The sequence below is a fragment of the Chlorocebus sabaeus genome, chromosome 27 (genome assembly GCF_047675955.1).
Source record: "Chlorocebus sabaeus isolate Y175 chromosome 27, mChlSab1.0.hap1, whole genome shotgun sequence".
NCBI classification, from domain to species: Eukaryota; Metazoa; Chordata; class Mammalia; order Primates; family Cercopithecidae; genus Chlorocebus; species Chlorocebus sabaeus.
The window spans coordinates 36,914,379-36,986,467 of NC_132930.1; the positions used below are offsets into that span (position 1 = coordinate 36,914,379).

The 72,089-nt window shown below is 40.9% G+C and overlaps 1 long non-coding RNA gene and 1 pseudogene across 1 annotated transcript; both read right to left on the reverse strand.

The window, feature by feature from the left end:
• Window positions 1–3,826: 3,826 nt before the first annotated feature.
• On the reverse strand, window positions 3,827–28,944 carry LOC119627730 (uncharacterized). Its single transcript, XR_005243962.2, has 3 exons — window positions 28,710–28,944; window positions 4,296–4,369; window positions 3,827–3,940 (listed from the first exon to the last, which is right to left on the reverse strand). It is a non-coding gene; the product is annotated as an uncharacterized lncRNA (long non-coding RNA).
• A 14,157-nt stretch (window positions 28,945–43,101) lies between these two features.
• On the reverse strand, window positions 43,102–44,061 carry LOC103246347 (splicing factor C9orf78 pseudogene; annotated as a pseudogene).
• Window positions 44,062–72,089: the final 28,028 nt, after the last annotated feature.

A 72,089-nucleotide genomic window follows, 5' to 3' on the forward strand; every position in this document is an offset into this window, starting at 1 on the left:
CATTCTAGTACCTAGCTTCTTGCTATTCAGCTTTGTCTTCTTTTTCAAGTCACACTCACGTCCTTGATGTAGAAGACTGAAGAGTCACCATCTTTCTCATGACCTTCATTGCTCGATTGGATATGGAGGTACTTCACCTCTGATTGCATGAATATCACCGTCTCTAGAATTCAAGTTCTTTGAGGGATTTTGACCACAATATCTTCCTTAATTCACGCTCACATTTTTATATCAAATCAATGACCAAAATACAAAGATCTCTGTGCAACAGGTCATGAGAAAGGAAGAAATTAGTATCAGAGTTGGCACCAGAGATTTAAAAGGCAATACTCTGCCCTGAAGTCTTGGAGAGGTAGCAGAAGCAGGTGTTACAGACCTAGCACCAAAAGGAAGGGATACAGTTGAAGCCATTTGACCAATCTCCATCCCACCTAAATAGTCCCTTACAGTACTTTCAACCCCACGCCTGAGGTTCAAGGGTCAGTCCCTTACAATATCAAAGGAGATCAGCAATGCCCCATCTGTGAGGATAAAGAAGGTTTCTTCATATCTGCAAAATTCCTAAGGAGAAGCAGCACTACTTTTGTTTTCTCTGAACACTTTCCCTGAAATACTCTGCAAATAAAAACAGCTTTGAAATTCAGGCTCCGTTTAAGTTCAAATTTCCAAATCTTCGCTGTTAATCCTTTTTTAATTGGCGTGGAATGTATCCTCAATTATTAACAGAAAGTGTACTTTTTGGAGTCTAATTAAATGCCCTAATCACATTCCTACTATTAAAAATGGTTTTAGGTTTTTGTTGTTTTTTGTCTTCTAATGAGCTATTTACTCTGCTGATAACTACGGTGTGGCCAAAAGAGGAGATTCAAAAACAGCTCCACATACTCAAAATGAAATAGCTTTGTTATTGACAAAAATAATAACCTCATGTACAGCAGGGGGTGGTAAGAAAGCCTAAATTTATGGCTGCTGTGTTGAATGCACAAATGTCACTTCCTTAAAGAGGGAAAATTAGTTTTTAAGCCTGGTTTAGCAGCCAGAATCTCTGGCTGTCTGCATAATATTGGATTTTTCAAGGCTTCTATGATGCCCTGGGGTGGGCTGTTTTGCATGCAAATTGCAAATTATATAATGTTAGAGATGTTATTTAAGGAAAAAATGAAGACTGAGTTCTCATTCTTTTTTTATTCATTCTCCTTTTCAACCTTTCTTGTCCTTCAACTTTATCTGACATTTATTGAGTACCCATTGTGTCTTAGGTGCTCTTATATCATTTGAAACGCATGACAATCATTTGAAAGAGGTGGAGTTATATCATTTCAGTGGATGAAGAAACTGAGGCTCAGAGAGTCTAAATGATTTGGCTCAATGCTCAGCTACACCAGAGCTTCTGAAACTTGAGCACGTATCGGAATCCCCCAGAGGGCTTGTTGAAACAGAAATTGCTGGGCCCCACTCAGAGTTTATGATTCACTAAGTCTCTGAGTGAGGCCTGAAATTGTCTTTTCAACAAGTTCCCAGGTAGTGCTGGTATGGCTTATCAGGGGGCCACACTTTGAAAATCACTACTCAACGACACACTACCTTTTCCTCGGACTTTTAGGCCTTGGAGCTCGAAAAGATTCCAAGAGGTCATTTGATCTGTGTCCCTGCTCTCAGATAGATAAGATATTAATTATGCCTATTTTATAGATGACTCATGAGAGAACTGTTATGGGCAGCAAAGGGAGAAAATGTCCTGACCAGAGTCAGCCAGGTGGTGAGTACTGGGCTACTCTCATTCATCATTAGATTGACATTTAGCAAATAGGACACTTTTAAAGTATAAACTCATCTTGTAAGCTAATTTCCCACTCTACCTGCTGCCCTATAGGCCAAGCCTCAATTGGAAGCAAGTTAGCTGGTTGGAGCCAGTCCCTTCCAGACATCAGGATCAATGCCCATCACTCACGATGGGGGTGAGAGGAGTGGAAGAGGAGGGTGTGGGAGGCAAGAAGCATCCCTCAGTCTAAGCCTAGCCTTCAACTTTGCCAAGGCATTTGTCCACTCAAGAGGAGGTTATCCAGGTGACTCACAAAGTTACAGTGAGGGTCTGGGGTTGAAGGAAGACATTCATCATTTCGTTTTACCTTGTGTGTTATACTCCCTGTCATACCCTATTTTAGTAATTTAGTAAGTTATTGTCTTCCTTTGTACTTTTGCACCTGCAAAAAGTTTAATTGAAAAATAAAGCGTTAAATGTTTCAACATACATATTTAAAATAACATATGATTTCTATAAGTCTGTTGTCATATTTCTTCACTTCTTCAAATTAAAATGACCTTCACAAGAGTAGCCTCTCCACCTCTGAGAGATACTGACCAGGGTACCTATGGCTGTACAGCAGCAAAACTGCAGGAAGCAGCATTTATCAAAGTATAAATGAGAGGAGAATTGCAGAGAAGTCCTGGATATGTGTTCAGGGCTGCACACTCTGGGAAAGCCCCAATCTGTTCTGGAGAAGTAGGAGGAGCAGAGCCTCCAGACAATGCCTGATTATGAAATCAGAGAAACCTCCATCTACAGAGAAACCTCCAAACAACCCCCATCCCAACCCCTATTCTTCTGAAACCTGTGCTCCACCATGCACCAGGGTCTTTGCAGGAAAGCTTAGATCTGAGCATTTCATGCCCCTTGTTGGATCTTCCACAGGAACATTGCTCTAAAATAAAGCCCACATCCCTGGGTATAGATCACAAGACTAGGCACACCATGGGCAAGAGTTGAGACCAGCTAATTCTAATTGTCACTGATTAATGGCACTGGTTTTGGTTGCATGCCATCTCCAGGTTTTTATTAAAAAAAAGAAAAAGTTGTGTATAAAATCCCAATCATGGAAAAATTGCATTACCATGTAGGATTTTACAGCCATTGTTTGGATATGATTGCAAGGAAGATGGGGGAGGTTCAAATCTAATTGCTATGGAAACATAAGTACTTTTCATCTTGTGTTTTTAATAAAGTCTCAGTATCTCTCCTTACATTTTCATTAAATTTGAACTTGCACATTTAAATACCAGCCTATCTCTAGAACTGAGAATGCTGAATCTAGAGACAAAAACAGTCCAAAATCAGAGGACTGGAGGCATTTATCAGAAAACACGCAGCTGGAAAAATGTAAGACCGAGATCTGCTCCAGGCGCCTCTCGTTTCCAAGTCTGTGCTCTTCACTGCCTGGCCACACATGGCAACAGGTGGGGCAGAGGACAGGTAGAGTAGAGTATCTCCTGAGAGCTAGACCTGTGACAAACCCGCCACCATGCACAGTAAGGCTGGCATGAACCAGGCCAATTTCTTTATTCAATTTGAGCGTTAAGTTTCTTTTCCCTTAGTGTCCTTCCCACTCTGAAATCCTGATGCAATAAAAACATTTATCTCTACTCATCTTTACAGACCTCATAGACAGGAGATAAAGAAAATGTATTGATTGTTTAAAAACTTCTTGCAGACCTAAATTAGAGGTTAATTTCTCCTCCTTTCTTTCTGCTTTTCTGTCCGTCTGTTGTTCGACATCCTCCTCTTTCTCTATCTTTTCTTATTTTTATAAGAAAAGTTTTTTCTCTCTATGCTTGCCCCTTGGTTTTTCACTCTTTCTCCTTTGCATTCTGTAAACAGCCAGCATCTTCCACAGCTCACTACCCCTCAGACTGCTAAGTGAGCAGAACTACTTGGGCAAAGGTCACAAGTGTGCTGGGTGATTATACTAATCAGCTTGGCCTACTAGAGCAAAATACCACAGGCTGATTGACTTAAACAATAGAAATTTATTTTCTCACAATTCTCCAGGTTGAAAATTCAAGATCAAGGTGCCATCAGGTTTGGTTTCTGGTGAGGCCTCTCTTGCTGGCTTCCAAACAGCTGCCTTCTCTCTGTGTCTTCACATGGCCTTTACTTTGTGTGCTGTGAGATACAAATAGAAAGAGAGAGAAAGCACTCTGATGTCTCTTCCTCTTTTATAAGGACACCAATCTGATCAGATAAAGATCTCACCCTTAGTATTATCTCACTTAACCTTTATTATCTCTTTATAAGCTCTCTGTCAAAATGCAGTCAGTCACACTGGGGGTTAAGGCTTCAACATACGAATTTGGGGGAGGACATAATTCGGTCCATAATGAGGGTCTAGAATAAGCATGAACCTTTTTGCAACTCTGATCCTCAAGTGATAACACGTTCGGCATATTCTTCTCTCACTAGGAGCCAGAAGAACCATTGATGGTGCCTCTGTGCTCCTGCCCACCTTCCCCAATGTCACCTTCTCTTTTGTCTTCCATCTGACTCCACGAAAGATGTGAGATTTCCCAGAAGCGCAGAGGGTCCCCATTCCACCTGGGAGGAGAGGAGATGAAGGCCTCAGATACTTCCTGGCAAGCAAGCAGCCAGCTAAATGGTGCCAACAGTGACTGATTAGCAAGTTCTGATTCAGCAACCAGGGCAGCCTAAGGGCACTCTCAGAGTGCCTGGACCCTAGAGCAATGAGCAATATGAATCTATTAATGACAAATTACATCGCAAAAAAATGGATCCATCTTGGGATGAGCTTTGTAAATGAGGGCATGAAAGGAACAGAGTGGCTTTGATGTTGTGGACCTGAGGGACACTTCCAGCCACAGCCTGGTGACATCATGAGATTGGCAGGCATAAGTTTAAAGGAGAATGCAGTGACAGATGAAAAAGTAGTTGTGCAAACAATTAAATTAACCAGAAGCTCAAAAGTACAACATATGGAAGCCTTTTTTACTGCTTTCAGATTGAATCGTTCTGGCTGACCATGTTCCCTCTCCTCAGGGTCTTGGGTTTGAGTTTGTTCATTCCGAAGATGTACACCATGCTGGGGTCAGGGTAGAATCTTTGCTCAGCAACAATTTTATTCATGGAGGAAAGTACTTTCAATAGTGGTTCTGAATCCTTGTCAATAGGATATGAAATGTGAAGCTTCAGATCACAAAATGAACCCTTTTTTATCTGATCCTTTTTTGCTCCTCAGACCTTGTCTACTGACTCAGCCATTCCAGCTGAAATGCTTTTCACTGGTTGCTACATAGTCACAGCCTGTGTTCCTAGAGTAATCCCCACCACTTAACTGTTAATTTCCCTAAAACTTTTCAGCATTTCCCAAGACTCATTAACTAGTGATGCCTTGCCCTACCAGGCATGTCCTGTTCTTGTCGGTTGGAGTTTGTGGCAGACAGAGATAGTCGGCCCAGATCCTCCTTCAGTGAAGAATTTATCATTTCATTGCCAGGAATCCAGTCATCAGACACGATCCAATATTGAGTTTGGCTGTAGAGACCTGGACCATGCTCCTCTTGGAATAATCATATCAAACAAATGAGCAGGATGGAGTTTAAGGGCCTGGCCATTTCAGCTCAGTGGGGAATACCCCAAGAGGTAGGAATTTCTTGGAACTGCCTTTGATTGGCCAAAGCTTTGTTGGGTCTGGATCTTGGTGTAACATCATCCCCTGCCTAATCTTCCTACCTCTTCCTGCCACAAGTCAACACCTAATAAACCTTTGGGAGAGCTAATTCTGCCCCAGCATCTGCTTCCACAGGACCTGGCCTGCAACAGTGCAGGTTTTATGAGTTGCTAAATGTCTTTACTGTCAGTCCTGCTTATATAAACTGAATTGCTTTTAGTTCCCAAGACACCCGCTATTCACTCGGGTTTTCAAATCTTAGCACCTGTTGTTCTTGAGTGTGCCATTACTGTTTGTCTGAATTATTCTCATTCTTTCAAAACCCATCCTAATAGTCAAAATATTTCAGTCCTGAGAAGCCCCTCATGATAGTATTAGAGTTCTATAGCTGTGCAACAAATTTAAAACAAGACAGAGGAACTATCTCAAAGTTTCATATGGGCATGGGCTAGCTGCATCCTCTGCTCAGGGATTCGCCAGGCTGAAATCAAGGTGCTAGCCAGGGCTGCAACCTCATATAAGGCTTAGGGTTCTCTTCCAAGCCCATTTATGGTTTTGGGCTGAAATTAATTTCTTGTAATGATATAATTGTTGTCCTGTTATGTTGTTGGCTGTTTGCTTTCTTCTAGGAAAGCAGAAGAGTGTCTTTTTGACACTTCATCTTCTTTTAAAGGGCTCACCTGATTGGGTCAGGCTCACCCAGGATGACCTCTCTTTTGATTAACTCAAAGCTGACTGATTAGTAACCCAATCATAGGAGTGATAGCCCATCATATGCACAGATTCTAATCACATACCTGGGAATAGCCTCTATCCACAGCACAACCAGCCACCCTGGCAGAGGAAGTAGAGTTTCATACTGACAATTGAATTCTCTGGCCTAGAAGTGACACCATGCACTTTAGCTCACAATTCGTTGACCAAAGGTAAACACATGGTCCATCCAACCACAAGTGGCCAGGAAGTGCCTTGGAGGTAGATAACTGGAAATATTTGACAACTATTACCACGGACTATCACACAGGGTAAAGATTGTATCTTTTAATTCTGGATCCTTGGTAATTTGATGACTGAAAGATTGTCAACAAATGTGGACATCAAAAAAGAATATTCCCATCAACATTTTTTTAAGGAAAACACTTTCAAGGTATCTTACAGACCTTCTTTTCTTCCCTTCTACCACTTTAAAACCTAGAAAATGAAAATTTGTTCAACTGTGTTTTCATGACTGTCTTATATTTACTATTGGCTTGACAAAAATACTGTTAGTAAATTTTTTTTAAAACTCACATTTTTGAAATCAGAGAGCATAAAAACATATCAATGCTTCATGTTTATGTGAAACCATGGATCTCTAATATCTATCATTGTTATCTTCATTATGTATTTTAGGCCTTAGGGGTCTTCAGGGGACTGTCCCTTAACCCATGTGCTTTGGGTAGCTACTCTTCCTGCAACCCTAAAAAAGAGATATTAAAATAGGGTTAAAGTTAGGCATGGTGTAAATTAAACATTCATAGCAATCATTTTTATTATTTTTGTAAGAAAATGCCCTTGAAGGAGCAAACTCAGAATATTCCCTACATTATAGTATCTTTTAAACTTGTTGTCAGTATGACACAGATAAACTTCAGAGCAACAGTGCGCAAACAGTTCATTTAAGCAGCCAGAGCACTGGAATTATGCATTTGGGAGGAACAATGAGCAGATTGAGGCTGTATCAGCCTTTTCCCAAACCACTAATTTAAAATAGAACATTATAGTTAGTCCAACATTTTGTCCACCTAAACTATGTCTAAAGAATCCTCACCAATGATTCTTCTTGTAGAGTAGTAGATTTTAGGTTTCATTATCAAAGTAATGAATTTTAACATCCCATAGAAATGAGAAAAGTGGAATAACAGACAAGTAAATATGGAAAAGGTAGTCTCTTCCAGTACTAATAGCCAAGGCTGCCACTCTGTCATCAGACAAGTCTGATTCCTGTTCTGTACAAGCAATACTGGGCATGAGGATGGCAACCAGGGTTAAGGCTGCTAAGAAAACCTGACTGGCTAGTGTCACTCCCTCAGTACCGGGGGTACAGAAGACAGTGTCATTATTTGAAATTCCAGATACCAGAGCAAAGGAGCCTTGCATATTCAGATTCTAAGACACAGAGATCTCAGATCCAGGCTAAGAAGTCCAGGGAGAGATGAGTCAAGTCAGTAAGAAGCAAGACATGTAGGAATCCAGGTGAGCAACACAAATACAGACTTGTACACACACTCCACGTAGAAGGCCTGGGATAGGTGCTTCCTTAATAGATGGTGTGGTGAAACCAGACCACATGTGGCAGGCTAGAGCATCAGACTTGGCAGACGGGGGCAGAATATAAGACAGACCATGAGGGCAAGAATAAAACAATATGAGACCAGGGCTCACAACTTGTCAAAAAAACAGGGAAAGCAGGCAATGGCTAAATGCAGAAAGAAGAGGAACTGAAATGTCATAAAGACCCAGGGTTAATACTAAAAGGAATGATGAACAGGTATGCCTTAGGAACTGGGATCCAGGTGGAAGGAACTCTAGATTAATTTCCTGAAATAACAAATTGAGTACTCAGGGATTCTTTTTGCTTTTTGTGCCCCAAAACTTAGCAGCAATTTCTAAAACTTTGCATAAACAAATGAACAGGTATAAATACCAGTATGTCGGCAAATGAGCTGAAGTCCAGCATGAAAGTGCCCAGGTGATAGCAAAGCCAGTTGCTAAAAGCATCAAGCCCTAGAGAGGCAAAACAATCTCCAGTCCCATCTAAACCAGTGTTGGTACCTTAGGGGAATTTTCTGAAAGTAAAGTCTGGGGTGAAAGGAGAATAGTTTTAGCAATTGTGGTTCTCAACATGGAGAGTGAAGGATCAGTCAGTAAGACGTTACTCATCACTCAACAATGAATACTCGTCATTCAAACTCATTTTTCTAAGGGATGTAATGCAGGTGAAAAAAATAGATTTCAAGAAGCATAAGAGTTAGGAAACCAACATTTCTTTGAATTCCCATGATAGTCCCATTTAATGTCCCATTAAAACCTGGGACAGTGAAAGACCTTTCCCAAATGTGGTTACAAGCAAGTAGAAAAGCAGTACTGGCAATGATCCCTTTGTAGACTCTAATTCTTGTCTGAGGAATCCAAATCTAAGGAAGGTTGATTTGGTCCCTCATATGGTGATGACGTTAACCTACATTTATCACCTCTTCTCCAGGCATTTGAGTACCTGACTTATGCTCCAGACATAATGAACTATTGCTTGATGACTAAAGTATCTTCTCTCATTGCATTTCGTTTGCTGAAGCTGCCCTTGATTTTTCGATCTTTCTGCCTGGATTACTCCTGAGTGCCCTTCAAAACTCAGCCTGAGAATTTTTTTTTCTAGCTACACTTCTCTGGTCCTCCAGAACGCTGATGTGTCCCTTCCAGAGCACCTTGGACTTAGCCCTCTGCTCATATTTTCCATCCTCGATTATGGATGTTTACTTGTCTGTCCCATCAGACTCTCTGTCCCATCTGTTTACTTGAGCAGCTGTGAGTTGCTCAAGTTGCTCAAGACTGTAAGACCACTTAAAAGCATCATGTCAAAAATAATGTCTGATGCCTTACTAAGTGCTGAATAAATATTAATGGCAAAAACCACAATTACTTTTGCACCAACCTAGTATCTGTTGGGTCTCTAAATGAAAGAATACATGAAATGTCACTGAGGCTGAGTTTCTAAAATCTTTCATTTTACCACTGTAGGGAAAGAGTCCAAACACTTTCAGGATTAGTTTGGTTATTATGTCATGTATATACAGAGTGAATGCAGTTTCTCAATGTTGCCATCACTGACATAAAGCCTCAGTTTCTCAAAACAATCAGTTGGAAGAACCACATTGATTTAGAGGCTTGTGTTTGCTAAAACTGGTTTTATTATTTAGAGTCACACTTTCTCTGCAAGTTTGTTTTGTTTCAACTACTATAAAACTAGCAAATAGAATCCTAGGTCTTTAAAATTATAGAACCAAAGGTCAGAAAAGGTGGATCCCAACAAGCAAAAGGAAGGAATTCCATGGCCAAGGACAGTGCCCTAAAGGATAAATCTATCTTATTACTATTTTTGTGTTGTTATATACTTTGAACTTTCTAAAGTGATGTATAAGCAACATAGAGGAGAAAAGTGGTTTGAACATCATGCTGTATATAACTTCTATAAAGCCCTTTCAACCATTTCTTCATCAAAGAGTCCATTTCTTTTTGGGTCTAGCCAATCTTGCAGACTCCCCAGGAGACCTAAGTTTCATCATGGAAACAGTCAATAACGTGTCCCAGGTTCAGAACCTCAATCTATACCCAAGTTCTCAGGAACAATTTCTTGTGACTCCCATGACTTCTATTTACTTGTTACTTGGGAATCAGAGAACCAAGTTCAAGCTCTTTCCAAACTTACACTTTTAGAATGTTTCTCTGACAAATCCAGAACCAAAGCTCAAATGCTTTCCTAAAAATAATTTTTTCTTTTTAATGTCAAGTTTTGAAACTTGAAAAGTTATTTTCTAATTAATTATGTTATCAGAAGAACATAGCCGAAAAAATAACATAAAATGACAGAAAACCCTCAAATAACTTTTTTTTCCCTAGCAAGTAACCTACATATTTATGTTTGGCTAACACATGAGCATGAGTTTGTGTTTAATGACTGTATGGTACTCCAGGGCAGAAGAGTGGGAAAGAGGTTATAAATTACATTCATAAAAATAATGATGATGCAGTATATTTAAGTAGGTTTCATAATTCATAGCATGCTTTCACATTTTCATTTCCTTTGACTCTCACAACAGTTCTATAAGAGTTGGCTGGGTGGAGAAGCAAGATCATTTACTAAAAAGAGCAAAGGTTTTAAAATTAGACAGCCTAGCTTCCAACTCCAACAGTGCCATTTATTTACTCTGTAATCTTTATCTAGTGTCATGACACATTCCAGTATCAATTTCTTTTTTTCGATAATAGAAACGGGATCTCTCCATGTTGCCCAGGCTGGTCTCAAACTCCTGGGTTCAGGCAATCCTCCCGCCTCGGTCTCCTGAAGTGCTGGGATTATAGGCATGAGCCACTGTTCTCAGCTGCCACATCAATTTCTTTATAACTAAGGTAGTGATAATACCAACTTATGCTCACATCATTCCCTCAAGAGACATTTACTGAGCATCTGTCATGTTCCATGTCCTGTATAGGTTGGGGAGACAATGATGGAAAAGATATATTCACACAAATTAATATAAAGACTAAATGGGTTAATGTACAAGAAGCGCCTATCATGATAGATGCTCACTAAATGTGATAATTTCCTACAATTATATTTTATAGGTGAAGATACTAAGTTCAGAATAGTTATATGATTTGTCCTTGGTTACATACCTGGTAAATAACTAAAAGCAGCATTTCAAACATATTAGTCAAGATCCTAGCAGAAAACTGAAACTTTAGTTGGGATTTTAGAAGAGATTTTGTAAAACTGTAACTATTTACAGAAGTGTCAGTCAAGTTAAAGGAACCCGAAAGAAATGTTGAGGCATCCAGAGACTAATAGCAGTCCAGAGATTGCTGCAACAGTAATTACGGTTTTTGCTATTACTTTTACTGGCAAAAATCACAATAACTTTTGCACCAACCTAATAGTAGTCCCCAGTCCTGAAAGAGAAAGGGTTGAAGGGTAGGAGTTGTAAAACAGAAGGTCCACCGAATGTAGCCAGATAACCTCTGCCAAAACCACTCTGAAGCAGTAAGGGAGAAAAAAAAAAAAGCCTCAGAGTTGCTCTCTTCCTACCCTCTAATCTCCTACTGGCACTGCCCTTTAGTTAAACTTAAAGAAAGCCAAGGGAGGCCGAGACGGGCAGATCACGAGGTCAGGAGATTGAGACCATCCTGGCTAACACGGTGAAACCCCGTCTCTACTAAACAAATACAAAAATTAGCCGGGCGTGGTGGCGGGCGCCTGTAGTCCCAGCTATATGGGAGGCTGAGGCAGGAGAATGGCTTGAACCTGGGAGGCGGAGCTTGCAGTGAGTGGAGATGGTGCCACTGCACTCCAGCCTGGGCAACAGAGCGAGACTCGTCTCAATAAAAAAAGAAGAAAGCCAGAAGACTAAGGAGCCCTGCTGCTGCAATCTGTAGAGCTCAGCCTCTTGAAGCAGAGAGATGTAGAGAGAAAGGCAGAATCTACCCTTTTGCTCCAGTAATTCACACTCATTGATGTACAAACTACACTTATCTTTTCTCCAGACCCACCAAATCTTATCAGTCATGCCATCTGGCTTGAAATCCGTGGTTCATAATCTGTATCAAGTCTGGATGTAAATGAGGTTATTTTAGTACAGTTCTTTGCATGAGGGTCTTCTTGAACCAAAGAACTACAAACTAATAAGACAAGTTATCTGTTCCCCAAATACCCAGCATGCAATGGTGAGATAGGGACAAAATAATTAAAACAGACATATTTAAAACGAGAGGAACATGAGGTGCATAGCATTCACTGGCCCATAGCAATTCTGAAATCCAGCTGAGCACATGCCAGGTTCTCTGTTTTCAAATCAGGAAATTTTCCTTGATTTGGGCTGAATTTTGCGATCCAAGAGTGATTCTCTAGTCTACTGTTCTTTTCAACTCTTGACTCTAAGGTTTTCAATGGGTGAAAATGAAAGTGGCTTATCCCACTTTAACTCATAATGAACCAGTAAAAATTGTGTCTTCCTATACCACCACTTTGAGCTCAGCTGGTTTAGACATCTCAGTTCTCAAGGGATAATGTCTCCACAAGAGATCACAACTATAACACCACTAAACAGGAAGCTGAGCCCAGCAACTGAACACTTTGAATTCCTCATACCACTGAAACTATAGGCAAAAAATGGGGCTGCTGAACAGAGGAGGGTGACAGATTCTATTAAAGAACTTTAGCTAACAGCAACCCAAGGGTCAGAAGTTGTGGGGCTAGAATACAGAAACTTCTCTCTAGTACTCCCATGTCCTGTGATAAAAGTTAATAGAAAACTACAATAATCCAATATAGACAGAATAGCAAATAGCATAAGACCCTCAGGAACAAAGGTTTGAACATATAGACAAAAACCATAATCACTTGAGGTACTTACTGAGGGCAAAAATAATATAAAATAGGGTAGTGGAAGAAACTTTAAATACCAGGTAACACTATTTGATCATTTGCATGTCTGAGGACTGTGTAGTTTCATCTTTGCTTTTATATAAAATGTATTTATTTGCATATATAGTATTTCCCCTACCACACTACCCCATTTGATGCAAAATATTTTGAGAGTTGTTAACTTTATTTATCAATATTTAAGTTATGAGATACCAAAGGGAGACTGTGATTGAGCTAGAAAGATGGGTACCATCAATAGGATAAAGTGACATATGAGATCTTATGCATTCTATTGAAATAACTGAATTATGTAGAGTTGAAACATGATTTTACCATTACTTAATTTCCAAGTTAAATATTAAAAACATACAATAGAGTTGTATGAATGCAAAGTTGACAAGGATAGACCGTGTTACATTTTGGTCCATCAACAAAGCTGGAAGCTATGTTTCTTTAAATCACCTTCCCTATGTGATGCTAGATTAGAATTGGCCAAAAGAGGAAACTGTATGAGGTTTGGAATAACATTAAGTGAAACTCTTTGTGGTCAGATATGTGACAGATGCAGAGACAGTAGACAGTTTTATATCATGCTCACTCTCTTCTCCATATCTTACTCTTCCTGATTTTTGACCCAACTGAGAGTCAGCATCAATTGCCACATATTTAAGGCCATCTTAAACCTTCCAATGATAGCTATTTCTCTCTTGGGTGAGACCAACAAAACAATTACCTATAAGAGTGCAGTCCCATGAGATTGAGAGCAAATGAAAATAGTGTTTGTTTTAATATACAAACCACTAAGTTTTGGAATGGCTTTTTATGAAGCAGTAGAAAAACAATATACTTGGTATTAATAGTGGCAGATGCTAGTAAACAGGTATTTCAAATAGATAAAATTAATATTTAAATACATTTGAACCTTGGACAACACAGGTTTGAACTATGCGAATTCACTTACACGCAGATGCTTTTCAATAAAAATTACACCAAGTATTTTGAAAGAAGTAGGGCTAACAATGCAGCTTTTCTAGATTGTTCAAGACTCTGGCAGACAGGCTTTAAGGAGTTTGTCCTCTGCCCTTTCCCAGTGGGGAGACTGAGGAGATTGGAGCAGAGGAATGACATGACCAGAACTTGGCTTCTGCATTCCCCATTTCCCTTTTACATCTCTCTTTTTTTCTGATGTTTTTCCAATCAAATTTACCCAAAAGACCTATGTTATAGGTCTTATTAGAACTCTCACTTTGCAGATGAACAAACTGTGGCACAGAGGGACAGGGTAGTGAAACTAAGTCTTTTCCCTAACAACAGATGCTTTGGAAAGAATATCCCACTATCTCTTCAGCACATGCATCTAACTCTCTGCTTTGGTTGTTTCTCTGCTTTGGTTGTTTCAAACCTCTTGGGGCAGGGAAAAGAAAAGAAGAGAAATACATTTTGGCAGACCTTTTTCATGTAAAGAACGTTTCACGCGTATATATATTCTTATCTGATATTCACATAATACTAATATGAATGGACTTTCCTTGGTTGTAAGGCCAAGATGCTCCCAGGTTTGTGTGTTGATGAGTGGAAGAAGTGTACTTGCATTTCAAGCGTACCTGCATTTCCTGCCTCCCCTTCCAACTCCTCTATTGAGATAAATTACTAGATATATTAACGGACATTATAAACTTTAAGGGATCTTTTTTCACCAGCTCAGTGATGACTCACATTGAGCAGTGTATGTGAGTATGTGTGGGGGAGAGGTGGGGGGTGGAGGTGTGTCTGTTGGTGTGAATCTCCAACACCCATCAGAAAGTCCAGCATACAGCAGGCAGTCAAGAAACTTTTTGAATTGAATTGCTTGAAAACATTTTGAACCTCATGGAATACTGGAAAGTTCATGATCTTTGGATTTAGGATATTCTACGATGCATCAATTCTATACCAACTGTTAAACTAATGCCAAATATAGTACAGTGATTAAACAAGTGTACTATAGAGTCTGATTATTTAGGTTTAGTTCCCAGCTCATATATTTACTGCTTATTTCACATTGGGCAAGTTTCTTAGCCTTTTCTGTACCACTTTTTTGCCTGTGAGAATTGACTGGTTTACACCCAAAAAAATGCTTAGAATAATGCCTGACATTTGGTAAGCGTTCAATAATTGTGAATTGTGTGTATGTTAAGTTATAAAACAATCTTCAGCCTTTATTTCTTCATCTATAAAATGGTAATTGTTACATCAACATCCTAGGGCTGTGAAATTGCAAAGAAAATATGTGCCAAAGGTCTTAGCACAAGGTTCATCTCAAAAGAGACTTTAATCATTTTTTGCCTCCCTGTTTTCCCCTCTTCACTCCTTCCCTTCATCAATGCAAGACTGGGAGCCTCTTGGCCTCACAACCAAGAAAAGTCCATTCATATCAATGTTACATGAGTATCAAATAAGAATATAGATGCACATGTGAAATGTTCTTTATATGAAAAAGACCAGTCCATATTTGTTTCTCTTCTTTTCTTTTCTTTTCTTTTCCCTGCCCTAAGAGGTTTGGAGACAACCAATGCAGAGTCTTAGATGCATGTGCTAAAGAGATAGTGGCATATTCTCTCCAAAGCATTTGTTATTAGAGAAAAGCCTTAGTTTCACTACCCCGTCCCTCTGTGCCACTGTTTGTTCATTTGCAAAGTAGGAGTTCTATTAAGACCTGTAACATAGGTCTTTTGGATGGATTTGATTGGAAAAACATCCCCCTGCCCCCGACAAAAAGGGTGGGGGGAAGTGGGAAATGCAGAAGCCAAGTCCAAGTTCTGGTCATGTTATTCGTCTGCTCCAATCTCCTCAGTCTTCCCACTGGGTAAAGGCAGGGGACAAACTTCTTAAAGTCTGTCTGCTAGAATCTTGTACAATCTAGAAAAGCTTCATCATTAGCCCTAGTTCTTTCAAAAGACTACATTCATCATCAGCACCAAAATACCTGCTATTCTCTGAATATGCGCTGGGCTTCCAGGCTTCCAGGCCTTGATTCAAACTTTTCTTTTTTCCTTGAAGACTCTTACCTGAAATTTTTTTCCTGAGAAAATCTCCTATTTGAAGTCCTCCCAACACCACAGTTAAATTGTTGTGGCTCCCTCCTACTTAATCCCATTGCACCTGGCTTGTGCCACCATGCAAACAGTAATTTTACTTTATCTGGGATTAAAAGGCAAGGGAAGCTTTTCCCCGTCCTGTCCAAATGCAAAAGATACTTCTCTTCTATTTGTCTATCAATTCTTTGAGAGCAAAGATAGTATCTTATTAATTTTTTAATTCCTAATTTTGATTAGCATATTGCCTTACACATTTTATAGGTTTAATAAATATTTCTTCCATAAATTAATAAATGAATGAGTGGGGTTGAAGAAAGATTCCACATATTTTTTAATAGTTTTATTTGGGGATGATAACTTGAAGTCATAAATTAAGCAATTTCAAAGTTGTTTTAAAAAAGCTAAGGTCTAGAACCTGCACCTAATCTACCCAAAGAAAAATGAATGCAATTGAAAAATAATAAATGATGAAACAAGGACTTTAATTTTCTTTTTAGATTGTCTTGTTGCAACTTGGCCATTATAGACAAAGAAACAATTATTGTCAGCCTTGGTAAGGTGTAAACGCTAACTAAATATAGCAATTTGAATGAGATTGCACTACGTAAATAGTATTGATTTTTTTGTTTGCATTGGAGTAAATCACCATTAGAAAATAGCCTTCCAAGTCAATGGTTCTAATTTAAAACCTAATTATTTTAATTATTCCCCAAAGCAATCACATTTTATTCTATTCATATATCCCAGGAAATTGTACTGAACTTACATATACACGTATTGCACTAGAATCTCAGTTAAAGTTTGCAGCTCATCATTCTTTATTTGTATGAACCCTACTCAGGTCAAAACCCTTTTGTGTGTGTGTGTGTGTGTGTATATATATACACATACACATATATATACACATATATATGTATGTGTGCACACATATATATACACACACACATATATTTGTATGTATACATATATATACATATATATGAGTATATGTATACACATAAATGTGTGTGTGTGTATACATATATATATATTTTGAGATGGGCCCTCACTCTGTCACCCAGGATGGAGTGCAGTGGTGTGATCACAGCTCTCTGCAATCTCCTCCTCCCAGGCTCAAGTGATCCTCCCACCTTAGTCTCCCAAGCAGCTGGGACCACAGGTGCTCAACACCACCCCCAGCTAACTTTTTATATCTTTGGTAGAGAAGTTTTGCCATGTTGCCCAGGCTGATCTTGAACTCCTGAGTTCAAAGGATCCACCTGCTTTGGCATCCCAAAGTGCTGAGATTACAGGCGTGAGCCACTATGCCTGTCAAAAACCATCTTCTTATGGATGCACCCCTTTCACCCCCACTTAAGTGTTCTTGCAGAGCACTTCCTGTCACTACCACAGATTGACCCAACATCTACATTTTCATCATCATTTATTTCATGGTAATTAATTCCTGGTTCAGAGTCAAGGTGGGGTAATGTGAAGGTGACAAGGCCTACAAAGCTTTCCATGTGTATTGGGGGTCCCACCTTGAGTTCAGACTGGGTCAGATATATTTCAGCAGGTGGTTGAGCGTATTAGACTGTTCTCATGCTGCTGATAAACACATACCCAAGATAAACACATAAAGGAAAGAGGTTTAATTGACTCACAGTTCCACATAAGGTTGGGGAGACCTCACAATCATGGCAGAAGATGAATGATGAGCAAAGTCACGTCTTACATGGTGACAGGAAAGAAAGCCTGTGCAGGGGAAATCCCATTTATAAAATAATCAGATCTCTTGAGATGTATTTACTACCATGAGAACAATTTGAGGGAAACCATCCCCATGATTCAATTATCTTCACCTGGCCCTGTTCTTAACATGTGTGGATTATTACAACTCAAGATGAGATTTGGGTCAGAAACACCCAAACCACATCATTCTGCCCCCAACCCCTCCCAAATTTCACGTCACTTTCACATTTCAAAACACAATCATGCCTTCCCAACAGTCCCCCAAAGTCTCAACTCATTCCAGCATTAACCCAAAAGTCCCAGTTCAAAGTCTCATCTTAGACAAGGAAAGTCTCTTCCACCTATGAGCCTGTAAAATCAAAAGCAAGTTAGTTACTTCCTAGATACAATGAGGGTACAGTCATTGGGTAAATACACCTGTTCCAAATGGAAGAAACCGGCCAAAATGAAGGAGCTACAGGCCCCATGCAAGTTCGAAATCCAGGGGGGCAGTCAAATATTAAAGCTCCAAAATGATCTTCTTTGACTCCATGTCTCACATCCAGGTCACACTGATGCAAGAGGTGGATTCCCATAGTCTTGGGCAGCTCCATTCTGGGGCTTTGCAGGGTACAGCCTCCCTCCTGACTGCTTTCATGGGCTGGCATTGAGTGTCTGCCACTTTTCCAGGTGCACGGTGCAAGCTGTTGATGGATCTACCACTCTGGAGTCTGGGGAATTGTGGGCCTCTTCTCATATGTCAAGGGTGGGGCCAGGTGGAGATAATGGAATCATAGGGGGTGGCTTCCCCCATACTGTTCTCATAGTAGTGAGAAAGTCTCATGAAATCTGATGGTTTTATAAATGGGAGTTTCCCTGCACAAGCTCTCTTGCCTGCTGCCATGTAAGACGTGACTTTGCTCCTCATTTGCCTTTCACCATGATTGTGGAGGCATCCCCAGCCATGTGTAACTGTGAGTCAATTAAACCTCTTTCCTTTATAAATTACCTAGTCTTGGGTACGTCTTTATTAGCAGTGTGAGAACAGGCTAATACAGTAATTGGTACAGTAGAGTGGGATTCTGCTGTAAAGATACCCAAAAATGTGGAAGGGACTATGGAATTTGGTAACAGGCAGAAGTTGGAACAGTTTGGAGGACACAGAAGACAGGAAAATGTGGAAATGTCTAGAGCATCCTAGAGACTCGGAGAGCTCATAAGACAGGAAAATATGGGAAAGTTTGGAATTTCCTAGAGACTTGTTGAATGGTTTTGATGAAAATGCTGATAGTGATATGGAAAATAAAGTCCAGGTTGAGGTGGTCTCAGACAGAGATGAAGAACATGTTCGGAACTGGAGCAAAGGTAACTCTCGTCATGCATTAGCAAAAACAGCTTCAGGTAGTAGTGAGCTCACACTCTTTAGAAGTATGTAAGCAAAGAGACTCAATCTCATCAATGATGTTGAGCTAATCCTTTGGCTGGGTGGAAGAGTAACTACTGATGAAAGTAAAGTGGCTAACATATGATTCCAGAGAGAAGAAATAAGGTTAGATGGATGAAACCTACAAATAAATCAATTTGAGCTCATTAGAAAGAGCTTATTGTCAACAAAGCAGGCAGCCACATGAGTTGGCAAAATAGCCCTTTATCACCAGGCATGTTCAAGCAGAGCTTAACTGACTATATAACAAGGTTGTTTTGTTCTAGATAAAATTAGAAAAACACCAGTGTGTGACAGAGAGACTGTTTAAGTGGGTTCTTAACAGCAAAACCCTCTCATCAAGTGAACTGATGTATAAAATTTTAGTGATGATGATATACATGCTATTAGTCATAGCTGAAAAAAATGTATATAGCACTTGCTATATACCATTCATTGTTCTAAGCACTTTAAATGTACTCATTTAATTCTCCATCCTTGTGAGGTAAGTAGTGTGGTTATAATTGCCATTTTATAAACGAGGACCTTGGACCCAGAGAGTGTCAGTAACATGCCCTGGCTCTGACAGCTAATAACCAGGTCATAACAGTGAGTCAAACTCTACTCTCAATGCTATGAACTGCCTGCGATATCACCTAAAGTAGGACCGGGGAACTCATAGACTCACTCATTCAACCTTGACAACATTGAGGTATCCACACATCCAACTCACCTTGGAGCACACTGACCTAAAAGGACTGCAAATTTCCTTCTGACTCTAATTTCCATATGAAAAAATTCACAAATGCAAAACTCAGATGACTTGGGCTCTGCTGAGGAAAATGAATTAGTTCTCCTCTTTACCTGGACGGCATGCCCCAGGAGGGGCTATCCCTCAGCGAAGAGCAGGCTCTGGCCTGGTTACAAAGAGAACCATGTTGCTTGTGGCCTCTCTTCTTTTCATGGCTTTCCAATAAATAGAAACTTGTCTCACAGAAAATCTCTGTTCATCTTCTGGGTCACAAATTACCCCCCAAGGAACTCATTAGCAAAAAAGGAAAGGAGAAAGGGAAGAAGGGGGAGAGAGAGGAAGAGAAGGAGGGAGAGAGAGAAGGTGGGAGAACAGACTCAAACCAAGACAGATAAACACAAAAACAAACACAAAGAAAGAAAAAAATATATGATTAAAGCTTCCAAATGCTAAATGTCAGCCCCCTCAGTGGAGAAAAGCAGCCTTCACTTATATAATACCCCTAACTAGACTAGTCCTCTCATTCTACTCTCTTTTCTGTCATTTGAGAGAACTAGGAAGATACACAAGCCAAGGATTTAAAAAGAATCCAAAATTTATTCCAAAGCCACCATATGCTAGGCTTAAAACCAAACTCTCTAGCATATGTGCCCAACAGCAACTGAATTCCAACAATTACACTGAAACGTCAAGTGCAGAAGGGCTTGGTGTATTTGTCTTCAGGAATTCCCAGAGCCTTTCAAAGCTTTGCAAATCCTGCCAGCTTTCATTGGTCCTCTTTGGGGCACTCCTAGTTCATAGATCCTGGGGCTAAAATGCTTTAAACTCTCCAGGCATTCCTTATAAATAAATACAACACACCCACTAAACCAACGTTAAACAAACATATTACAGAGAAAAGCACAGAACGTGAGTGCTGAACGAGAGGGATTTCAGAGACCATCAAATACAACAGCCTCATTTTTCAGATGAGGATATTAAGCCCCTAGCATACTAACTCAAGACTAGAACTTGAATTTCTGGTCTCTAATTCAGCATTTGAGTTTTTTGGAGAGAATTCCCCCCTCATTATTCCAGATAACATATATGTCTTTCCAGAACATTTCATGTCTCCTACTTATATCAATCCCTCCTACTTATTTCAATCCCTCCCATGAAGTCTCACAAAAGATTCAGTCAATGTTTCTGACTAGTCCTATGTTAAAATGTAACTAGATATTTTGAAATAAGACAAAATCTACAAGAGTTCTATTTGGTCAGAGATAAATTTTATAACAGAACTCTCAATTATTGCATTTTTAAAATGTAACCAAGTTTCCTAAAGGTATAGGCACTCTTCCTCAAGATAAACAGGTAACTTCTTGTTCTACTTACTTGAGAATAGCATAATGGGTCGCTGGTGCCTACCTCTATTCAGGAAGCGTTCTAGAAAGAGCTACTCTGTTCTCTCTCCTAGGTTTCATGTGGCCCTTTAGTTTCTTTCTGTTGTTTTTCTCTCTCCCTCTCTTTCTCTATCTCATATTTTTACGCTCTATCTCCATACCACATACAGAACCAACATGCTGATATAAATATAATTATTTCAATTCACAATGGAGGGGTAGGCTGAGGCCTTGAGCTTAGTCCACATCTCCACTCATCTTTCCCAATGCCATTTCAAACCCAGTCAAGGCCATGGTGAAGTGAATGCTACTTGTACATAACAAATAATGGTAGTGTGTTGGATTTTAACCCATAGAACTCCACAAATACACTCTACTGATACAATAAAATAAATATGAAAATCAGGAAGTAGAGGCAGTAGAATTTCAATAAATATAGAAGGAAAGAAGGAATCTAGAATCGCGTAGGCAAATGCCACAAGAATAAATGATGTAGACATGATCCACAAATTAAAGTGTGAGAGTTAGAAAAGAAACGAGATTTGCATAATCTCAAAGTATCTCACCTAAGATATTTGTCAACATCAAAGGGAAAGATACTAACTTTACAATGGAAAAACTTGGCAGACACAAGCGTAACCAAGTGACTGAGGTAAGCATCACCAGTAATAAAAAATGTCAACACCATGAAGCCCTGGATATTTTCTGCTGAGAAGGATGCCACCATGTTATTTTTGTGGCATTCTTGGAAAAAAAATACATAACCTCATTTCAAAAATAAGAAAATATTGCACAAACCCAAATCTTGGGGCATTCTTCAAAATAACTGATCATTACTCTTTAGAAGTGTGAAGGTCATGAAAGACAAGGAAAGACTAAGGAACTGTTACAGACTGAAAGCAACTAAGGAGATATAACAACTAGATGGCAACGTAGGAGCTTGAATTGGACTATTTTAAAAAAATAAAAAGAAAAAAGAAACATTACTAGGAGCAATGGCTCACACCTGTAATCCCAGCTACTCCAGAGGCTGAAGCAAGAAGATTGATTGAGCCCAGGAGTTTGAAACTAACATGAGTTATAATCATGCCACTACACTCCAACCTGTTCAACAGGACAAGACCTTGTCTTGAAGATGAAGAAGAAGAAGAAGAAAGAGGAAGAAGAAGAAGGAGGAGGAGGAGGAGGAGGCAGAGGAAGAGGAGGAAGGAGGAGGAGGAGGAGGGAGGAGGAGGAGGAAGAGAGGAGAGGAGATGAAGGAGAAGAAGGAGAATTGGTGAATTTTGAAAAAACTGTAATTTAGTTAATAATGTCATACCAATATAAATTTCCTGGTTTTGATCATTGCACTACACTCTGTAAGATATTAATATTGTTAACTTTAGGGCAAACGGGATAAGGTATATAAAATAACGGTTTGTACTCTTTCAATAAGTTTTCTCTAAGTCTAAAATTAGTTTAAAATAGAACATTCGTTAAAAAAGAAGAAGAGGAAGAAGAAAGCACGCTGCTATGATTTCCCTTCCACTCTTGTACCTTGCATGTGTTTTCCAGAAGTATGATGCACCTGGTCTGGTACTAATAAAATAACAAGCAAACTCAATGCTGATTATTTTTAGAATTCATAACAAAAATAAACAGTAAAGAATGTCAAAAGAGTCATTCAAATTGTTGACCCAAACTATAATTAATAAATGTCATGCAACATAGTGAAGCTCCATCTCTACAAAACTAAAAAATTAGCCAGGGATGGTGGCACATAAAAAATTAGTCATGGATGGACCTATAGTCCCAGCTACTCAGGAGGCTGAGCTGGGAAGGCCACTGGACCCCAAGAGTTCAAGACCAGCGTGGACAGCATGGCAAGTCTCAAAAAAAACAAAAACACACACAGTATAGATAGGTAAAAAGACATTTTAAATAGTACATAGGGACAATATGTATGTGAACAGCAAAGAAAATTCTAATCACAATTTGTACATCTATACAATATGCAATCTAGCCAAGGAGGCTTACGCATACAAACCTGGTGAGTTTTAAAATAAATAGCAGGCTGGGCACGGTGGCTCATGCCTGTAATTCCAGCACTTTGAGAGGCCAAAGTGGGCAAATCACTTGAGGTCAGGAGTTCAAGACCAGACTGGCCAACATGGTGAAAACCCATCCCTAGCAAAAATACAAAAATTAGCTGGGTGTGATGGTGGGCGCCTGTAATCGCAGCCAGTCAGGAGGCTGAGGCATGAGAATCACTTGAACTTGGGGGGCAGAGGTTGCAGTGAGCCAAGATCACACCACTGCACTCCAGCCTGGGCAACAGAGTGAGATTCCGTTTAAAAAAAAAAAAAAAAAGAATTAAAAATGCAATTAAAAATGATAAAGGGAATATCACCACCGACCCCACAGAAATACAAACTACCATCAGAGAATACTATAAACACCTCTACGCAAATAAACTGGAAAATCTAGAAGAAATGGATAATTTCCTGGACACTTACACTCTTCCAAGACTAAACCAGGAAGAAGTTGAATCCCTGAATAGACCAATAGTAGGCTCTGAAATTGAGGCAATAATTAATAGCCTACCAACCAAAAAAAGTCCAGGACCAGATGGATTCACAGCTGAATTCTACCAGAGGTACAAGGAGGAGTTGGTACCATTCCTTCTGAAACTATTCCAATCAATAGAAAAAGAGGGAATCCTCCCTAACTCATTTTATGAGGCCAACATCATCCTGATACCAAAGCCTGGCAGAGACACAACAAAAAAAGAGAATTTTAGACCAATATCCCTGATGAACATCGATGCAAAAATCCTCAATAAAATACTGGCAAACCGGATTCAGCAGCACATCAAAAAGCTTATCCACCATGATCAAGTGGGCTTCATCCCTGGGATGCAAGGCTGGTTCAACATTCGCAAATCAATAAACATAATCCAGCATATAAACAGAACCAAAGACAAGAACCACATCATTATCTCAATAGATGCAGAAAAGGCCTTTGACAAAATTCAACAGCCCTTCATGCTAAAAACGCTCAATAAATTCGGTATTGATGGAACGTACCTCAAAATAATAAGAGCTATTTATGACAAACCCACAGCCAATATCATACTGAATGGGCAAAAACTGGAAAAATTCCCTTTGAAAACTGGCACAAGACAGGGATGCCCTCTCTCACCACTCCTATTCAACATAGTGTTGGAAGTTCTGGCTAGGGCAATCAGGCAAGAGAAAGAAATCAAGGGGATTCAGTTAGGAAAAGAAGAAGTCAAATTGTCCCTGTTTGCAGACGACATGATTGTATATTTAGAAAACCCCATTGTCTCAGCCCAAAATCTCCTTAAGCTGATCAGCAACTTCAGCAAAGTCTCAGGATACAAAATTAATGTGCAAAAATCACAAGCATTCTTATACACCAGTGACAGTCAAACAGAGAGCCAAATCAGGAATGAACTTCCATTCACAATTGCTTCAAAGAGAATAAAATACCTAGGAATCCAACTTACAAGGGATGTAAAGGACCTCTTCAAGGAGAACTACAAACCACTGCTCAGTGAAATCAAAGAGGACACAAACAAATGGAAGAACATACCATGCTCATGGATAGGAAGAATCAATATCGTGAAAATGGCCATACTGCCCAAGGTAATTTATAGATTCAATGCCATCCCCATCAAGCTACCAATCAGCTTCTTCACAGAATTGGAAAAAACTGCTTTAAAGTTCATATGGAACCAAAAAAGAGCCCGCATCTCCAAGACAATCCTAAGTCAAAAGAACAAAGCTGGAGGCATCACGCTACCTGACTTCAAACTATACTACAAGGCTACAGTAACCAAAACAGCATGGTACTGGTACCAAAACAGAGATATAGACCAATGGAACAGAACAGAGTCCTCAGAAATAATACCACACATCTACAGCCATCTGATCTTTGACAAACCTGAGAGAAACAAGAAATGGGGAAAGGATTCCCTATTTAATAAATGGTGCTGGGAAAACTGGCTAGCCATAAGTAGAAAGCTGAAACTGGATCCTTTCCTTACTCCTTATACGAAAATTAATTCAAGATGGATTAGAGACTTAAATGTTAGACCTAATACCATAAAAATCCTAGAGGAAAACCTAGGTAGTACCATTCAGGACATAGGCATGGGCAAAGACTTCATGTCTAAAACACCAAAAGCAACGGCAGCAAAAGCCAAAATTGACAAATGGGATCTCATCAAACTAAAGAGCTTCTGCACAGCAAAAGAAACTACCATCAGAGTGAGCAGGCAACCTACAGAATGGGAGAAAATTTTTGCAATCTACTCATCTGACAAAGGGCTAATATCCAGAACCTACAAAGAACTCAAACAAATTTACAAGAAAAAAACAAACAACCCCATCCAAAAGTGGGCAAAGGATATGAACAGATATTTCTCAAAAGAAGACATTCATACAGCCAACAGACACATGAAAAAATGCTCATCATCACTGGCCATCAGAGAAATGCAAATCAAAACCACAATGAGATACCATCTCACACCAGTTAGAATGGCGATCATTCAAAAGTCAGGAAACAACAGGTGCTGGAGAGGATGTGGAGAAATAGGAACACTTTTACACTGTTGGTGGGATTGTAAACTAATTCAACCATTATGGAAAACAGTATGGCGATTCCTCAAGGATCTAGAACTAGATGTACCATATGACCCAGCCATCCCATTACTGGGTATATACCCAAAGGATTATAAATTATGCTGCTATAAGGACACATGCACACGTATGTTTATTGCAGCACTATTCACAATAGCAAAGACTTGGAATCAACCCAAATGTCCATCAGTGACAGATTGGATTAAGAAAATGTGGCACATATACACCATGGAATACTATGCAGCCATAAAAAAGGATGAGTTTGTGTCCTTTGTAGGGACATGGATGCAGCTGGAAACCATCATTCTTAGCAAACTATCACAAGAACAGAAAACCAAACACCGCATGTTCTCACTCGTAGGTGGGAACTGAACAATGAGATCACTTGGACTCGGGAAGGGGAACATCACACACCGGGGCCTATCATGGGGAGGGGGGAGGGGGGAGGGATTGCATTGGGAGTTATACCTGATGTAAATGACGAGTTGATGGGTGCAGCACACCAACATGGCACAAGTATACATATGTAGCCAACCTGTACGTTGTGCACATGTACCCTACAACTTGAAGTTTAATAATAATAAATAAATTAAAAAAAAAAAAAAAAGAATAGCAGAACTCATCTCTTGATACACTGTAAAATGTCTTTCAAACATCTCACCTCCTCCTGTACCATTACCCATTCTCTTCCACTTCTACAGCACTAGGCAAGTCATTTTGAAAAAGAAAAAAAAAAAAAAACCTTTCCCTACTTCCCAATATTTTTTAGGTTGAAAACACAAAGTTAGATTTTATATTTTTTAGTGAAGGTAGCACATAAAACTCTTATTTCTGCCAATTGAGTCTCTTAAGATAGAAGCCTGATTCTGATGAGCAGATTTGTCAATTTTACCCTGAAGAAAAAGTACTAAGGCACCGTACCCATGACTTATGCCACCTTACAACCAAACAGTGGGAAATATGATTGCTATTTATCATCAACTACTATGTCTTAGGTACTGAACATAATAATGGTGAACATTAACTGAAGGTTCTCTCTGAGTCAGACACAGAGCTAACTGCTTCACAGAGATCTTCCTGTTTAATCTTTACAACCATTCCATTTCCAAGAAGAAGGTTCTAGAATTATCCTCAAATTGGAAGAAGAAACTGAGGCATAGAATGGTTAAATAATCTGGCTGAGAACCCTGATGAGTAAGAAGCAGAACCAATTATTTATCCCAAGTGTGCCCAATGCCATAGACCCTCATGCAATCTATTGGAAAGCCCAACAATATAGTCAGTGATTTTCCTGGGGCAGAAATGTGACCCTTGACTTCCCAGACCTCATCAATTATAGGCAAAATTAGGAATTACTATTATAAATGTGCTCTACCCTAGTCCCCGTCCGATTTTGTTCTAAGTAGTAAATGTGATCAGTTAGAAACAGCCATGGGTAACTTGAGCTAAAAAAAAAAAAAAAAAAGACAAAACTCTGTGTTCTGGTGGCACATCTTTCCTATGTGAAGAGACCAGGAGAACATATCTGGTGGCATAAGCCCTCTGGGACTCAGATATCTCCACTTGCTGGGAAAGAAAGCTAGATCGCAGGCCTCCCAGGGATATCTCAGGAGGCACGCTGTAGGGAAGCAAACTGAATGTAGGGCAAAGGAAACATTTCAGGCAAAAAGCCTTAATTCTATTTATCTTTCACTGAGTGTCCAGCCTGCACACTCCTGCACTCCATTCCTGCACTCCCATGGTGTTGTCTAGGATGTGAAGAGTTTGAGTAACTTGTTCAGGATACACGGTTGGGTAAGTAGCAGAGCAAGTACCCCAAAAGCTTTCTATTCTCTGGTCTGTTGTTCTAATGACTGTGTTGTGCTGTCCCTTAGCTGAGGCTGACAACCTCATGGGAAAGAAGAATGGGTTGTTTAGGAGCCACCCTGCCATAAACAAGTCCCATTATGCCTCAAACTTCAGTTTATACTCCCTCTCCTTGCTCCATAACAAGAACATAATAATCTCTCCATCCAAAGGCTTGCAGAGATTAAATAAAGTTATTGTGCATTAGTGTGGTAAATAACATAGAACACGTTTATAGCAAAAGAGCCTCAAATTGATATTCAGACTCCAGGAGATCTAAATATCTCTCATTTTTCTTCTACTTGGAGAAAGTTAAAAAGAATGGGCATTGGCACTTTGGGAGGCCAAGGCAAGTGGATCACGAGGTCAGGAGATCGAGACCATCCTGGCTAACACGGTGAAACCCCGTCTCTACTAAAAACACAAAAAATTAGCCGGGCGTGGTGACAGGCGCGTGTAGTCCCAGCTACTGGGGAGGCTGAGGCAGGAGAATGGCGTGAACCCGGGAGGCGGAGCTTGCAGTGAGCTGACATCACCCCACTGCACTCCAGCCTGGGGGACAGAACCAGACTCTGTCTCAAAAAAAAAAAAAAAAAGAATGGGAATAAAAAGATAAGGAGGAGAAAGAGAATAGATGGTGGGGAAAATAGCAAGAGAAAAGGAAGAAGAAAAATCAGCGCACTGGCTAAGGAAATCCTGACCAACTGAAGTTCTTTAACACTGTCATTCTCCTTCTCCATATTCATTAGCCTTTTCTCTCCTTCCTGGAGTGAACCTAAAACCAGCCCCTTGGGAGTTCTAAGAATCATGTTCAATAAAACATGTTGGAGATGATAGGTTAGCAAAAGTATTAAACATATGGTTTATACTTTGACAATCTATGGTTTTAAGAAAGAGAAATGGGCAGGAACCAGGGTTACTTGAAGACAGAATACATAGCAGCACTGTGGCTGCTTTGCACACAGTGTTGGTGAAATGCTGTGTCAGTTAGAGTGCTCAGCTACAAAGAACAAAACCTGATTCTGGGGGATTTAGGTAGAAAACGAATTTATGAAAAGGTTTTTGAGATCGTAGTATGGCCAGGAGGCTGGACAACCAGAGTTCGAAAATGAACAGGAACAAAAGATGGCAGACCTCATCATTGCCATCAGAAGTCTGGTAAGAGCCCTGCTGCCCAAGAATCCACATGAGCTTAGCAAGGTAGATTTAGAGATCAGTGAAGGTAGAATATTGAGTTCAGACCTGTTTCCAGCTTCAACTCCTTTGGCTCAGGTTGGAACCAAAAATGACAGTGACCACCGACGTAAGGCCTTCTGTTCTCTAAAACACAAGGTACGATGCTCCAGTGGTGGAGTCAGAAGTTCTGAGTTCTAGGAGTGTCTTGATCACTAAGTAGTTGGCTTGGGAATCACTTAACCTTCTTCCAAGTTCTGCATTTGCCAGTGGGAGGTAGTCATCCCCAACCTGTTCCTGCCCAGGGCTGCTGTGAGAAGCAAGCAGAAAAGGATGTAAGTGGTCTCAAAACGCTTATATTCCCGTGAAATGCTAAGAAGCCTTTTCATGACCATTAATTTTTAATTATTACTGGAAGGTGACATAGCACATGTAGAAAGCAGTGATATACGTCCAAAGATATATCACTCTAGAGTCAAACACTGGCTCCACCTCTTATCACGTTTGCGGCCTTTGAAAAGCCTTGTTGACTGTCTTGGCCACAGTTTTCAGATGGGAATAATGTTGTCTATCCCAAAAATTGGTGTAAAAATCAGAGGAGATACCACATGCAATGCAGAATTCCTGGAACTCAAAGAAATGGTAGCTAGGAATAATCACAATAAGCACCAGTAGTAATAAGAGTCGTGGATCACACCTCCTCTTCCCCTAACTAACCTTCTCATCATCTATAACAATTAATCATGTATGATTTGATAATCCCTCTTAAATTATTATTTGGAACTGATAATTAAAATTTTATTTACATTTTGTCACTGTTGTTCATTTGCCATCTCTAGAGGTCTATTTAATTGAACTTGTTTTAACCCCAGCCAAGAAAGCTAAAAGTCCTTTAAAAATCCCTGCCTTTCTGTGTGTCATTTTCAGCAAGGAAGGGGTTACTGGGGATTCGGAGCATTTGCTGAAACACAAGGCATCCGACCTTGTCAGGAGCCCTCGGGCTTTTGCCAGCACTCTGCTTTTTTTTTCAGCACACAGCCCTCAGTGGAAAAATACTGCCCAGACTCTGTGAATTATTAATCTCATCATGACATCAAATACCCACTAGATAAAAAGAACGAGTGGCCCCCACAATGAGGATCTTAGGGAAAACCAGAAGCTGAAGGTAGTTGACCACAATCAGAATTTTTCCTGCTCCCCTCTGAGGTGGGAGACAATCTCATTCATTCTCAGCACCCCATACACAGAACTCTCAAGAGGTATCAATTTAAAATGCTTCTGTTTGGAGGCGCTCAGGGAGCTGATAGAGAAGAAAAGCCTTTAAATTACTCTCAGCTTTCAGTTGATGATGCCATACTAACTTTAAATGAGTTTGTGTTTCGAGTTCATGAGAACTGGGGTACAAGAAGGAGTTCAAGGTCTTGGAGTTTTCTGTTTTCCCTTCATGGACCAGGCAAGGAATCTGGCTAGATCAAAATCTACTGGAGGGTAGGAAATTATTGACACATGGAAAATTCCAGTTGTAAAAGATCCATAGGAAATACATCTGTCATATTCCACATTACTTGACAAGGCTTTGAACCAAATTTTTAGTAAGGCTAACCTCTGAAAGAATAGATTTATTTTTAAGTCAGAGAGAGAAAATGACAGGATAGGAAGATCATTGCTCAAGAGATTCAAGCTCTAGAGCTTGGAGATTTCATTCAAAAAGCACTTGCTAAACACAGGTGTGCTGGAGTATACACACATATCCACCAGTGAAAAACCATCTACCATTTCTGCAATACCCAGTATCTGTCAGGCGCCCGGCCAGGTGGTTTACTCATCATATCTAATTTACCCTCACTACAACCAAAGGATATATAGTTTTAGGCCTGTTTTGCTTTTTTTTTTTTTTTTTTGACATTGATAAGACACTGATAAGGTATGCATTGACTAAGGCCACAAGAGTTGAAATTCAAACCCAGATTTGTCTGGATTTAAATCCCTTAAGAAACATGTTATTGAGCAGCAGAGCACAATGAGCAAACAGCTAATGCCAATGGAACACACATGTGGCAAGACAAAATCTGTAATAGCTGGAGAAGTATCTGTAGCCAAAACATGTAGAAAAGTAACAGGGTGAAAACTGGCTTGTCAGGACAGAAGGGTTTCTCAGGGTGCAAAAATGTTAATGCTAATACCAGGGCATGCCAGGACAAACTGGGACAGTTAGCACCCCACAGGTAAATGAGGGGCAGGTCCTGAAAGAGAATTTGTGTGAAGGTGAGAAGTTTGACCTTCATCCTAGGAAGAAAAAGATGACTGATCTGCACAGAAAGGAGAAGATATTAGGAAGAGAACACTGACTGCTGGGTGAATAGTGGATTAGTGAGAAGAGTGGTTAGGAGGCTTGGAATGAAGAAGAAAGACTGAAAAAGTAGACTAAAGAAGAATGAAGTAAAATAAATTATACATTTCCCAAGTGAAATCTAATCAAGACAGAAGTTTATGTTTTACACTGACTAAATAGACTAAAATATTTTAGCATATAGTGTAGTATCTACCTCGTATAAGTTGAATTGTGTCAACAATAAAAATATGTTGAGGTTCTAGTCTCCAGTACCTCAGATGTGACCATTTTTGGAAATTGGGCTGTTGCAGATGTAATTAGTTAAGATGAGATGCCTAGTGCCCTTATAAGAAGATGGCCATGTGAAGACAGAGACACACGGGGAGATCTCTGTGTGACAACGAGAGTAGAGACTGGAGTTAAGCAGCTGCAAAACCAAGAATGCCAATGATTGCCGGCAAACCACCGGAAGCTAGAAAGAGGTAAGGAAAAACCCTCCTACAAGTTTCAGAGGGGCTGTAGCCCTGCCAATGCCTTGATTTAGGACCTCTGGCCTTAAGCACTGTGAGAGATTTCATTTTTGTTGTCTTAAGATGCTCACTTTACGGTACTTTGTTACAGCTGCCCTAGGAAACCAACGCACTAGCCAAACTCTATCTGAACTTGGTTTTATCACAAAGAGACAGGATGGAGCTAGGGCATAATAGGAACACTCTGCTGAGAAACCTCTAGGAAGTAGGCATCAAGCCGAGTGCTTTCTTAGGAGTTTATGGGTGAGCTGTCTCAATCGTCCTCTAATAACCCAGGTCATCAGTAAGAAACAGAGACTCGGAAAGAGGCTGCAGCTCGCCCACTGCTACCCAGCTAGGAAGTGGCGACCCAGGGCTTAGACTCATGTCTCTCTGACTTCAGAAACAGATTATTCGTTTCTCACCCCTTGAATTTCCTAAAAGGAGAGGCAAGGCAGCCAAGGCAGAAGGCCAGATAAAACTGAAAAGCCTGGCAGAGCTCTGAGCAATTCACAAACATGAGAAAACACAACCTTGAGGGCTCTGGGTTGGGGTGGTGAGAGGACAGGTGGAAGAAAGGCTTCTTACCCCACAGCTCTGAGTCACCCAAATGTGATCTGCATCCATATCAGCAGGACTTTCTTCTCATCTTCCCTTTGGGCTCTGCAGCTCAGGGGGAGGCAAAGATCAAGCAATGCTCAGGGAGAGCAGAGAGTAAGGAAATCTTTTCAGAAGCCTCTAGGGCCTTTACTTTCCTAAAGTTAATTACTTTCTGGATGAACATCTGATTAGAAATATCATTTGCAAGCCCCACCTGCCACGGATGTCTCCTGTTTTGAAAGTGAATATTCAAAGACTGTTAAAATCCTAATATATATCTTCATCTCCCATGGAAAACAGAACAGTGATTATTTTGAGCCTCGGGAAGTTGGGATCCAGTCAAGGAATTCATCGTTACCCTTATGCAATCTAGGAGATGGGGAACAGATCGGGTGAGAAATCTCAAAGGAAAACATGCCGCCTGCAAAATTAGCCTGAGTCATTGCTCCAAGTGAAAGGCTGTGTTTAAATCAGGAATAATTCTTTAAATTTCAACCCATGACCCTGACAATGAGGTTGCTGTCTTTGGAAATGAACCAGTATGTTTTTTTCTGTGTGTGGCAGATACACTTGCTGAAATATTCACGATACAGTGGAAAGGCATAGGGTCAGCGGTCAGAAAACAAGGTTCTGGTCTCTCCTGTGTGACTTATGTAAGTCACATTCCTTTCTCAGTCTCAGTTTCCTCATCAGTGAAATGAACTTTTTTATTCTGATGTGATTACCTCTTCCTGGCTACTCCTTCTCTGTTCCTCCCTCCCTCATCCCATTTTTCTTCCTTCTAAACTTCCCACTTCCTATTGCCATGATAATGAAAGAGTATAAGTCGAGTTGATGCATGGGCTTGGACAAGACACTGGAAGGGTCTTTGCAATGCTACACAGAGCTCTAGGTGAGTATATGAAGGAAAAGACAGGAGGTTAAAATTTTGTTATTGCAAACTGTATTCATTCATTTATCCAGTCATTCATTTCACTAGAAACCCATTATGTATCTCAGTCAAGCCCTAGACCTTGAGGCTAAGACAGTAAGAGTAAAATATCATTCCTGTTCACTAGGAACACACAGTCCTAGTAAGAAGAGAGGGAAATAAGTGATTAATAATAACTGGATGTTATATACAAGAAAACACTCAAGGTACAATGGAAGCAGGTATTAGAGGAACTTATCCAGTCATTTTATGTGGTAGAAAGCTTCCCAGAGGAAGTAAATCTGGGGAAGAGAGTAGGACAGATAATATTCTAGAAAGAAGGAACCCAGGACACAGGCAGAAGTTCAGGTAGTTAAGTACATCTGCAGTTCAAAGCTCTAAGAAATGTGGCAGAAGCAGCAAACAGCGTCAAATGACAGAGAGACTCATGGGGGTTGTTTTGTGTGTGTGTTGTCAGTTTTTTGTGACAGGGTCTCACTCTGTCACTCAGGCTGGAGTGTAGTGGCACAAACATCACTCACTGCAGCCTCAGCCTCCTGGGCTCAAGGGATTCCCCCTGACCTCATCCTCCAAAGTAGCTGGGACCACAGGTGAACGCCACCACACCTGACTAAATTTTTTCTTTTTTTAGAGATGGAATCTCACTATGCTGCCCAGGCTGGTCTAAAACTTCTGGGCTCAATGAATCCTCCCATCTCAGCCTCCCAAAGAGCTGGGAGGCATGAGCCACTGCACATGGCTCATAGACCTTGTTAAGAAAACAACTGACTTATCAGTCACGGTCTGCGTGAAGACGGCCGTAACCTCTTTCCTGGTGCTGGCATATCTAACAGTGAGCCCATGGCTCTCATATTCCCATGCCTGAAAGGCATCACTTGTAACAGTAACGAGAGTCATTGTGTGAAGCTCCAGAGAACTTGAAGCAAAGGTTAAAAAGTACAGAAAAGCAGAAACTTTTAATAGCCAGTGCTATTCAATTGGAAGCAACAATAAATTCTCCATGAATGATTGTTCTGCCACTCTCTAGAAAGATAGAATAGTTAGGCAACCTAAGCTTAATTTGTTTTCATGGTAAACCTTAATCTACGTTCAATTTTCCTCCCAATGGACGTCAGTTGAGTCATCTATAAAAGAGCAAACAAGACCAAATTGGTGTTATTTCTGAGCGTTTTCACCAAAAACTTTTTTTTCTTCTCCACTTACCCCACCATGGGTCAAATCTTGTGAAGCTTTCTCTCTGCTAGACAAATTATACTCATCAAATAATAATTGTTTAACTTTATATTTGAGTGTACAAACCAAATAGTGCCGTGATGCAGCTAGATATTTCTGAATATTGAAAACAGCTGTAAGTCGACTATTTAGGGACTCAAGATTGGAAACATCCAGAGAAAATAATCTCCAAGGTCTCCTGCAGCAATGACAGTCTGTGACATCAGAGATTAGAAAGACCAAAAAAAAAGAGTAATTATATCCTTGAAAGATTTCGAACACATGCTCTGAGTAGAGAAAGCAAAGGTGAATGGAAATCTCAGGGAGAAGAAAAAGCCTTTGGAAGGGAGGTAGTTGAGAACAGTCTGGAACTAAAGGGATGCACAGAATAAAGTGGGTGAAGCTTGGGATGCACAAATGTGCGGGTCTGGCTTAGAAATAGACTTTGATTACAGACATGTGCTTTAGCACTCTCAGACTCCTTTCGTTTTCTGTATATTTGATGAATGACCCTCAGCTTTAAAGCACTGTTGCAACAATTAAGAGAAATATTTTATGTAAAGCAACTAACTATGCCTTGCACACAGTAGGTTTGCAAAAAATAGTAGTAAACATGAGAATGACAATGATGCTTTAATCAAGATGTTCAGATACCAGGAGCACTTTAATTTGTTTACTGTGCGAAAATATGCCAGCCTTTATTGCTCTAGTGACAGTTAGATGACTTTAGAAGCAGCCTAGGGATAGTGTGTCATTGTCATTGTAGATAATAAAAGCAAAATTGAGAGGAGAATTAACGAGGAAAGCAGACAAATCCAAAATGCTAGGCCATCATCCGTCTGGACTGCATCAATGCAGGGAATAAAGGGATGACGTAAGTGTTTATTTCTAACTCTCTCTCTCTCTCTCTCTCTGAGAATGCTGAGTGTTTTCAGTCTGGCTTTTGCTTTCAGAGCTCCCAACACACCTGGACTCCAAAAAGGATTTTTTAAAAACCTGTGGTTGGCCTGGATTCCTAAAGCAACTGTGTGTATGATAATGTTTTTGGTACATGGGTAACAAGGTAATAGTGATATTCACCCCAAGAACTAAGAAATTGTACCTCAAAGAGTTAAACTAGAAAATTAGCACAGTTAGAACGAGATATGCAAAATCACCTCCCAGAAACAGAGTGGGCCCCAGGCCAGCAGGATGAAGGCTAACCTCAATGAAGACATTAACGTATCTAGAGAAAAAATACTTTGGCCACAAGAAAGCTGACCAGCATGGAAACATAAAAAAGGGAACCACACAACCACTGGGTACAATGTGATCTAAGCCCTCTCCAAGGTCGTGCCAATGATCAAATACTCTGGAATCTGTAGCAGCTTCCTATCACCTTGAGGACAAACCCCCACACTCCTCACATGACCCATGAAACCCTATGTGATTGAGCCCCAACACATTTCATCCCCCACCTCTCTCCAACTCGCGCAGTTCCACTCTGGTCCTGGCCTTCTTTCTGTTTTTACAATGACTAGTCTCTTGGCCTGGGATTCTCTTTTCCCCGACTTTCCCTCATTTCATTGCTTAAATTTAATTCAGTCTTCCCTAGCTACCTTATCTAAAATCCATCCAACAAAGAGTCAGAGCCAGGCAATGTGTTTGTAACTTGTGAAACAGCTGGACATTTTTTTGAGATCTGAAAAAGTTAAATACACACACACACACACACACACACACACACAGGCAAAAGCCAACAAATACCGTGCCAGAAAAAGCTGGTTTAAAAGCTGAAAGAGAGGTACACTCTGCACAACATAAAGCTGGTGAAATATTTGGTCTCAGCAGATTGCAATGCTGCAGTAATATTTCCTGAACAAGGAAGAAAGCAATCCAGGAGAAACTTATTTATTGGAGCAAGGTTTCATAGCCATGAATCTGGCTTATAAAGCAAGTGAATACTTTTAGAATACCAATCCATTCTGTCTTTTAGGTGTATTTAGTAAAGTATTTAAATTGTTTTTCCCCTAACCCCTTCTATTCTGAGACCTTGATCTTAGCAACTGAGGTTTATGAAATCATAGATCTTTAAGGATAGAAAGCAATAACACTGTTTCATTCTCATTTGGTAAAAGCATCCCAAATGGAAGATGGAGATATCAGACTGTCCCATGATGTCACTATACTCTCAAATCCATTAAACAGCCTTTGCTCTGATTTTATTCCCACCAGGCAAAGTTCTTATTATAATTTGGCTTTTTATGTAGGTCTGCTAGGAAACGAAAAAACTAGAAATGTGAACATAAGCTTTCTGTCTCCCTGTGTCAATTGTATGTCTGACTGTTCATCAATATATAGGACAAATGACTATTAACTTGTGCTTTCATGTATGTGTGTGTCTTTAGACTGCAGCAAGAGGCTTCCTTGAGGGACTTGATGGGACTGGGAGGGAAGAGTCTCTAGGTCTTTTTTTTAAACTTTTGTTTTACATTCAGGAGTGCAAGTGCAGGTTTGTTACGTAAGCAAACTTGCGTCGTGGGGCTTTGTTGTATAGATTATTTCATCACCCAGATATTACGCCTAGCACCCATTAGGTATTCTTCCTGATCCTCTCTTTCCTCCCACCCCACCCCCATCATTCAATAGACCCCAGTGTGTGTTTTTCCCCTCTATGTGTCCATGTGTTCTCATCATTTAGCTCCCACTGATAAGTGAGAACATGCGGTATTTGGTGCTCTGTTGCTGTGTTAGTTTGCTAAGGATCATGGTCTCTGGCACCATCCATGTCCCTGCAAAAGACATGATCTCGTTTTTTTTATGGCTGCATAGTATTCCATGGTGTATATGTACCACCTTTTCTTTATTCAGTCTATAACTGACAGGCATTTAGGTTGATTCCATCCATGTCTCTGTTATTGTGGACAGTTCTGTATCTGTAAAGAACTTAAATTTACAAGAAACAAAAACAACCCCATAAAAAAAATGGGCAAAAGTCTCTAGGTCTTTACATCAGAGAAGAATAGAAGGAGAAAATAGGATAAGAGTTTTTGGTTACCAACTTCTAGGCCCTTCCTAATAAACATGTGATGCTAATGTGGGGGAAACGTGAAGCATGTAGTGTATGTGTGTTTGTTCGCGCATCCGCATGTGTGTTGCTGTTCCAGAATTTTCTTTGTTAAGCCAGAAGTGAGGGAATAAATGTGGCAGGGTTTCTAGAGGATCTCTTGAGACCTGCTGAAAGAAAAGGGCAACCCATGTGCCAGCATGGTGTCTTTAAAGGAGTGAGGTTTTGGAGAAGAATGGCCCTCTGAGAGCCAGAGGCTTAGGAGCCAAAGTCCAGGACACATGTGGTCAAACTTGGCACAGGGGAACAAAGCTATCCTCCTTTAAAGGACCGTGAGAGTCTGAACAGGGAACTGGATAAGTAAAAGTATTCAGAGGGAGAACCATGAGTCAATTCTAATAATTTAAACATCAAAAATGGGTGGTGACATAAGCCTCATGAGAATGTAGAGACCTTTACACCTGCTACAAAAGAACTGAAATCTCAGGTACCCTTCTCTGACCTCAGTCAGCATGTGGACAAACCAGGATCTGATTCTGCCTGGTGCAAGACCAACACCAAGAGGTCATTTTGCTAACTGCTGCCCAGCCTCTGGGAATAACACTCAACCACTCTGAAGTCTTTTCTTTGAAACTTCAAACGAACTGAAGACCAGAGCCAGTCCTAGAACTTACACAAATAAATACAGTTTCTAGGAGTATCTTCCAAAATGTGCTCCCTATTTCCTCTGAAAAATGTTTTTGCTATGGAAAAAAAGAATCTAATGCAAAAAAGTACAAAACAAACAAAACAACTATGCGGCAAGTGTTATTGATCTCACTTTATAAGTGAGCAAACTAAGGCTCTTAAAATTTGAGGAAAGCATCCACCACCACTCAGCCAGTGGATGACAGATCTGAAACACAAACCTGAGTCCCTAAGTCTAAAGCTGTTTCAACAAGACTCAGTCACTTTGCAATCACAAAAGAACTTGAAAATTATACAAAAGCATACTTCACTGACCACTTCACAAGTAGAAACCTACTGTGTGCAAGAAATCATGTTAGGTCCTGGTGATTAAAGTTCCACTTCTAAAGAGTGTAGTTGTTCCTAGGTGGGGGTGAGCACCTGCTCAGGACTTTCTGACGGAAGGTTCTTATAGGTTCATCTAGGAGAATGAGAAAAGCAGAAGGTGGCGGAAGGCTTCATCAAGAGAAGAATGTTTCTGTATTTCAGGCACAGGCATTGAAAGCAGGGAGAGAGAGAGAAAAAAAAAAAGAAAGGATGTAGAAGTTTGAACAGGCTGTGGGCAAGGTCAAAGAAAAGCAAACTGCTTATTCTACTTCAAGAATAAAGTACAAGTTGTGGGAGGAACAGGTAAAAGAAAATTACGTACAACTTTAGAAATAAAAACAGAATGTTGAATTCTTGAGACTTCCAGGAACATCCAGAAGGAAGACAGAATCTAACGACCAAAAACTAAACTCTAAGAACTCTAAAATTCTAGAACTCTGGTTGTTTGCTCACTGTTGCTACTTTCACTATTTTCGTGCTTTAAAATTTTGAAGTCAAAAAAGACCTTGCAGGCTCCTCCTCAGCAGCACAAACACAGGGATCTGAATAGACTTCTAACTGGTGCGCAAAGAAAGCAAACTGGTGCGTGGCAGCCATTTTGAAGATCAGGACGAAACAGAATCTCTGTGGCTGGTGATAAGAAACCGCAATGAGCACAGGAAGCAGATTTGGCTTGAGGGGGAGCCCTGAGGAGGAAGAGGTGATAGGCCCAGGGGCTCCTAGTTAATAAAAATGGCTCCTGCCAAGTCCACCTCCTATGGTTCAAAGGAGACGCACGAGTGAAATCGCTACCCAGTGGGTTCTGATGATGATCTTTCCTAGGCTCTGGATGAGGGACTTGGGAATCCTGCCATTAAACTCTTACCTCTGAATGCTCCTGCTTTGTTTTTTAATCCAACATTCCCAAAGCCTTTCATCTGCATTTCTGGACTCAGCCTACTGCTGCAGCAGATCCTCGCTGGTTGTTTAATGATAGTCTAATGAGGTCTCAGAGTGTCCTGAAGGAACGCTTCTGGCCAGCAGCTTTCCCTTTAAGGAGGGGGCCTTTGAATCTAGGTCTGCATTAAGTATGAATCAAGCTTTCCGTCTGTGTCTGGTGCACACATGAGTGAAATCCACCTCCGTATTACTTGTTCCTGGAGGGGATTTTCTCTCTGTATTACACCTGCAGAACACCATCCTCTTTTCTCTGGCAAGCCTGGATACATGCTTAATATTTTAAGCCTCCCAGGTTCCACTTTCCCTAGTTTCAAAAGTGCCTGCATGTTGGACTTTTAAAAAATGTATTTATCTCCCTATCCAGGCTGCTGAGGAGAAATTGCAAGTAGAAGGCACAGCCAGGGGGGCCCAAACAAATCCGGGCAAATCTTTAAATTGCTTCTGCAGTCATTGGGGTTTTCTTTCATTAGCATCTGGGATGCTACTTCTCTCTTGCTGACCTTCATTTTGGAGGGGAAGGCAGAACAGTTTTAAGAGGGCATTATATCTTTTCCTTTGGAAACAGAGACTTGAACTGTATGGCCAGTGTTAGCTCAGTTCAGAGAGAAATGTGTCTGGCTTCCCTTCCTCTCCTGGGCACCACTATCCTCCCAGCTTCAGTCCAGGAAGACACTTCTGATTTTTCTCTCCTGTGCTCCCTCCTTCTGTTCAGGAGGCACTGCAGAAACATCCCCCACAAGGCTTCTGGCATTCCCCTCACGGAGCGCTGCAGGCACCTTGTTATCTCCCCATCCGCAGTATCCTTACAGCAAGGCTCCTTTGCCCAAGAAGCAGAAAAAGCCTTAGATATGAAGGCAGGAAGGGTTGGCTACACAACCCTGAATCTACAATCTGACTGCTTATGTTCAAATTCAGTTCTGACACTAATTCTTAACTAATTCCAGTCCTAGGAGACTTGGGCAAGTCCCCTAATTACTTTAAGCTTCAATTTCTTTACCAGTAAAACCAGGAATGGTAATAATAGTCAATGAATAATGAAGAGTCAATAAATAATAAATGAGAGTAAAAATAGGACTCACATGTCACAAACATGTATAATATATTACAAAGATCTACTGTATGCATTTACTACACAGATGACTGGAGTTTGGGAACCCTGGTCTGCAAAGATACTAAGTTCCCATCTACTTCTAAATCCCTTAGCATCAATCCCTATAATAGATAAATATTGAACAATCATGTCTCTGTTGGGTAGTAAAGACACAAGAAAGAATGAGGAGCAGCATTTGCTTTTGTGGTATTTATGACTAGTGAATCACATAGACCCACAAACAACCACAAGAGAAGCCCTGATCACTGACTTTCACTTAGCCCAGTAGCCAGGACAATGAAAAGGCATTTTTCATTGGGTAAAGCATACTGACGCCTCAGAAATGTTAAACGTTTGCAGCTAGTAGATGCCTCTCTATTGTACCATGTGTTTCTGCCCCTGTAAGACTTTGGTTGACCACCGCTTGTCCTGATTGGATTGAATCAGAGATCTCTATGTACTGACAATGCATTATGACATGTTGGAATGGTGAACGCAGGTATAAAGTATGAGGGGTGCCTGCCTTCAAAGAACAATGCCGCAGAGCAGAACAATTACAGGGCTTGAGAGTGGAGGGCCCAGTGCAAGGGATGGTCCTTGGTTCTATGGATTTGGGCAATGCACTTGACTTATTTGAGTGCATGTCTCCACTTGTAAAGATAGAGATAATTCTATCTGCCTGTTGACAGTAATTTAGGAAATAAATTAGATGATGTACATGAAAATATTTTTTGGATTCTAAATCTTTTTTTCTGGCTGTTTCATTTTTTTAATCTTGAAATGAGAAGAGGAGATGATGCCAATATCTTTTTTGGAGAGTGGGTGTTGGCTCATGCCTGTAATCCCAACACTTTTTAAATTATTATTATTATACTTTAAGTTCTAGGGTACATGTGCACAACGTGCAGGTTTGTTACATATGTATACATGTGTCAGGTTGGTGTGCTGCACCCGTTAAGTCGTCATCTACATTAGGTATATCTCCTAATGCTATCCTTCCCTCCTCCCCCCACCCCACAACAGGGCCGTGTGTGATGTTCCCCACCCTGTGTCCATGTGTTGTCATTGTTAAATTCCCACCTATGAGTGAGAAAATGCAGTGTTTGGTTTTCTGTCCTTGTGATAGTTTGCTCAGAATGATGGTTTCCAGCCTCATCCATGTCCCTACAAAGGACATGAACTCATCATTTTTTATGGCTTCGTAGTATTCCATGGTATATATGTGCCACATTTTCTTAATCCAGTCTATCATTGATGGACATTTGGGTTGGTTCCAATTCTCTGTTATTGTGAATAGTGCCACAATAAACATACACGTGCATGTGTCTTTATAGCAGCATGATTTCTAAGCCTTTGGGTATATACCCAGTAATGGGATGGCTGGTTCAAATGGTATTTCTAGTTCTAGATCCTTGAGGAATCGCCACTTTGTCTTCCACAATGGTTGAACTAGTTTACAGTCCACCAACAGTGTAAAAGTGTTCCTATTTCTCCACATCCTCTCTAGCACCTGTTATTTCCTGACTTTTTAATGATTGCCATTCTAACTGGTGTGATGGTATAAATCTTCTTATAATGTTAGTTTCACAGTCTAGCATAAAAAAGAGGCTACATACTATTCATAATAGGAAAGTTATGGAATCATCCTAAATGTCCATCAATGGTAGACTAAATAAAGAAAATGTGGTATATGTACACCATTGAATACTATGCAGCCATAAAAAATAATGAGATCATGTTCTTTGCAGCAACATGTATGCAACTATAGACCATTATCCTTAGCAAACTAATGCAAGATCAGAAAACCAAATACTGAATGTTCTGACTTAAAAGTGAGAGATAAATAAGAAGACTATTTGGACACAAAAATGAGAACAATAGACTCTTGGGCCTACTTTTGAGGGTGGACAGGGCAGGAGGGAGAGAATCAGAAAAAATTCCTATAGGGTACTATGCTTAGTACCTGGATGATGAAATAATCTGCACAACAAACTTCCATGGCATGAGTTTACCCATATAACAAGCCTGCACATGTACTCCTAAACCTCAAATAAAAGTTAAAAGAAAAGAATAGAAGAGGCTACAGAAAATTCATGGAAGGCATAAGGAAAAGATATGAGAGAGGAAAGGAAGAAAGAAAGAGACAAGACACACAGGTGGCATTTTTTAAACTATAAAGTAGGAAAATATCTGTCAAGGGCTAGGAGGCTATAGAAATTCAGAGTAAGAAGAAATTACATAAAGTAGTACAACTAGGTTTGCATTTTATATATATATACACACACACATATATATGTACATATACATATATATTGCTTTTTTGTTTTTAATGAAAAGCAACAGGTAATTTTGTGAAAGTCAGGAAACACCAGTATCCTTGTGATCTCATCCTAGATTTTTCTGTCAACTGGATCCACTCTAATTAATAAAGAATACATTTCTGACCCCATTCCAAATATGTAAAATTAGAAGACATGATTGCATATATAATAATAAAAGCACAATCTAAAGGGTATTACCACACTAGGAATACAGAGTTGTTTCTTCCTGACCTGGATCAAATATTAAGAGAAAGTCAATGTATTTACAAACAATATTTAATAATGTTCACAAAAATAGAGCTTGCCTCCAAATGAGAAATTATGCATTGCTTTGTTTCAAAAAGTTGCCAATTTAGTGCTTGAAAAATCCAGCAGGTAAGCAGCATGCCAACAGAGTCTCTTTCTGGAACTCTCTGCTAGCAACTGAGCATTCTCAGTCCAGGAAGCCATTTTTCATGGGAGGAATGGAGAGAGGGAGAGGAAGGCAATATTTACATCCCATTCTGCACAGCTCAGTACTGCCTGTTCGTCTTCTTGACCTTTTTATAATGATAGTCATCAGTGGCCTTCTGCTTATCAGGATGCTTCCGGTTAGGAGGGGACCTCTCAGCCTCTGCCTTCTCTGTGTCGCCTAGCTTCTCTGTGTTGTCTACCCTCAAGAGTCTGGTTTGGGGTTCTTCTGTGTTTCTCTGTATGGGAATGTTGGGCTCCTCATGATAAAATCTGTTGTGCTGCACGTAATTCACAGCCATGTTGGTAGGCATAAAGGATAGCTTACTGCCTTTTTTCTAATTCTGATAGTCTGCCAGCAGATGGACCTTGGCATCCTCTGTAGAAATGACAGTTTTTATTCTAGCATTAATGCCAAGGTCCAACTCAGGAATGCCATTCAGCATCTGGTTGGAAAATATCTTCTTGGTCTTCTTTGCTGAGGAAATGTGGAGGTTTTCTGGAAGTTCATAAAGACAATCCTCTGCATTCCTTGGCTTGACTTTCTGTTCCTCATGTTCCACGATCCCGTTCTTCTTCTTTAACTCTGTCTCAGTGTACTTCATCATGTCTGCATCCTCATCCCTTCAGTTAGTTTCTGCAGAAAATGGTGTCCCCAAGTGAAAGTCTTCCTCTTTACTAATTTTATCTTTGCCCTTTTCCTTCCATTTCTTCATATCCACCACATCACCTGTCTTCATCTGAAAGGGATCTGAGTGGTCTCTTCTTGTACCTTCTTTCCCAACAGAAGGGCCACAGTACCCATTGAATCTCTTCCTTGTATTATGTACTTCTCTGGTTTATTCCAGTTTTAATTGAACCTCCTCTGAGTCCTCCTCCTCTTCCTCTGACTCTGAGTCATCCCAGTGCCAACAGAAAGTCTTCCTGGTGACCAGCATGGTAGCACCTGCCCTGTGGTCCAGCCACAGTGCCACTGTGCTTTGAGGTTTGCATTTTAGTATTAATTTTTGATAAAACAACTTCTAGTAGCTGTAAGTGAGACAGACTTGTGAGGCTGATAATACAGATAAGAAAAACAGTTTAAAAACAGCTGCAATGATAAAAAATAACAAACAGGCAATGTCAACCAGAATGGACAAAATATACTGGAGCAAGACTAAGGAAGAACACATTCCAAGATATGGGGAGGGAGGGAGGTGATATGGTCTGCATATTTATCCCCATCCAAATCTCATGTTGAATTGTAATCCCCAGTGCTGGAGATGGGGCTGATGGGAGGTGTTTGGATCATGGGGGCAGATCTCTCATGGCTTGGTGCTATCTTTGTGATAGTGAGTTCTTTCAAGATCTGGTCATTTAAAAGTGTGTGGCAACCCCTCCCACAACTTTTGCTTGCTTTTTACTTTTGCCATGAGACATGCCTTCTCCTCTTTTGCCTTCTGCCATGATTGTAAGCCTCCTGAGGCCTCCCCAGAAGCCAATCAAATGTCAGCATCATGCTTCTTGTACGGCCTACAGAATTGTTAGCCAATTAAATCTCTTTTCTTTATAAATTACCCAGTCTCAGATATTTCTTCATAGCAATGTGGGAACAGTCTAACACAGCAGATTTTAGGAATAATTTTCAGGTTCTCCCTGGGGCAACTGGCTGGTTGAGGGCATCATTCTACTATGGCAGGGAATATTTGAGGGAAAGAAGGTTTGGAGAAAAAGGAGTAAATTCAGTTGTGAATAAGTTGAGTTGAAGTTTAAATAGGGTAGCAGATAAAGAAAGCAGCAGGTAGCTGGATACAGAAGTATGAAGCTGAAAAACATCAACATGGAAGCTGAGGAGAGGAAATAACAGATCAACCCCACAGTAAGTGTGTAAGGTGAGAATAATAAAAGTGGACTCAGTGTACATCCATGAGGAGCACCAATATTTTTACATGTCTCGATGAAGTTGTCAGAAAAGGTAGACAATTCATGTTCAATTTCCAAAGATAGTTTAAAGCACCAAATTCTGAGGTAGGCTCACTAGCCTCCTTTCCCAGATCCACCACTTACCAATCTGGGCAAGTTCATTCAATTCCCTGAGCCTCAGTTTTTCCATGTGTAAAATAGGAATACAATAGGACACATCTGCTGTGAAAACTCAATGGAATAATGTGGGTAGACTGTTGAGCCCAATGCCTAATACATGCACACATAAATATTTAATAAGTATTAGATACTTTAAGTGTTTTTGGGAAAAGGGCTTCATGTGCTTGCATTTTAAGATTTCTTCAGTTCTCCAAATGCAAGTTGTTCCCCAGGCCACCAGTGTAAGGAAAGACTTTTAACAGGTTCTTCTGCATTTTCTCCTAGACGGATTGCTGAGCACCCTCCAGCAATCCTTCACCTTTTCCCCTCTCTTGACAGCTTCCTGCTCCACCTCAGGGATCATTCCATGTTCTCCTCACTACGCAAAACTATAGTCATCAACCAAACAAATAAATAAAACAGTAAGATAATTTCAAATAGTTCCATAGACTGACTGTTGATGCACCTCCAAAATTCATATGTTAAAATATAATCCCAAATGCGGGGCAGGGGGGACATAACACAGATGTGATAGTATTTGAAGGTGGATTTTAGAGGTAGATTAGCATCCACGCTCATGAATGGGATTAGTGCCCTTATAAAATAAGCCCCAAAGGACTCCCTTCCCCTTTTGCCATGGGAGGTCACAGTGAGGAGATAGCCCTCTGTGAATCAGAAGGATTTCCTGATGGAAATGGACCCTCCCAGGCAGCGAATCTGCATGCACCTTGATCTTGGACTTCTCAGCCTTCCAAACTGTAAGCAATAAATTTATGTTTTTTATAAGCCATCCATTCTATGGTAGTTTGTAATAGCAGCCCAAATGAAGTAAAACAAATAGTGATAAAATAATGAAAAGTAAACAGAGAGCAGTGATAGAATAAGTCCAAGGTGGATCTTTCCATCAGTGACACTGAACAGAAACTTAGACCCTAAATATGTGAGTGAATGTGTGGAGAGGTATGAATGGATACTACAGTTTCTTATTTGAGCAATTGTTAAAGCCAGGCATGAGGCTGGATGTCTTCCTAGATTTGCATTCTCATTTGCAAACTTTCCTTTTCCCTCTTGAATTACAAAAACTCAACAAAAGAAGTGCTCTCCACTCCCTTTCCAGTCAGCCACAAAGAAAACGATGCTTTGAATTAGATGATAGATTTTTCTGTTTCTGCCACTCTAGGCACCTCCACACTTTAAGGTGTTTGATGAGTGAGAATATAAGGTTCAAAGATTCTACCACGTAGAGCATGAACTAGTAGAATTTCTTTCCACTAAACTAAAATCCACAGTAGCACTGCCTACTTAGAAATAACATAACAACCTCTCAAATCTGCACAGGGCTTGACAGTTTGAAAACTGCTTTTGTAGACTCAATTATATTTAAGACCCACAGCCACCATATGAAACAGTATTTTTTCCAATTTATAGATGAGGAAACTGAGGCTCAGAGGTTACGTGACTTTCCAAATATACTACTTAGTGTTAAAACTAATATTTGAAGCCATTGCCCATCTGTCTCTGGGTTCACTTTCTACCACTATTATCCCAAGGTCCCTGAAATAGCCTTGGGTCAATTTATAACCTTGGGTCTGTCTGCAATTGCTAGCATTGACTCTCAGTCAGCCACAACATGCTGCCTACGTTTACTGTGGTTTCCCTGGCCTAGGGGTAAAAAAAGACATCACTGTTTTTCTGGCTTACTCATCATGCTGAAAGACAAGACTTGACTGAACGCGTGTCCCCTACCCTCTGGACAGTCTCAAGATAGTTTATAATGTGGACTTGCTCAGGCTGCCCCTATGCAATGCCTCTGCTGTCCTTGAAGATAACTTGGACACTCGATTCTTGCCTCCCATGCCCACAACTGGTTCTATCTGCCCCTTCCCCTGTTGTCTCAGAGAATGAAACTGCTGCTAAAGGCCCTGGAATTGGTATTTGTACTATTTCTGTTAAGTGTTTTATTCCATGCCCACCTCAGACCCCATGGTGTCAATGCAAGTTACCCTGGAGTGGAGTGCTCCTTACATCCCTTCATTTAGGCCTCCCATAAGCATCCTGACATAGTCTTAACTCTGAACATCTCTGCGTTACATATGAAGAAGCAGATGTAATCACCCAACAGGTTCTTCTTGACCACTGCACAGACCAAATCAGTTCACTGCGACCGTTGTCTTGCAGTAGAGAGTCTAATTAATGTGAATCCAGCCACATGAAACAACTAGAGTTATAACTTAAATCAGTCCCCCTGAAGGCTCAGAGGTTAGGGTTTTTCAAGGATAGTTTGGTGGGCAGGGGTGTGGGGGATAGTTGCTGCTGATTGGCTTGGGGTGCAATCATAGAGGTGTGGAAAACAGTCCTCCTGAACTGAGTCTGCTTCTGGGTTGGGGAGCCACAAGATAAGTTGAATCATGAGTCACAAATCTAGGTGGGGTCAACAGTTGACGTAATGCAAAAGTCTGAAAACTAGCTCAAAGATCAATCATAGGTTCCCCAACAGTGATGCTATTTATTGTAATGATTGGAGAAGTCACAAATCTTGTGACCTCTGGCCACATGACTCCTGGTCAGTAAGGGATTATGGAAACTAGCAATACATTTTAGCAGGATTCAGGCTCCTCCCATAATCCTAATCTAGTAGCCTTTTATTAGTCTTACAGAGGTGGTTTTAGCCCCCCAAAGAAAGAGAGGATCAGTTTTAGGGAGGGGCTGCTGTTATCCTTGCTTCAAAGTTAAATTATACACTAAATTTCTCCTGTGGTTAGCTTGGCCTATGTCCAGCAATGAGCGAAGACAGCCAGGCTGTGACGCTAGAGGCAAAATGGAGTCACCCGTGCTAGATTCCCCCCACCGTCATGATCTTTGCAAAGACAGTTTCACAGAGCCTCAATGAAGTTAAGCCATTTGTTCAAACCCAAATAGGTAGTAAATGGGGGATTTAAACCCAGGCCTGTCTGATCAGTGAGTCCATGTTCTTCACCTCAATACTCCATAGGATATTGTGATTTATAAAAAGGAGTATGTATTTGGTCTTCATCCAGTTCCTGGTGCAGAGCTCCTAAAACACTTGGAATTTCCTAAGTGAGCTGAGCAGTAAGGATGAGAGTAGAGTCTACTGTTACTCATTACAAACTCCTTTCACACACACTTGAGCTTATGTGAATGAGGTGATTATTGGAAAGCCCAGAGACAACTACAGGATGGGGTCTGGTTGCCAGGGGAACCAACCACATAATTATAGGATTGGAACTTCCAGCCCCACCTTCTGACCTTTGGAGAGGGAAGATGGGTTGAAGGTTGAATTGATCACTAATAACCAATGATTTAATCAATCATGTCTGTGTAATACATCCTCCAAAAAACCCACAAGAAAGAGACAAAAGAAAGAGGTTCACAGAACTTCTGTTTAGTGAGCACATGGAGGTGCAGGAGGGTGGCCTTGCTCTGAAGGGGCACAGAAACTCCACACACCTTCCCTATCCCTTGCCCAACACATCTCCTCCATTTGGCTGTTCCTGAGTTGTATTTTTTGGTAATAAACTGGTAATACAATATGTTGTGTTTTCATGAGTTCTGTGAGCTGTTCTAGCAAATGATTGAACACGATGAGGGCATCATGGGAACCTCTGATTGAGAGCTCTAGGGATCAAGAGAAACCTTCCCCTTTGCTCTTTGAAGATTCACTAAAAGTCAACTGATTGTAAATTTAAAATAGAATCCTAAGCTCTCCACCAACTGATCAGACACCCTTTTGGCCAAGGGGACTCCAAAGAAACAAAAATGGAGTTCCTGGCCATAAAGAGAAAGGATGCTGGGCATGTCTCATGGTACCTCTTCCTTTTTGGAGTTTAGACAAAACAACTGACCAGCATTGATGTTAAAATAGAGATCATAAGACTGACAAAAAGACTATTTGTGGCAATAACATACCAAATTATAAACAAGACCTAAGGCTACACAAGGTAAGGGTTAAGTCACACCCACAGGCTGTCAACCTTGCTACATAAATCCTTCTCTTAAGACATTTCTTTCTGCTGAATCCAAGTTTTAGACAGAGTCTTACTTCTTTAACCTGTTGCAAATCAAAGAATCTCTGAACCCATAAGGCGTAAGCCCCCACTTCAAGATATCCCATCTTCTTGGGTGAACCAATATATATCCTCCACATATTGATTTATATATTTTCCTATAACTCTCACCTCCCTAAAAGGTATAAAACCAAACTGTAATCCAACAGCCTTGGACACACTTTCTCAGTACTCCCTGAGCCTGAGCACCCTGCTTCCCAGGCCTTTGGTCATTCTTATTGTCTAGAAATTAACATTTAAAAAATATTTCTACAGAGTTTGTGTTTTCCATTAACATGACAAAGGCAGATTAGTAGGAGAAATGGCATACACATTTATTAACATGCAGGGGGAAGAATCACAGAATGATTACCCCAACCCCGCAATTGGTTACAGAGGCTTATCTACCATCTCGAGGTTACAGAAAGAATGGAGGTTTGGAGCATGGCCAAAAACAGGTTATGGTGGTAAATTCAGTAATAATAACAATATCGGTTATGGGAGGGAGAAAAAACAGGCCTAGCTAGCAAAGGTGGTTTTGTTATGTAGGTGAAACCTCACAGATAGCAGCCCTCAAAGAGAATAGATGGTAAATGTTTCTTCAAGACCTTTAAAGGTGTCAGGCTCTTGGTTAATATTTTCTGGACCTGGAAAAGGGAGGACCTCAAAGAAAGCCTGGCAGCATCAATGCAGATATTTTCTCCAGATGCTAATCTCACCTAAGAAAGATACCTTTTTCAGAGATCCTTCTGTTTAAGTACTCTCTGAAAAGCCATCTGAAAATATGTCAAAGCAGTATATTTTGGGGTGCAATAATTTAGTTTCATTCATAGCCAAGTTAAACAGGAGCTGTGGATAACTTGGGGCTCTGCTACTTGAGATTGGTGTCTGAATTGGGGTGCAGTCTTGTGAAGCTTACCCCTTTTGGTGGAATCTGATGCTATCTAGAGACAGCATCAGAACTGAGTGAAATTAGGACACAGTCAGTGCCCATTGAGAAGAAGAGAATTCCTTAATGTGGGTGAGAAAAAACTTACACATTTTGGTGACCAGAAGTAAAGTGTAGTGAGTAAAGAAAAGAAACAGCGTTTGTTTTCTTTTTCACTGCCCTATTCCCGTAAGAGAAAGCATTCAGTTTCAGGGAAGGGACACAGGCCCCTAAGCTTTGTCCAGCCACAGCACCTCTGCTGCCTAATATGGTGCAGCGCTCAGAATTGTCCCTTGATCATCCTCACAGACATGTCAAAATGCCTGAGATCAAGAAGTTGCAGGTAAACAGCTGAAGAAAAGAAGCAAAAATTGCTCAGCCATCAAAACACTAGGGAGCTGTCTAACACACATACACCCCAGACACACACACTTACACACAAACACACAGTGTCTATGGGATATTTGGAGTGTAAGACAATGGCATTTTAGTTACCTGCCCCACCCTGCTTAACTGATCAGAGAGTGTGTCTAGAGGACCAGTGTATCTTCAGCCCATAGCACAGCAAGTGATATAGAGTAGGCACTCAAAATACTACTTTCAGTGAATAAACAGAAGGCCGGAGTGTCTAGATATTACTGTCTTGTTATTGAAGCTTTCGAACTAATTTTTTAATCACTCATTTTCTAAAAAGGAGCAGTGAGTTTTAAAGATGAGAGCCCAGTTGAAAATACGCCTGAGTTCAAATGGGACCTTTCGCAGGCTATTTGGTTTTCTGAATTTCAGTTTACCGAACTGCAGTGAAGAGCTGGTCCCAGAACAGTGCTCACCCAGAACAGCGAGCACAGGATGCTACTCATTCTTTCTCCTTCTATATTGGTAACTTTGATCCTCAGTGATCTCTTTTTATCTGACCCTTCAAGGTGCAAACAACAGGAAATAATCTTAGGAGTGAGAACACCTGATCTTAGCACTAAATCTATGGGCAGTCAGTTAAATCATTCAGGACAGCCACCTCTCACATGCCCAATCAATAAAATAAGACAGGAATAGGCATCTTAGCAGGTATTTGTAAAAAGGAAATTAGACTCTACCTTCAGCAGAAAACATAACAAATCCCACTTTTCAGTCTTGCTGTGGGGGTATCCTGTGCATTGTGGAATGTTTAGAACCATCCTGGACCCTTCCTTTCTTTGTGTGAAACAAAAGATATTTTACATCCCTCTATCCTTACCCTTCACTTACAAGCAAATGTATACCCCATTTAGAATAAGAATTAAAAACAAAACACACTCCTGGGTACAAATTTTAGTCCTCACCACATTTTCATCCCTTGTCATCTGAAGAGAGGCAGGACTCCTTCTCCCTCTTTCTCTCACGCTAGCCAAGGCCACAGGCTCTTTCCATAGCCTCTGGAGGCTACTCCATAGTAAGGACCATACTGCCTCCGTAACCCTTCCTTACTGCTATTTAAAACCTTGTCACAGCCGGCTTGGTGGCTCATGCCTGTAATTCCAGCACTTTGGGAGGCTGAGGTGGGTGGATCCTTTGAGCTCAGGAGTTTGAGACCAGTCTGGCCAAAATGGCAAAACCCCATCTCTACTAAAAATACAAATATTAGCTGAGCATGGTGGCATACGCCTGTATTCTCAGCTACTTGGGAGGCTGAGGCATGAGAATCACTTGAACCCAGGAGGCAGAAGTTGCAGTGAGCTGAGATCATGTCACTGCACTCCAGCCTGGGTGACAGGGTGAGACCTTGTCTCAAAAACAACAACAACAACAACAACAAAACACCTGGTCGCTCATCCCCTGGAAAAGCAGCACATCCATCCTTACTCTGCAAACCTGTAGATTTCTGATCTCCAACTTCTACTTAATCTTTTGAGAACATCAAGCCTTTTTTGTCAAAATTGAGGGGCCTTGATCCAACAATTCACTTTCTGGGTACATATCCAAGATAACTGGAAGCAGGATCTGAAGAGATATTTGTAGACCTATGTTCCCATGTTTCTAACAGTGTTACTCACAATGGCCAAAAGATAGAAGCAACCCACATATCCACTGATGGATGAATGGATTAACAAAATGTGGCATGTTCGTGCAATGTGGTTTTATTCCGCCTCAAATAAGAAAACATGTGCTACAAAATGTATGAACCTTGAGGACATTATGCTAAATGAAATAAGACAGTACTCCCCCCCCAAAAAAAACTGTGTGATTACACCTAGAAGAGGTACATAGAGTGGTCAAATTCATAGACACCTGATGGTTACCAGGGCTAAGGAAAATGAGGAATAGGGAGTTACTGTTTAATAAATACAGAGTTTCACTTTCACAAGATGAAAAAGTTCTGGAGATTGGTTGCACAACAATGGAAATATACTTAATCCTAGTGAACTGTACACTAAAAACGAGTCAAGATGGTACATTTTCTATTATACGTATTTTACCACAGGCAAGAATAAAATTAAAATAAAAAACAAAAATGGAGGATCCTATATCCTCTCTCCATCTCTGCAGCATAGATTCTACAACCTACTCAATAGTTTTGTGTCTGCATTTTGCTTGAACTCACTCTTGTTTCTTAAAGTTATAGGAGAACCTGTCCTCCTCTCTACATGATCCTTCCTTGGCCATTACAATATGAAGGTTCATCCTCTCCTTGTCCTTCTTTCCACTTCTCACGAGGAGGTAAGGCTTGTCTCACTAGGACGGGACAACACATCTCTCCCTTTCTTCTTTCCCTCTCCCTTTCTGGAGCCCAAACTCTGTGTCTTCTCTAACTCCCACCTTTGTCTTCATCAGGGTCACATGTGAGCTATCTTCTGCATCCTGCCTGCCTGGGATATGCTTTTTCCAGGTCCTGCATTGGGTAATGTGGTTCATTTCAGCCATGGTGCCAAGCTCAACTGTCCAACTCCAGCTTTGCCGGCAATGAAACTGACTTCCTTAGAATTATTATCTGGTTCCTGGGGCTATTTTTCACTTGGTTCGGAACTCATACAGGAGCAGTCATGATTAGCTTATTGCCCTCTCTACCCAAAGGTCCAGAAACAAAGCACTTTTTTTGGTTTTGTATCAACCTTGAAAAACATGAGAAACAATGGCCTAAATTAATACCCAAATAATATAGTTCCACTCATTATTCAACAATTATACCGGTAGCTGGTCACTATCTTAATATGTTTTTTATCTTTTATCTTTTTTTTTTTTTTTTTTTTTTTTTTTTGAGACGGAATCTCACTCTGTCACTCAGGCTAGAACACAGTGCTGCGATCTTGGCTCACTGCATCCTCCATCTCCCAGGATCAAGCAATTTTCCTGCCTCAGCCTCCTGAACAGCTGTGATTACAAGGTGCCTGCCACAATGCCTGGCTAATTTTTATATTTTTAGTAGAGACAGGGTTTCACCTTGTTGGCCAGGCTGGTCTCGAACTCCTGGCCTCAAGTGATCCACCTGCCTTGGCCTCCCAAAGTGCTGGGATTACAGGCGTGAGCCACCATGCCCAGTTTATCTTAGCATGATTTGAAGTTGTCACCTCACTGAGAACATCTTAGATTCCCCTTTACAGTTCCAAGCTCTGTGTCAGGTGCAGAGTAAAACTTATATCTGTTCATTGATTGATTGATGGTAATTGGAACACAGAAGAGAAAATAATTCTCTAAGGACTGCCCTTTTTGGTCACTTTGCCATGGGCATGGGCAGACGTCACGCTTAGTAGTTGGCAGAATGATAGAGTAAAAAGAATTGGAAACTGGAATAAGAAATGTCTCATCTAACTGATTTAGTTGAATCATTCATCTAAATTTGGTAAATTTAGGCATCAATTTGTGTGGCAAATTGCTCGCCCTTCTGAGTCTCCATTTCCTTGTCTATAAAATTAGGGTCTTTGCACTGATGTCTAAACTCGCTTCTATTTTAAACATACTCTTAATTGTATGACTCAATTGTACTTTCAGCTCTGTATTTAAGAGATTAAAGCAGAAAAACCCCTCCCTTCCCCTCCCACTGCCTCTGGCCTGCAGAAGTGTCCAGCAAGCATTTTCCTTTTTGCAGGTGTATGGAGGATCCAGCAGGCTGTTGAACCATGATATCAAATGCCAGTCAGATGATCCCCCACTAGGTTTTTAAATCAACATGGAATGGTTCTGACCCAGTGTGAGAGCAGCTGAAATTGACAATCCAAGGGTGTCTGTGGGAGGTAGCCCAAGGAGCACTCTTGATAATCAAAAGGAACAAAGACGTTCCTTTCATCAAACTATCAAAAACAAATCTAAGCCATGGGTTGTTTTAGGAGGAACACCATCCCACCCTCCTTATTCATCCCCGCATTCCACAGTTCTTCCCTCCCTGGCTCAGTGGCTTGCCACAGGGGGAGTAAGCCACCGTGGGTTATGAGCTGTCAGGCTCTGCATTTAAATATTACTCATCCAGCTCAGTTCAAGGTACAGGTCAGCCCATAGTATTAAGTTAACTACATTGGGAAATACATTATCTTTTGGGTCACAGGGGTACAATGCAGTGAACAGCAACAGGATTTCCTGGTTGATAAATGGTTCCACAAGAGGTTATAGCTTGCCTGCCCTAGAAATAATAGCAATAATCCCCTATATTCATATTCCACTCTGGAGTCTGTAGAGGATTTTCACATCCATTATCTCTTAGGACTTTCTTGAGGGAGTCAGCCCAGCTCAGGAGAGAGGGCAGAGCACAGACGTCAGCGCTCATGCCTGCTTCCCAGTACACCACGCTACATCTGGGAAGTTCTGTTGCCTCCTGGCGCCTCAGTTCACGAACTATAATCAGGAAATGCCAATAATATCTGCCTTGTAGAGGAACCAAGGAGATCAAATGAAGTGATGTTTGCGCATATTAAAAAATGATGTCATGGAAAAGAATCTATTAGGAGCGCTCTATAGAAGCAAAATTTAAAAGCATAAAAATAAGCTTTAATTTACCTGCTAAAACCTTATAAAACTACAAAACCAGTAGAGCTAAAAATCATTTTAAGATATCTTTTTATTTTTTATTTTGTTTGGCATTCATTTTTGGGGTACATTTGCACAATACCTGTTAAAGCTAATCTCCGCCATCTAGGAACTTGGAAAATTAAGATACGTATGGATATAACTACAGCTATGACTTAAAATAGAGACTAGAAATCAGGAAGCAAGGTCAGTCTAGTAAAAGTTGCAATGACTACAACTTATATGATGCCATTAAAAGAATCCTGAGGAATGAGGATTGTGGACTGTGGCACTGATACAAAAGAGCTATCAATTATCAATGTCCCATAAATAGCTATCAATTATCAAGGTCCCATGATATAGCAGCTGCTAGACGCACCTCTCTAATCCCGGCCATCACCCTGAAAGGTATTACTATTATTATCACCATCATCCCCATATTACAGACGGGATAATTGAGACTAAGGAATGTTAAGTATCATGTCAGCATATAAAACATCTGAGCCTGGGTTCACAATGTTTTCTGTCTGAAGCCAGTGCCTTTGTCTCCTGCCCTGCACTGTGCAATTTGTCTTCTTAGAAATCAGAGAAGAGGAAACCCCTGATACAAGTTTTTTAATTTTTTTGTTGGGCCCTGAAAGACCCTGAGAGAGAAAGATTATGAAGTAAGCCATTTCAGGAGGAGGTCACAGCATGAATAAACTATGAAAAAAATACCTTTCTAAATATCAGTCTCCCTAAAGAGGTGTTTGGTAACGAGCTATCCATTACCAGAAATTCTAACCACCTTTTGAGTTCAGATCTCCTAAAGACCAAGTGAACAGATGACTTCCAATGATTCCTTCCTCAAAAAATGCCCAGGCTCCTGCCTCTGTAACCCTCCGTGTAATCATTACAATCACTCTGTTACTTCCATTTGTCCCCCTCTGCTCCAGACCAATCCCCAGTGCAAGTTCCATATTTACAATAAGTACTTGATTGTTCACTAAATGGTGAATGACACTGTCCTGTGCTACACTAGTCTGCTGGTTTGGTTTGATTTGATTTCCATCTCCACTTCTAGAGTAGAAATAGGAAGCTCAAATGCCAATATGGGTAGACCCCCCACCATGACGCCCCACTGAAAATGTCAGAGTATTGTGCTTCCAGGCTAACATACTGGGGACAAGCTGATTTTTCCTTTTTTTTTTTTTTTTTTTTTTTGACATTGACATTTCTTTATTTTTTTATGTTGACATTGATTCCCAAAAGATAACTTAGTATGTAACATCCATGTTTGATAGGGTGCAATTATGGAACATTCAACAGAGAAGGACAATTGAGATAATGCGTGACAGGGACAAGTGGGACAGAGGCTCCAACAAATAGTAAACACAGTTGGTCCGTGAACAACACAGAGGTTAGGGGCACGGTCTCCAAAATCCTGCACAGTCCAACATCCACATGCAACTTTTGTCTCCTCAAAGTCTTAAACACTAATAGCCTTCTATTAACCAGAAGCCTTGACAATAACGTAAACAGTCCATTAACACATATTTTGTGTGTTACATGTATTAATATACTGTATCCTTATAATAAAGTAAACTAGAGAAAGTAAAATGTTATTAAGAAAATTGTAAAGAAAAAATGTTTACTCTTTACTAAGTGGAAGTGGATCATCATAAAGGTCTTCATCCTCATCGCCTCCATGTTCAGTAGGCTGAAGAGGAGGAAGAGGAGGGGTTGGTTTTTGCTGTCTCGGAGTGGCAGAGGCAGAAGAAAATCTTCCTATACCTGGACCCACACAGCTCAAATCTGTGTTGCTCAAGGGTCAATTGTATAGACAATACCTATACCTCCTTTTCTATGACAAAAAAATAAAAAATAAATAAACAAATAAATAAATAAATAAAGCCCTATCAATAAGAGGAGTCAATGGCATCCACTTGTATCAGTTTAGAGTATCCTGGCTATAAAACAGGTGAAATAGACTCTGCCTAACTTAATGGAAACATTCCTGGAGTTCAGCAAATTAAAGAAAGATTTGGACAACCAGGCTTTGGACAATACATGAACCGGGGATACTCTGAGCATTGGTTCATTCATTTGCTCGTCCATTCCACAAGAATTTTTGAGTGCCAGGAATTGCTCTAGGCACTAAAAATGTACCACATCCAGTGGAGATGGATGTGGTTGCAAAAACTAATGAGTACATTTTCAGGACATAACTGCTGTATGCTCAAATTCCAGTGCCTGCCATCATTGTAAGACTCTGCTCAAGTTTCCATTCTCATGAAAGAGTCTGAACAAATTAACCTGGATCAGCGTCTACTTCCTTGGCTAGTGTTGGCAGGGTCGGGTGCAGTTCTTGCAGAGGACCTGGATGAACACTCACACCGTGAACACATCCAAAAACAATGAGGAAAATGTACTTAACCAGAGGAAAATTGTGATGCTTTTACCAAAAAAAAAAAGGGGGGGGGAAGGGATGCTGAGAAGATAAAAATAATTCTTGTCTACTCTTCTATCTGAGAACATAGCATAAGATCAGGCATGTGAAGATGTTGGCATAGTCCCTAGCACAAAGCAAGCACTTGATGAATAAATAACAAAAATGATTAAAAATTCATCTAGACCATCCTGGCTAACACGGTGAAACCCCGTCTCTACTAAAAAATACAAAAAACTAGCAGGGCGAGGTGGCGGGCACCTGTAGTCCCAGCTACTCAGGAGGCTGAGGCAGGAGAATGGCATAAACCCGGGAGGCGGAGCTTGCAGTGAGCTGAGATCCGGCCACTGCACTCCAGCCTGGGCGACAGAGCGAGACTCCATCTCAAAAAAAAAAAAAAAAAGAAAAAAAAAATTCATCTATTATGTGATGAGACATCAGAGCATGTGAAGTAATCAATTAGGCTATTGACTATTGCTTTACCTACAAATATATAGTCAACATGTCAGCACTAAGATGTTAACTTTAAATTATTTATGAAATTTGAACGGCATTAATAAAAGTATCTGAAGTGAGGAAAGTGTTTTTCCTGGTGCTGCTTTTCCTGGCGCTGGTCAGACTTCAATGTAATTGAACATATAATTAAGCACATATTATATGCTACATCCTTAGAGCAGTGTACACAGATTTTAAGAGGACTCAGCAAACATAATCCTAAAGTAAAAAACAATCTGAAAACTATGACACATGTGAAATGGTTGAAAAGATGAGAGCATTTGGCCTTAAGTCACAGTACTTACTATGCATGTCTAATTATATGCAATTCTAGTTGAAAGGAGAGAAAGTTTCAGGTCAATATCTTGTGACTAGTGAAAGCAAAGATTTGAAACCAGGGCAGGAGAGTAACTTAGGTATGGCAAGGACAAAGGTGTATGTGTGCACACTCTGGTGCCTGGTGTATATGTGTGAGAAAAACAAAATCTCTAGAATGCTTGCCATTGCTGCTTGCAGTATCCACCATACTGCAAGCAGCAATACTTTTGGTTTATCCCAAAAGTACTGTAAATGAAACTCAAATGAGTTCTAGTTTTAAATGGCTATTCAAAGAAGGAAACTTTTGAGAAGTGGGAAAAAAAATCTGAAATAAATATCATAAAATGGAGGTTCAAACCCTCCTTCTATCACTTGGCCAGTTGTGTAACCTTGACAGCCAACGGATGTTATCCCTGGCGTGCCACATCTTCCACTATTTCTGAGCTTCCAAATATGTTTCTTCTTTTTATGGCTGTGAAACAAACCACCCCAATCTCCTGGGCATAGAATGATAATCATTAATTATCATCTCCTTGTCAGAGGTTTACTGGGCTCAGCTATGTGGTTCTCACTCAGTGTTTCTCGGGCAGTTGAAGCCCAATAGTGTCTGTGCCTGGAGTCATTAGGAAGGCTGGTTCACATGTCTTTTGGTTCATGCAGGCCATTGACTAAGACCATGCCAGGAACTGTAGCCAAAACACATACTGGATCCTTGTCATGCATCTTGGGCTTCCTCACAGCATGGCAGTTGGTTTCTAAGAGTAAGCATCACAAGAGAGTCAGGCAGAGACTACATAGCCTTTTATGACCTAATGTTGAAAATTTTGATGGGTCACTGCCACAACATTCTATTTATTATGGAGTCACTAAGGTCAGCCCATATTCAAGGGAAGGAGAATTGGACTCCATCCCTTGATGAGAGAAATGCCAAAGAATTTGCGGACCTGTTTTAAAACCACTACAGTCCATCCTCTAGCTGCACACATTTATATTCCTTCCACATAAAAATTACCTTTCTATGCTTCTAAGACACCTCCCACCACCAAGCAGTTTCATTTATTACTACTGCAGGCTCCAGCTATAAGTTCAAGATCTAATCACCAAATTTTTATAAAATGGAAATGACGCTTTCCCTAACTACATCACATGACTACATCAAGGATCATGTTAAGTATAGGTGAGTGTATACACACACACACACACACACACAAAAATCTATACACAAACATAAAATCATGAAGCTTTTTTAAAAATAGGAACTGTTAATTATACATAAAGCATCTCCATTCATGCAATTTTTATGTCTTCTTCCAGGTAATTAATTTTATGGAAATATGCAATCTTCCTCCTGCCTGCACCTCTCCCACACACACACTGCCTTCCTGGTACTCTGGGGAATATTGGGCAAACATTCTCACTACAAAATTATATTAAGAAGCTAAATTAACATTAAATGTTGTATGATATATGCATCACACAAGGAATGTTGTTTATGGATGCTGAGATTTTCTAGGCAACCTCAGAATGCTAATATGTTTAACATCAACTACTGCATCCTTGTTCTGAGATGGCATCTAAGATATGGAGATGTGTCTTTTTCTGAATTTACTCTCAAGTACATCTGGAATTTCACTATTTTTCTGAGTTTGGGCAGTAGCTAGCAAAACATCTATGAGACAAAGATGGCTGGTTATTTCCCCAATAGCTCTTTTCCCAGATGATAAATATTTTTGCTGAGCATAGGGCCGTTCAGCCAAAGAGTTGCTTTCCTAATTTCTCTTGAAGCTAGGTGTAGACACATGCCTATATTCTGGTCAATTGTACGGAGTAGAAATGCTGAGTTGTATCTTCTAAGTCAGGCCCTTGGCATACAATAAGCCTAGCTTCCCTTTCTCTTCTTGACTTCCTATTGGCTGGAATATGGACTTGATAGTGGGAGCCACAGCTCCCACCATCTATGTTAGACCATTATCTATATTAAACCACTATATTAGACCAAGAGGTGAAAAATGCATGTTGACGTTGGCAGAGCAATAAGAACTTCCATATCAGCCTGACATGATATATTTGGCTGCTTACATACTCTGTTACCTAAGAGAGAAAAAGCTTTTATCTGGCGTGACTGTGTTGTAGTAGGCAAAGGGAATGTTAACCAGTGAACCCACTCAGATTCTGGTCCACGATCATCTCTCAGAAATGCCCAGCATTGGCCCAACCTCCATTCCTTCTGCCCTCCAGGAAGTCACGGGCTACTCAGGGACTGTTTCCTGTGTGCCTTGCATTCCACGTGACCCACGTCTGTCACCAAATGGCTCAGATTCATCAGAGGGAAGGAGACTAAACACTAGCTTTGTTGATTAACATGTTGCTTCTTGTGTCCTCATGTCTCAAACAGTACTTCCAAGCACCTATTGACAGGAACAACACTGAAAACATTTACAGTTGAAAATTTCCAGGCAATGAGCAATTGGAATGGGCCCTACCAAAAGCAACCACCTCTTCCACTGCCCTCAGTAGGAGCCCAGCCATCAGTGCACACCTGCTGATTGCTGCAGACAGTCGCTCCTGCCTCCTGCCCAGCTTAGCTCTCCAGCACCCGTTCCTCTTCACAGAACAACACTGTAGTAGAAATTTTCTTTCAACAGGAAAAAAAAGAGACATTACAATTAGATAATGGATTTTGTCCTTAATTTAAAATCATAGCACCTTAGGGAAGACTGCAAGACAGAATCTCTCTTCTGGGTTTTTGTATACACTTACGGAGTTCCTGGACTCATTTTAGCTTTTGTATATACTCAGACTTGTTGCAGACCACAGAGTATAGGCCTTACAATCCTGGTTTTAAATTCTGGCTTGGTATACTATAGAACAACACACTGTGGCCACAGGCCATCATGCAATTAGCAAAATACTTCAACACTCAAGTGGGGATACAGCATTTGCACAAATGAGTCACATTGGTTTGCCAAGCAGTAACTGTAACAGCAAAGCAGAGAGACCAGCCTTGTAAGAAATAGCTATTTCAGCCTCAAAGACATGATAGCTATTTTGAGCACCTCTATTTAATCAAACCAAACATTCACTGAGTGCTTATCCCACACCAGACACTGACTCTACCAGGTGAAAGGGAGACAAAGATTACTATGATGAAGTCCCAACTCTCAAGTGAACAGATTGATAAACAAAAGACTCTGTAATGCTGTAGAATTTTCTTTTTCTTTTTATTTTATTTTATTTATTATACTTTAAGTTCTAGGGTACATGTGCATAACGTGCAAGTTTGTTACATATGTATACTTGTGCCATGTTGGTGTGCTGCACCCATCAACTCATCAGCACCCATCAACTCGTCATTTACATCAAATGTATGGAAAGTGTTATAGGAACACAGATGAGGCAGCAATCACCTCTGCCTGGCATCAGACAGCCTAGAAAGATTTAAAAAGGCAACACTTGAGTCAGGTCATAAAAAGTGAACCAGTACTCACTAGGTAGACAAAGAAGGAAGAGTGCACCAGGTAGACAGGGATGAAGGCTATGTAGACAGGAAAAGGCATGGTGTCTGTGGGAGGGCAGCAACCAGGGATGAAGCTGCAAGGTGTGGTTCTCAAACACTAGCACATAAAGAACTCCTGAGGGGCTTATAGGAACTACTGTGCCAGCACCCACCAATATTAAATCAAAATCTCTGGAGATGGAGATGAGCATCGGGACTTTGTAAAAACCTCCACAGGAACACTAACATGCGGCCAAAGTTAAAACCAAGATCAGTCTCTCTCTCTCTCTCTCTCTCTCTCTCTCTCTCTCTCTCTCTCTCTCTCTCTCTCTTTCTCTCTCTCTCTCTCTCTGTGTGTGTGTGTGTGTGTGTGTGTGTGTGTGCAGTGAAGACCTAGGTCTGCTCTCTTAACAAATGTCAACTACATGATACAGTATTATTAACTCTAACTACCATGCTGCCCATTAGATCTCCAGAACGTTCTCATCCGATAACTGAAACTTTGTACCCTTTGATCATCTCTCTATTCCCCCTTCTCACACACCCTGGCAAATACCATTCTACTCTTTGCTTTTAGGAGTTTAATGTTTTTAGATTCCCCATAGAAGAGAGTTTATATTTCTTCTGTTTCCGGTTTATTTCACTTAACATAATGTCACGTAGCGCCCTGCCTGTTGTCCCAGGTGGAAACAATGTGAGGTGATAGATACGTTAATTAGCTTGACTGTGGTATACATTTCATAATGTATACATATCTTTGTACATTACACTGCACATCTTAAATATCTATACTTTTGTTTGTCAATTTTATCTTTTTAGAGCTGAAGAAATAATAAAAAATAAAAACCAAGATCAAGAAGGGCTCCAAACGTTGCCCTGAAGAATGATGCAGTCTTCTGGGACACGGGAATACTAGGCAGTCCTGGCCCCCTCATCTGCAGGTTTTAGGTGATAAATAACTGTGTAAGGTTATGTAATGTCATGCTGTCTGGGGCAGCAGATGGGTGACCAAGAAATTCATTTCTTGGAGAAAATCCAGGTATCAGAGTTATTGACAGAACCAAGTTCCCCTCATCCCAGTCCCGTGAAACTGTCCTAATTCTAAAACAGTAAAGTTCATACACTTTAGACTGGCCTCAAATATAAAAGAAAGAAAAAGGAGGAGCGAGGAGGGAGCAGAAGAGAGGGACACACTGTGATGACTGGTAACTTGACAGGAAACCCACTTCACTTTTACAGCATGTGACACAGCAGAGAGGATCTCAGTATTTACATGCTGGGATTGATTCTCAGCAACGATGGTGGACAGGTCTCTAGGCCTATACCCTGCTACTGATAGAGCAAAGAAAGGAAGCTAGACATGCTGTCCACTGGGCTCAAGCTTCTTTTTATTTGGAAAGTCATTTTCACCCCACACCCACACCTTGGTCACAACCTGCAGCCACTCAGTCTGGCCTCATCTCAAGCCATTTGTGTTGTTATTTATATAAGGGAAAACCTGAGGTTGGATAATTTATAAGGAAAGGAGGCTTATTGGCTCACAGTTTTGCAAGATGTACAAAAAGTATGGTGCCAGCATCTGCTTCCAGCTAGGGCCTCAGGCTGCTTCCACTCGTGGTGGCAGGTGAAGGGGAGCTGGTGTGTGCAGAGAGCACATGGCCAGAGAGAAAGCCAGAGAGAGAGAAAGGGGAAGGAGGTGCCAGGCTCTTCCAAGTAACTAGTTCTCACCGGAACTAACAGAATAAGAACCCACTCATTACCATGAGGATGGTACCAAGATGTTCATGAGGAATCTGCCCCTCGTGACCCAAACACTTCCTATTAGGCTCCACCTTTAGCTCTGGGGATTCAATTTCAACCTGAGATTTGGAGGGGTCAGATATCCAAACCACACCCTTTGGCCTTTGGACAGTAAGCTGTCCCCCATTAGTCCTTCTCGTTGTCCCTCACATCAGGGTTGCAGAGAAAAACTATGGAAAGTTGGGAGTGCAGGAGGTCATCACTGTAATTTACTGGAAGGACTCACAGAACTCAGCAAAGCTGTGAGACTTAGTTATGGTTTATTATAGAGAAAAGATTACAGATTAAATTTAGCAAAGGAAAAGGTGCATACAGGAAGGTCTAGGAGAGTTCCAGGTGCAAGAATCTTGTTGTTGTCTCCCAGGAAAGTCTCATGGACAACATGCACTCCTTCCAGCAATGATACTTGGCAACATGCACATAGGATTGAAAACAAAAGGAGCTTGTTTGAACCTTGGTGTCTGGGTTGATTCCATAGACCTGACTGCTTGCCCACATGGTTGACCTTAGCCTTCAGTCCCTCCAGAGGTCCAGCCGATACTCTGTGGCCCAAGGTCTCCATGATAAATAACATTATTGGCATAGAAATGGGCCAGGCATGGGGGCTCATGCCTGTAATCTCAGTACTTTGGGAGGCCAAGGTGGGGGGATCGCCTGAGGTCGGGAGTTAGAGAGACCAGCCTGACCAACAGGGTAAAACCCTGTCTCTACTAAAAGTACAAAAATTAGCTGGGCATGGTGGCTTATGCCTGTAGTCCCAGCTACCTGGGAGGCTGCAGCAGGAGAATCACTTGAACCGAGGAGGCGGAGGTTGTAGTAAGCCGAGATAGCGCCGCTGCACTCCAGCCTGGGCGACGGGAGAGCGAGACTCCATCTTAAAAAAAAAAAAAAGATATTCCAGGTGCTTAGAGGTGATCTCCCAGGAGACAGTCAAGGCCCAAACCTTTTACTGCCCAAGGTTAGTCCTTTACTGCTCAGAACTGGTTGCATCTTGAAGTTCAGTAGACCAGAACTGACATCCTTCTGCTCCCACTTCCTGGCTGAGTGGCCTTGGGAAGATTGTTCAAGCTCTCTGAGCCTGCTTTGCTTTACTTGCAACACGGAGATAATATCTTAGCTGACTGTTCGGAGCAAGGATGAAGCAAGGATGTGATAAACTGTAAAAGTAGCTAAATTAGTTACATCCTGACTCAATCCAAAATGAACCAGAGGTTATTCTTTGGGGAAGATCATAGATTTGCAATTCCTGAGGCATGTGCATTTGCAGAGAAAAATATCATTTCTATAGGGACACATCATCGTTTCACTCAGCAGGCATTTCTGGGGTGCCTACGTGAGCCATATCCTGAAGAGGCAGGAATGAGAAAGGTACATTTCTGAGCAAGTTGCAGTGATTTGGAAAGTGGTGGATGTAAGGATATTAGTTAGCCTGCAGATTAGCTCTGTCCCAGTGAGATGAGAAGCAATCTGCCTGTCCCAACTTCCCAAATGCCCAGAGTCAGCTTCTCTTACTAGGCACACCTCATGTTGGGCTCTGTGTGCTGGAGCACTCTATAACAGCGACCCCCAACCTTTTTGGCACCAGGAACCAGTTTTGTGGAAGACGATTTTTCCATGGACTATGGAGGGGGGCAGTTCAGGACGAAACTGTTCCACTCAGAACATTAGGCATTAGATTCTCATAAGAAGCTCACAGCCAAGATCCCTCATATGCTCAGTTCACAGTGATATTCATGCTCCTATGAGAATCTAATGCCACTGCTGATCGGACAGGAAGCAGAGCACAGGCAGAAACGCTCACTCACCCCCGACCCCAGCCCTGCTGCCGCTCACCTTCTGCTGTGTGGCCCTGGTTCCTAACAGGCCATGGACCAGTACCAGTCTGTCAGTCTGTGGACTAGGGGTTGGGGATAACTGCTGTGTAAGATACAATTGCTGGCTGGGTGCCGTGGCTCACACCTGTAATCCCAACACTTTGGGAAGCCGAGGAGGGTGGATTGCGAGGTCAGGAGATTGAGACCATCCTGGCTAACATAGTGAAACCCCATCTCTATTAAAGCTATATATATATGTGTGTGTGTGTGTGTATGTGTGTGTGTGTGTATGTATATATATATGCAAAAAAATTAGCTAGGCATGGTGGCACGTGCCTGTAGTCCCAGCTACTAGGGAGGCTGAGGCAGGAGAATCGCTTGAACCCGGAAGGTGGAGGTTGCAGTGAGCCAAGATCATGCCACTGCACTCCAGCCTGGGTGACAGACACTCAGTCTCAAAACAAAACAAAACAAAAAAATACAATTGCTAGCTATAATTGCTTTTTCTCCCCTTAACTACAACTTCAAAAAAATACCCTTAACAATGTAACAGCACACACACACACATATATACACACTTCTCATATTCTTAGAATATTGCTTTCACTTTATATACAACACCTGGCATCACACAGCTTGGAGGAGGTGTTTTCAATATGCTGTGCTCCCTTGCAGATGTTTTGAAAGCTAGTGGATTACAAAACATTAAATTGGAAAATTTTCCTTCTATGTTGTATATTTTATTGAACTCAAAAATCTCTAGTCTCCAGGTCTTAAGGCCTGTGATGTAGTTTGGATGTGTGTCCCTGCCCAAATCTCATATTGAAATGGAATCCCGAATGTTGGAAGTGGGGCCCGGTGGGAAGTGATTGGGTCTTGAGGGGAGGCAGTCTCTCACGAATGCTTTCGCGCCATCTGCCTTGGTACTGTCCTCATGATAGTGAGTTCTCATGAGATCCAGTCATTTAAAAGTGTGTAGCATCTCCCCACTCTCTCTCTTGCTCCTGCTTTCACTGTCACGTACCTGCTCCCTCCTTGTAAATTTCCTTTACAATTGGAAACTTCATGAGGCCCCCCAGTCACAGATGCCACTATACCTTCTGTACAGCCTGCAGAACCATGAGCCAACTCAAATTCCTTTCTTACAAATTACAGGTCTCAGGTATTTCTTTACAGCAATGCAAGAACAGACTAGGACAGCCTGTATAGTTTGGTGTCACTCATTCATCAATTTAACAAAATTTTATTGAGTACCTACTATGTGCTATCAGTATTGTAAGCAATAGCAGGAGAAAAAACAAGCAGATGTTTAAAATCCCTGCCTTTGTGGCACGTACATTCTGGTGGACTCTGACAGAATATTGGCTTTGGAAAGTTATGAGCTAAGCACAATCCACTTATCAACTGTGAGACCCTGAGCACCTGACCAAATCCATCTCAGCCTCTTTCAACATTTGAAACAGACCTAAAAATACCAACCTCCTAGGGTTATTGTGAAAATAAACTAAGCAATCATAATAAAGCACCTATAACAAATTTGACTTATAGAAGCTGCTGGATATCTATTAGGTTTTCTTTCCCTTCTACCATTTATTTCCAGGACCCCATGCTATCCCGGTTATAAAGCCAAGGGAAGAGAAGGCATTATTAGGTGCAGATTAATTAGAAGGAAGACATGCTTGTCACTGGACAAATTCAGGTAAAACCTAGATCTGGTGTCTTGACCTGCTTACCTACTACTTCATCCTTACTCACTAAAACGAAGAAGACACTGAGAGGTAGAAGGAAAAACTCCAGGGCATGGTCAGGAGACCTGATTTTAATTCTAGCTCCTCAAACAATAGCTACGTATCTTTGTGGAACTCACTTTTCAGTCTCAATTCCCTGACCTGTGAGATGAATGGCGGTACTAGATCCATGTTCTCAAATAAGGCTCCCCACTAGAATCCTCTGGGGAGCTCTCACAACTTACAGAGCCCCAGAAAATTACACCAGAATCCTTGGAGGAGTTCTGCCCTGCTATGAAGCCAGGACTGAGAACTTCTTGACTGCCCTTCAGCTCTAATACCCAGGACTACTGGGCTGGCAAATTCATATTAGTTTTAAGACAGTTACCAGGTTTCTAGATTCTACTCATGTATTATCTTATTGAATCCTCAAAACAACCTCAAAATATAGGTATCATGATCCTCAGGATACAGGTTAGAAAAAGAGAGATTCCTTAACTTGCTTCAAGTCACACCCAGTAAGTTCTAGAACTGAGATCTAAACATGAGCCTCTAGAATAGAGGCTCAAACTAAGGAAGTGTTACCCCTCCACACATCTCCATTCTGTGTTGCTCTCAGGTCAGCTTCTGTAAGTAACATTGAAGTCTGTTAGACACACAAATAAGCAGGCACAGTATGTAGCCAGGAGCCTAGAAGTGAGAGGGAGCCCAGTACAGCCAGCCAGCAGCAGCAATCCCAGCCCGAGGGCACGGTGTCGCTCTGCTTCAGGATTCGCTGTCCTCTGTGCGTTCCATCTGCGGATGATACTTGCCGCCTCTCCTGTACCTCTCTTTAGTGACTCCAAACTCATCTGGCTTTTTGGTCTTAGTGCAGGATTTCTTAACATCAGCACCACTGACATTTGGGACTGGGTTTTCTTTGTTGTGGGGCTGTGGTGTGCACTGTGAAGGGTGAGCAGCATCCCTGGCTTTTATCTATTGGAGAGATGCAAGTTGCACACCCATACTCCTCCCTGTGTCTTAACCATCAACAATGTCTCCAGTAGTTTCCAAAAGTCCCTTAGGAGGGGTAAAATCACCCAGGGTAAGAACAACTGCCCAGGGTTCCCACATGCCTGATGGGCGCTTCCTCTACTTCCTGACCGAGTTTGATTTCACTCTGATGGTTCAGCCCTCCCTTCTCAGCATCCGCTGCCTCATATAATTGTCCGTCTCAGCATTGCCCTCAGGAGGCTGGCCTCTTGACCTCCAAGAAATAAGCTCTGCTCAGTCAAGGGGATATATCTATCTATCTATATAGATAGATAGATCAATATATACATATATATCTATATATTCATATATATTCATATATGTATATATGTGTGTGTATACACACACACACACACAAACACATACACACGCACACACACAGTCACATCAATCAATAAATATCTCTACTCCTTTCTGGCTCCTAGAAAGGATTTCTGCGTCTGCTTTGGGATGGGAGTGGAGGTAGTTGTTCTATTCTCTTTGAATACCATCACCAAATACCATCAACATTGTTTTGTCTAAAAGCAAGACATAGATCATTAATTGACAACCTACTACTGTCAGTGCTGTAACTGCCCAGTGGGTTCACCTTGCCCGCTGCCTGCCCGCTGCCTAGACAGAGTTGATTGATCAAGACAGGGGAATTGCAAAGGCGAAAGAGTAATTCACGCAGAGCCAGCTGTGTGGGAGATCAGAGTTTTATTATTACTGAAATCAGTCTCACCGAGCATTCGAGAGTCATAGTTTTTAATGATAACTTGGCAAGTAGGGGCTCACGAAGTGGGGAGTGCTGATTGGTCAGGTTGGAGATGGAATCACAGGGCGGGCGTCGAAGTTAGGTTTTCTTGCTGTCTTTTGTTCCTGGGTGGGACGGCAGAACTGGTTGAGCCAGACGACTAGCCTGGGTGGTGTCAGCTGATCCGTCAAGTGCAGCGTCTGCAAAATATCTCAAGAACTGATCTTCGGTTTTACAACAGTGATGTTATCCCTGAGAGCAATTTGGGAAGGTTCAGACTCTTGGAGCCAGAGGCTGCATGACCCCTAAATTGTAATTTCTAATCTTGTAGCTAATTTGTTAGTCCTGAAAAGGCAGATTGGACCGCAGGCAAGAAGGGGGATCTTTTTGGGAAAGGGCTGTTATCAATTTTGTTTCAGAGTCAAACCATGAACTGAATTCCTTCCCAAAGTTAGTTCGGCCTACACGTAGGAATAAAAAACGACAACTTAAGGGTAGAGGCAAGATAGAGTCAGTGAGGTCTGACTTCTTTCAGTGTCATAATTTCCTCAGTTATAATTTTGCAAAGGTGGTTTCAGTGCTGGCCACTCTACATTATTTACAGTATCTTGGATAATTCACATGAAAACCATGTGTAGTAAGGATTATCATTATTCTCATTCCTTTTCCATGTTAAAGCAACTAAAGCTCAGGGCAACAAAGCAAATACTCCCAAGGGGGGTGTCAAAATGTTTATTCCAATCTCAGGCCCTAATTTAAAATCCACTATTTTTTACATGGTATTGCATTGCTTCTCAGTCTTCTTTCTCTCAAATCTCTTTCACGTTGTATTAACAGGGTTAAAAGTGGAAAGCCCTGCATGGTACCACAGGATGGACTTTGTTACATGTTAGATAGAGAGCTTGATGCTAATAATTGTGACACTTGCCCCAAAATAATTAGGGCTTTTGTAAGACATTGCAGGCACAAAGTTCACAAAAGAAAAATTAGAGTAGGTTAATTCACAAGCAGGCGATTTCTATTTTCTTGCCAAATATTTCATTCCTTTGGTTGTACATCTCTCTTTTCCTCCCTTTTCAAGACTTGATTGGCTTTAAGTTACAAGTGATATCAGATACCTGACTCAGACTGGTTGAAGTGAAAAGAGAATTTTTTGGCTCATATGACTAGGAAGCTCAGGAATGGGTAGGTCCTAGAGTATGTCTTTCTCTTCATGTCTCAACCCTGCTTGGTTTCATCTACTAAAAGATTTCCCTCAGAAGCCTGCCTGCATATCTAAACCCACTTCTTCCTTGTTCTTCAATGTCAATGGAAAAAGAATCTTACTGCCAAAGTTCACGTATTAATTCCAGGAAAGACACTGACTAAGCCTGCATGGGTTATATATGAACACCTGTAAGCCAATCACTCTACCTAGATGGATGGTGTGCCCTGCCCAGTTAAGGTCACATACCCTTTGTTGAGCTAGGTGTAAGGGCAATTAATTTCTATCCTCTATCAAGACTGCATGGATGGAGGGAGGGATTCCCCAAAGGAATCAGAAGAAAAAGTGTTGGAAAGCATGCTGGACACACACACACACACACACACACACACACACACAATGTGACTAACACTGTTTTCTATAATAATAAAGTAGGACAGTTTCAAGATCTTTACACCTTACCCAAGCCTCCTAAAACTCTCAAAGTTATTGCCACTGGTGAGACATAGAATTGCTTTCTATGCAGTTCAAAGTTGTCCTGATGGCTTTCTGGAGCCACTCTGCTCCTTTGCTACTTTTCCTGCCTCTACCAATCCTCCCAGCATTTGAAAACCTGGGAACACACAGTCCCATCCCTAATTCCCACAGTCCATAAGCAAGATGCCACCAGGTATTTAATCCCTTATTGTGTCTGCCCCATCCTGTGGCCCAATGTCCGTCTATAGGATACGAATTTTATGAGATTCTGCTGCTTACTCACGAAGATACTATGGAAGGCTTTATTGACAGTGAGACATAATAAAGACTCAATCCTTTGCTCAAAATAAGTTGAGTTGATTCTGAATGATAAACTGCAAACATTGGAAAAACATTGCTGTGTAAACCTCATTCCTTTAGAGTTGGTTCTGGTGGAGATATACTAGTGAGAGTCATTTTAATACGCATCATGATGAATGGGACACATGAATTGAAGTGAGGTGAAGAAGAAGAAAGTCCAATGATTATGGAGATCACTAAGGAGAGTTGGTCACCCTGTTTCAAGAAAGAAATGATGATTGTCAAAATTGTACAAAAGAACCACACAGCTCATTTCTATGAACCCAGAAAGAGCAGTATTTAAACTCAAGCTTTCCAGGTACTTTAAATCTGCCATTATGGAATATGATACCCACGTAACATGAAAGGTGACATGAAGGAGAGGTTTAATTACATAGTTACACTTGATTTGCTCAACTTTTTTTTCCAAAACACATATTGGAAGTGCCACTGCCAGTGCCACTGCTCCATGTACAGTCCCAGCAACTGAAGAGAGTCTCAGAACCAGTTACAGAACATTGAATCGTACGCTGTCCCCTTTTGTCCTTTGACTACCAGGAGGCCAAATTTTGTCCTCAATTCTTAAACTTTACATACAATTGTTTTTACATTTGCTATCCCAATCTTCACCACAAACATAAGGTAAGTGCTATTACACAGAATTTACAGGTGCAGAACTGACACTCAGAGGGATGAAGATCAGATGGGGGCAAACCCACAGCTGGAATCTGGTCTGGTAGGCTCCAATTTCACTTCGATGTCAGTGCCCCTTGTCTGAAATTTCCATTCTGAACCCCATTTGAATATGATCTCTTCCCTAAACTCCCCAGATCGCAGGCTTGTTGTATTAGGCTACCACAGTGATGAATATCAATGGGCTACCACATTGTGCCAAGGCTTTTAAGAGTTTTTGAGCATCACTAATGTACTGACCTTTTCAAGAACTAAGCAACTGTTCAAATGTTATAAGGTCTCCATGCTTCAAGACAATTCTGTTTCCCACACATTTATTGCACCTGGATAAGTAAGCTGAACATGGGTTTTCTGGAACATGAGCTTTATATTATTATTGTTGC